Source organism: Macaca fascicularis, chromosome 14 (assembly GCF_037993035.2).
Source record: "Macaca fascicularis isolate 582-1 chromosome 14, T2T-MFA8v1.1".
Lineage (NCBI taxonomy): Eukaryota > Metazoa > Chordata > Mammalia > Primates > Cercopithecidae > Macaca > Macaca fascicularis.
Window position 1 is genome coordinate 58102397 of NC_088388.1, and position 60948 is coordinate 58163344.

The 60948-nt window shown below is 37.6% G+C and overlaps 2 protein-coding genes and 1 pseudogene across 2 annotated transcripts; 1 reads left to right on the forward strand and 2 right to left on the reverse strand.

The window, feature by feature from the left end:
• Nucleotides 1–2692: 2692 nt before the first annotated feature.
• On the reverse strand, nucleotides 2693–3629 carry LOC123568846 (olfactory receptor 5P4-like). The gene is given in 3 exon segments (XM_045372513.2): nucleotides 2693–3327; nucleotides 3330–3431; nucleotides 3434–3629. Coding segments are annotated over 3 exon segments (933 nt in total).
• Nucleotides 3630–14907: 11278 nt separating this feature from the next.
• Nucleotides 14908–16198, reverse strand: LOC102140284 (olfactory receptor 10J4-like; annotated as a pseudogene).
• A 25555-nt stretch (nucleotides 16199–41753) lies between these two features.
• Nucleotides 41754–42692, forward strand: LOC102127528 (olfactory receptor 5P76-like). Its single transcript, XM_005578894.4, has one exon. The coding sequence runs from the start codon at nucleotides 41754–41756 to the stop codon at nucleotides 42690–42692; it is 939 nt and encodes a 312-aa protein (XP_005578951.3).
• The last annotated feature ends 18256 nt before the right edge of the window (nucleotides 42693–60948 follow it).

Here is a 60948-nt window from a genome sequence, read left to right on the forward strand (position 1 = left end):
AGTGAAAGGGAGTTTATTAAGGAGAATTGATTCACACGATCACAAGGTTAAGTCCTACAATAGGCCATCTGCAAGTTGAGGAGCAATGAAGCCAGTGGTGGATCAGCCCGAGTCCCAAACCCTCAAAATGAGGGAAGCCCACAGTACAGCCTTCAGTCTGTGGCCAAAGGCCCAAGAGCCCTTGGCAAACCATGAGTATAAGTCAAAGAGTCCAAAAGCTGAAACACTTGGAGTTTGATGTTTGAAGGCAGGAAGCATCCAGCATGGGAGAAAGACGAAGGCCGGGAGACTCAGAAAGAAAGAGTGTCAAATTCTGGGATTCAGAACACAAAAACATGTGTCCACAAACATAAACCACATTCTCTAATATCAACTCTTTCTTTTCTACAGACAATATTTTGCTCTCACACATACCTTCTCTTTTTTTCATTCTTCAGTTGATTCAGAACTTGGGAGGGGAAAATGAGTTTAAATATAAATCCTCTCCCAAAAGGACTGTAACAGTGCCAGATGCAGCCATACCCTCTACATCTGTGTGATTGAATTAATTGAGCCCCTTAGAATTGAAGAACAGAGGACAGATTTCTGCATGGACTTATCATAATCAATTGGGAAGCACTTAATTCTCCAGACAAAAGAGACTTAGATGAGGATAGATTAATATATGACATATATTTCTTTTGAGAGAAGGAAAAGGAGGGAGGGAGGCTGAACATTTAGACAGGTACACAGTGAGGGCCACACCAAGTCTGTTGGAGTACTAGTCCTCACAAGAGGTGACATTTGTGAGGTGATCATATTAAGAAAAGAAACAGAGGAGAAACAGTTTGGGGAGAAATATGATAAATCCGGTCACAGCACGCTGAGTGTGAGGGTCCTAGGGAAAAGGTCAATGAAGTCTATCTGTCCTCCAAGGAAGGTTGTATTTGGAGATAGGAATACTGTTAACCACATAGGGGACAGCTGACCCCACGGGAGAAAATGAAGTCTCCCTTGGGTTCCATGGGGAATGGGGATAAGGACAGAGGTCTGAGGATGTACCCTGGACAAGAGTGAAGTGTGGAGGGTGAGATGAAGAAGAGGCTGAGAGAAAGAGTCCATGAAAACCTTCAACCACCAGAGTTCAGTGTTCTCACCATGATGCTAAGATGGCTCTTTCTCAGACTGAAGTTACACCTTTGGGTGCCCTCTCTTTGGAAAGGGCCACATCTGTGCTAACATTAACCCCAGAATTATTGCATTGGGGGGATTATAGGCCCATAATTAATGCAAGTAAAGAGGTATAAACAGGGAAACAGGACCAGAGAAATTGCACAATATGACTTCTAGACAGAAGAAGAGAAGATTTCCTTGATCTGGTCAGTGAAGAACCCAGGAATGGGAGGTTGGACTGTAAAATGAATGGTCTCTCCCTACTGTCTTGGGATCTGTATGACATCATTACTATACTAATAATGCAAATATATTAACTAAAATGTTAATCAGAAATTGTTGTGGAAGAAGCACTGGAGGGAATCAATGTAGAGACAATTGCCTTAATCAGACTGGGTCACAAGCCCCTACAAAAAGGAAAGTTGAAGAAGCAGTGATGATGGGCACCTTTTTGAGAGACACTGTAAAAATGTGTGGCAGATATATGTTTTGCCTGGATCATAATTTCATGTCTCCTATCTATAAGCTGTTGGTCAAAGAAAGTCTCACTATCTAAAGAAACGTTTGCTTTCAAAATCCAACTCTAGTGCTCATCTGTTAAGACTTCATTTATAAAAAGAGTTAGCTGACGTTTATTCAGAGTTTCTTCTGTGCTGTGTGGGTTGTATCTCTTAATGGCCAAATACAGGAATCATAATTTTTGCTCTGGCTTAAATAAAAGAAAAAAAATAGAAGCTTTTTGACTCTCAGATTGCCATTTTCAAAAGTTTAAACATCCATGGACCACAGCAGAGTAGGACATTTAAAGAAAGTAACCTGGACTGCCTGACTTGTTAACATTACCATTGATTACACATCTATTGGAAATTCCTTTCCCAGATGTTGTTTTATAAGATGGGATTTAGAAAAAGTTGATCTTTGAAATATGTCTCTTTGTGTCTCTATTTAATTAGAACTCTGTAATTGGTGAATGGGGGACATCTCATTAGAAGCTGTTTTCTGAGGTATTCTTACCTTGACAAATCCATGTTTAATTTGATTCCAGGCTGGGCGCAGTGGCACATGCTGTAATCCTAGCGCTTTGGGAAGCCCAAGGCGGGCGAATTGCTTGAGCTCAGGAGTTCAAGACCAGCCCGCCCAACAGGGTGAAACCCCGTCTCTACCAGAAATACAAAAATTAGCCAGATGTGGTGGTGCGCACCTGTAGTCCCAGCTAGTCAGGAGGCTGAGGCAGGAGAATCGCTTGAAACTGGTAGGAGGAGGTTACAGTGAGCCGAGAAGAGATTGCGCCACTACACTCCAGCCTGGGTGACAGGATGAGACTCCATCTCAAAAAAGAAAAAAAAAAAATGACTCCAGCAGATGTCCATATAAATTACACAATTACCTTTGTACATGGAAGTAAGCATTGGCCTTCTATATTTATACAAGCTCTTCACTATATAAGTGATATAGTCAATGACAAATATAAATAGAATATTAAGCGCAAATGTCTCCCAAATCATTGGTTTTGTTATTTATGGATTATACCTGATTTAATTCAGGGAAACCAATGTGTTCTTGCCATCAATTTTCTCATGGCCTCTTTCACCTCCTTATTCCTAAGACTGTAGATGAGGGGGTTCAGCATGGGAATCATCACCGTGTAGATCACAGATGCCACCTTGACCTGATCCGCTGAATAGCTTGACTTGGGCATCACATAAACAAACAAAATGGTCACACAGAACAAAGTGACTGCAGTGAGGTGGGAAGCGCAGGTGGAGAAAACGTTCTTCCTTCCCTCAGTAGAGCGCATCTTCAGGATGGAGCGGAGGATGTAGATGTAGGACATGATTATGGTAAACAGCGTGCTGATAAGGACAGATGCAGAGGAGATGGCAGGGGATATTTCAGCAATGTAAACATGGCCACAAGAAAGCTTCAAGTGTGGGAAGAGGTCACAGAAAAAATGGTTGATTTTATTTGGACCAGAGAAGGACAGGTTCATCGAACAGCCTGTAAAAGACGAAGCGTTCATGAATCCACTCAGGTAGGAGGCTCCCAGTAGGAGGAGGCAGATGACTGGGGGCATTTGGATGGAGTAAAGCAGGGGAAAGCAGATAGCTACATAGCGATCGTAGGCCATAGTGGCCAGTAGGAAGCACTCTGTGGTTCCAAACATGACATCAGAGCAAGCTGTGCTATACAGCCCGTGACAGGAATAGTTGTTTTCTCTCTTAAGAAACTGATGAGCATGATTGGTGTAACCGATGTGGAATACTCAATGTTCACAAAGCCAAATGGCTGAGAAAAAGGTACATTGGGGTGTGAAGCTTTGGGCTGCTTTGGATTAAGAGGATTATGCTAATATTTCCCACTATGGTAACTATATAAACTGTTAGAAAAACCATGAAGAAAATGGCACATAGCATAGGATTGTCTGTTAATCCCAAAATAATGAACTCTGTCACTGTTGTATTGTTTTCCGTCTCCATCTATCCATTTAACAGTGCCTATTAAAACCAGACCAGAGGAAATTAAGTTGGTTGAAATGACCCCACAGTTAGTGTATATGCCTAAATGTGATCTTATTCAATTTTTAATATGGTAAATTTGCCTTATAAAATATTTTGTGCAGACAAATTTTCCTTTCAGATTCCATAAAATAAAACTGAAGACTCATCTTGGGATCCAGCTATTTTACCCCTATTTGTATACTTTAGAGTAAGTCTAATCACCATGTGCACAAGAGATACATAAATGGATGTTTACAACAACATTTATTAAGATAACATAAACTGTTAACATATTAATAAATGTTCATAGAAAAGTCAATTCTAGGCCAGGCATAGTGGCTCATGCCTATAATTCCAGCACTTTGGGAGGCTGAGGTGGGTGGATCATTTAAGGTCAGGAGTTCGAGACTAGCCTGGCCAATATGGTGAAACCCCACCTCTACTAAAAATACAAAAATAGCCAGGTGTGGTGGTGGGTGCCTGTAATCCCAGCTACTTGGATGGCTGAGGCAGGAGAATCGCTTGAACCCGTGAAGAGGAGATTGCAGTGAGCTGAGATCATGACACCGCACTCCAGCCTGGGGAGACAGTGAAATTACCATCTCAAAAAAAAAAAAAAAAAAAAAAAGTCAACTCTTAATTTTCCATGCCCATCCCAAATGTGTCTTTCCCAGTGCACTCTATCTCAGTAAATGCTGCCTCGAGTTATACAATTAATTGGGCCTGAAAATTGACTTTGACATCTCTTTCTTTCTGACTTGCTCCTTTTCATAGAGTGAAAATAACCACATCCTTAATTATAATAATTGACAACAAGAGCTAGATGATGTCTACATTTAAGATGAAGAGGTCAAACAATTTTTATTATTGTTGAAAGTTAAACATCCTAGGTATTTTGCAAAACATCCCAAGACTTATCTCCTATACCATACCTTGTCATACATGTGGGATTGTGTGAAGCAATAAGAAAAACCTAGGTATCATTATGAACTAGGATTAAATGGAAAGTGAATAGAACTATTTGGGAATCTATTTAGGTACATTTTAGTTTCACCAGTTCTAACAAGCAGCTATAGAGAAACAAGAAGTGTGAGAGTATTTGATGGGTGCTGGCAAGTTAAACAAGTAGGGAAAGAAGTAGCCAGATAGAAAAGGTAGGAAGTTATATTGAAAAAAAGATTAATTGGCATTTCAAAATGATGGTGCCTGTGTTCAAAATACAGCACATGATCAAGGAAAGGGGAGAATAGATAAGTCATATTCATTCTTTCCCATGACTCTGATCTAAAGATCAACATATTCTTTAGAATAATTTGCTTTGTCTTCAAGAAAGCCTACGTGAAGAATAATTAAGGAAACGTACATATATAATTATCAGCAACCATGCTCTTACCCAAACACATTCTATCAAATTTCATTCAATCTAAATTACATGAGAACCATGACAACAGTATGCTCTAGTGTAAATAATACTAGGATTGTGTGCCTGAATTATTAAATTCTGGCTTTTTTTATATGTACAAGCATCCAAACCAGATGTGAATTTAATATTTTTAAAGAAAATAAATATATAAAAGACACAAACGTTTTCAAAGTTGAATATAGTTGCCAGCATGGAAGACAAAGTGACCAGCAGAGACACCATGGACTTTGCAGCCATGCAAACCTGGGATCAGAGTTTTTAGTTCTGCCTCTCACAGTCTGGAATCACAGGCAGGTTACAAAAACTTTCTGATCTTCTGTTTCCTTACCTATAAAAAGAAGATAATAATACATACTTCATATGATTCTTGTGTTAAAATATACAATGTGGGAAAACACCAAGCACTGTTTACACAATAAGTAGATGTGTAAAATTACTAAACATTTGCTTGAAATAATCAACCTGTTTCTGGTATGAATAAAATAATCAAATGTTCCTTAATCCTAAAATATAAGTATAAACTCGTGATACATTTATTGTAACACTGGAGATAGATTCAAAGGAATTGTTATCATACATCAAGGCCATATTTAAGTGAGGTTTGGGTCATCTGGGACATTATTTACTTCAATTGTAATTACAAATTAATCGCTTCACTTGTTTTGGAAAATTACATTGAGAATCCATTGGGACAAAGAAATTATATGTACACATCTATTGGGACAGCGAGATAACCTGTCCACGTGATCATATAAAGGCTTATGAATGCAGTATTTTCTACACACCCAAGGATTCCATGCATTTTTAAATTCAGTGATTTGAAAAAAAGAAATTATAACATTTCACTATTACTGAAGTTGAGCTTCAGATCAACATGATTAATATGGTTGCAGCAATTTGTGGCACTTCTGAAATGTGGCTATATTCAGTGGCCGAAGTTTTAATGTCACTTAGGTTTAGAAATCACCTTGGTTTGCCAGTTTAGTTTACAAACATGTATAGAATAGAATTGCAATATTATTTTCAGCATGATGAGTAGCATACACTTTTAAATAATTATTTGCGCATTCCACATCTTACATTTATAAGATGTGCATTCCACATCTTATATTTTCTTTCTTGTTCTAGGACACTTGATACTTGGTGGTGGTACATATTTCTCTCACCTCTCCTCATATTTCTCTCACCTCACCTCTCCTCATTGCCCACTCTAATCCACTAATATGTGTGCATTCCAATAGAACAATGGTGCCTACACTAAAATTTTTTGTGACTTTGTCACATACAGTTGCCATATTGACTGGCAGGTTGCCATGGCACAACTGACTCTCATGGTGTTCCTAAACTATGGCTACATAACAGAACATTCTCTAGGTTGAAGGCCAAGTTCCTTTGGTCTTGTCCTTGAAGAGCCCGTAGGTCAGCCCCTCCACATCAAGAGGACCTAACTGCTCAAACATATATGGATCCAATTTCCTTATTTTGCATGTGGCTTTTCAGTTTTATCAGCATCATTTGTTGAAGAGTTGTCCCCACACCACCCCATTGGCTAGTCATGGAACCCTGCACAAAGATCATTTGAGCATATATGCCTGAGTTTATATCTGGAGTTCCTGTCTATCCTTCTGTTTTCCATCTGTCTTTATGCCAGTATCATACTATTTTAATTACTGTAGCTTTGTATTTTGAAATCATGAAGTGTGATGCCTCCAGCTTTGTTCTTCTTTCTGAAGATTGTTTTGGCTGTTTGGGGTCTTTTATGGTTCCATATGAACTTCAGGATAAATTTTTCAATTTCTGTGAAGAATTCCATTGGGATTTTGATAGGGATTGCCTTAAATATGTAAATCATTTTGTGTAGGATGGACATTTTTAACAATATTAAGACTTCCAATTCATGAACACAAGATGTCTTTTCATTTGTTTTTGTCTTCTAAAATTTCATTCATCAGTGTTTTGTATTTTCAGTCTACAAGTTTTTCACTTTCTTAGTTAAATTTAAACCTATGTATTTCACTCTTTTTGATGTCTTTGGAAATGGGATTATTTTCCTGATTTCTTTTTCTGATAGTTCATTGTTAGTGTCTAGAAAAGCAATTGAATTTATGTGATGATTTTGTGTTCTGCAAATTTAATGAATTCATTTATTAGTTCTGATGGTTTTTTTGTTGAATCTTAATGGTCTTCTACATACAAGATCGTGTTGTAGGCTTACAGAGATAATTTTACTCCTTCCTTTTATATTTTAATGGCTTTATTTCTTTTCTTGCTTCATTCCTCAATGTTTCCAGTACTATGTTGAGTAAAACTGGTAAAAATGGACATCCTTGCCTTGTTCCTAATCTTAGAGAAAATGCTTTTAGTTTTTCACCGTTTAGTATGATATTAATTGTGACTTTATAGTATATGGCCTTCACTATGTTGAAGTAAATTATTTCCATAGCTAATTTGTTGAGAGTTTTTCTCATGAAAGTGTGTTGAATTTTGTCAAATGATTTTTCTGCATTTATTGAGATGATTCTTTTTTATTCTTTTTTTTTTCTGAGGCAGGGTCTCACTCTCTCCCCCAGGGCTGAGTGCAATGGCGCCATCACTGCTCACTGCAGCCTCTACCTCCTAGGCTCAAGCAATCCTCCCACCTTAGCCTCCCAAGTTATTGGGACTACAGGCATGTGTCACCATGCCAGACAAATTTTTTGTTTTTTCTAGAGATGGGGGCGTCTCACTATGTTGCCCAGGCTGGTCTTGAATTCCGAACTCAAGCAATCTGCCTGCCTCAGGTTCTCAAAGTGCTGGGATTATAGGTGTGAGCCACCATGCCCAACTTGGTTTTTTTAATGCTTTATTCTGTATCACATTGGTGTATCACATTGATCAATTTGTATATGTTAAATCAACCTTGCACTTGCATGCCAGAGATAAATTCTATTTGTTTATGGCATAGAATTATTTTATTTATTTATTTATTTTTTAGACAGAGTTTCGCTGTTGTTGCCCAGGCCAGAATGCAGTGGCATGATCTCAGCTCACTTCAACCCTGCCTCCCAGGTTCAAGTGATTCTTCCGCCTCAGCCTCCCAAGCAGCTGGGATTACAGGTGTCCACCACCACGCCCAGCTAATTTTTGTATTTTTAGTAGAGACAGGGTTTCACCATATTGGCCAGGCTGGTCTGGAACTCCTGATCTCAAATGACCTGCCTGCCTTGGCCTTCCAAAGTGCTGGGATTACAGGCATGAGTCACTGTGCCTGGCCAGAATTCTTTTTTTCTTTGCTTTCTTTCTTTTTTCTTTTCTTTTTTTTTTTTTTTAATGTGCTTTTGAATTTAGTTTGCTAGGAATTTGTTGAGAATTTTTGCATCTATGTTCATCAGGGACATTGGAATGTAGTTATATTTTCTTGCAGTGTTTTTGTCTGGCTTTGGAATCAGGATAATGCTGACCTCATAAAATGAATTTGGAAGTATTCACTCTTCAATTTTCAGAAGAGTTTGAGAAGGATTGGTGTTAATTCTTCTCTAAATATTTGGTAGAATGCACCAGTGAAGTTCAGGTACTCTATTGGCTGGGAAGTTTCTGATTACTGTTTAATCTCCTTACTTATTGGCTCATTCAGATTTTCTGCTTATTTATATTCAGTTTGGGCAAATTGTATATTGTTGGTGTATGACTGTTAAAAGTAGTCTCTTAGGATCTCTTTTATTTCTGTGGAATCAGTTATAATATTTTCTCCTTATTTCTAATCTTACTCATTTGAAACTTCCTTTTTTTATGGCTGCATAGTATTCCACGGTGGTTTTATACTTAATTTTTATTTTTTTATTATCATTTTTTATTATACTTTAAGTTCTAGGGTACATGTGCATAACGTGCAGGTTTGTTACATATGTATACTTGTGCCATGTTGGTGTGCTGCACCCATCAACTCATCAGCACCCATCAACTCATCTAGTTCATGTCCTTTGTAGGGACACGGATGAAGCTGGAAACCATCATTATGAGAGAGCTATCACAAGGACAGAAAACCAAACACCACATGTTCTCACTCATAGGTGGGAATTGAACAATGAGAACATTTGGACACAGGGCAGGGAACATCAAACACCGGGGCCGGCCATGGGGTGGGTGGGGGGAGGGATAGCATTAGGAGAGATACCTAATGTAAATGACGAGTTAATGGGTGCAGCAAACCAACATGGCACGTGTATACATATGTAACAAACCTGCACATTGTGCACATGTACCCTAGAACTTAAAGTATAATAAAAAAATTAAGTATAAAACAAAACAAAACAAAACAAACAAACAAAAACTTCCTTCATTCTTTTCTTAGTCTAGCCAAAGGTTTGTCAGTTTTGTCTACCTTTTTAAAAACCAACTATTAATTTTGTTGATTTATTTCCTTTTTTCTATTTCATAGATTTCTGCTCCAATCTTTGTCATTTTCTTCCTTTTGCTAACTATGGGCTTAATTTGTTTTTCTTTTTCTACTTCCTTGAGTTGTAAAGCTAAATTAATCCCGATCTTCTCATTTAATTTAGGCAGTTGTCACTATAAAATTACCTTTTAGTACTGTTTTGGCTGCATCCTAGAAGATTTTGTACATTCTGTTTTGTTTTCATTTGTCTCAAGATATTTTTTATTTGTCTTTTTGATTTCTCCTTTGATCCACTGGTTATTCAAGAGTGTACTATTTAATCTCCATATATTTGTAGATTTTTTAGTTTTCCTTCTGTTATCAATTTCTAGTTTTATCTGATTATAATCCAAAAAGATACTTGTTAAGATATCAATCTTTAAAACTTTGTTAAAACTTATTTTGTGACCAAACATGAAATAAATTCTGTAGTATGTTTCATGTGCACTTGAGAAAAATATGAATTTTTGATGCTGTTGTTTGGAATGTTCTGTATGTCTGTTAGGAAAATTTGCTCTATAGTGTTGTTCAAGCCTCCTGTCTCCTTATTGATTTTCTGTCTAGGTATTCTATCCATTATTGAAGGTGCCCGTTAAAGTCTTCTTCTACTATTATTTTATTAATTTATATTTTAGGTGCTCTGATATTGTGTGCATGTATTTAAAATTGTTATATCTTCCTGATACATTGGACCTTTTATTATTATATAAGGACCTCCTTTGACTCTTGTAACAGTTTCTGACCCAAAGTCCGATATAAGTATGGTCAACCCTGCTCTCTTTTTAAAAAATTTTCCAATTTATTTTAGATTCATGGGGTACGTGTGCAGGTTTATTACCTAGGTGTATTGCATAATGGTGAAGTTTGGGCTTCTAGGGAACCCATCACTCGACAGTGAACACTGTATCCAATAGATAATTTTTTTAGACCTAATACCTTTTGGAGTCCCCAGTATCTGTTATTTCCATGTTTATGCCTATATGTACCCATTGTTTAGCTCCTACTTATAAATAAGGATATGCATTATTTGATTTTCTATTTCTGAGGTATTTCACTTAAAATAATGTCCTCCAGCTTCATCCTTGTTGCTGCAAAAGACATGCTTTCATATATTTTATGGCTGGGTAGTATTCTATGCTGTGTGTGTATATATATATAAATTATATATATAATATATATATATATATATATATATATATATCACATTTTCTTTATCCAATCAACTGTTGATAGACATTTGGGTTAATTCCATGACTTTGCTATTGTGAATAGTGCTGCAATAAACAAACAAGCTCAGTGGTCTTTTGTTATAATGATTTCTTTTCCTTTAGGTAGATGCTCAGTCATGGGATTGCTGGGCCAAATGGTAATTCTGTTTTTATTTCTTTGAGAAATCTCCCTACTGTTTCCCTTAGCAGTTGTATAATTTACATTCTCATCAATGGTGTATAAGCATTCTCTTTTTCTCTGCATCCTCATCAACATCTGTTATGTTTTGACTTTTTAATTACAGCCATTCTAACTGGAGTGAGATGGTATCTCATTGTATTTTTGATTTGCATTTCTTTAATGATTAATGATGTCGAGCATTTTTTCATATGCTTGTTGGCCATGTGCGTGTCTTCTTTTTAGAAATGTCTGCTCATGTCCTTCACCCACTTTTCAATGAGGCTACCTCTTTTTTTGTTGTTGATTTGAGTTCCTTACAGATTCTGGATATTTGTCCTTTGTTAGATGCATAGTTCGCAAATATTTTCTCCCATCCCGAGGTTGTCTGTTTACCCTGTTGATTATTTATTTTGCTGTACAGAAGCCCTTTAATTAAGTCCCATTTGTCTATTTTTGTTTTTGTTGCATTTGCTTTTGTGGTCTTAGTTACAAATTATTTGCCGAGGCCAATATCCAGAAGAGTTTTTCCTAGGTTTTCTTCTAGAGTTTTTATAGCTTCATGTCTTACGTTTAAGTATTTAATCCATCTTGAGTTAATTTTTGTATATGGTGAGAAATAGGGGTCTAGTTTCATCTTTCTGCAGATGGCTGGCCATTTTTCCCAGCACCATTTATTAATTAAGGTATACTTTTCCCATTGTTAATTTTTGTTGACTTTGTCGAAGATCAGGTGGTTGTATGTGTGTGATTTTATTTCTGGATTCTCTATTTTGTTTCGTTGATCTATGGGTCTATTTTTGTACCATGATGATTTGGTTATTATAGCCTTGTAGTATACTTTGAAGTGAGGTAATGGGATACTTCCAGCTATATTACTACTTTGCTTAGGATTGCTTTGGCTATTTGGGCTTTTTTTTTTTTTTTTTTTTTTTTGTCTCATATGAATTTTAGCATTGTTTTTTTCTAATTCTGTGAAATACTACACTGACAATTTCATAAAAATTACATTGAACCTGAGGATTGCTTTGGGCAACATGGTCATTTTAATGATGTTGGGTCTTCCAATCCATGAGTATGGGATTTTTTTTTTTTATTTGTTTGTGTCACCTACAATTTCCTTCATCGGCGTTTTGTAGTTCTCCTTGTAGAGGTCTTTTGCCTCCTTGGTTAGGTGTATTGTTAGGTATTTTAATCTTTTGTGGCTGTTGTAAATGAGATTGAGTTCTTGATTTGGTTCTAAGCTTGAGTGTCATTGGTATATAGAAATTCAACTGATTTTTGTACATCAGTTTGTATTGAAACTTTACTGAAGTTGTTTATCAAGTCTAGGGTCTTTTGGAGGAATCTTTAGGGTTTTCTATGTATAAGATCATGTAATCAGTAAACAGAGATAGTTTAAACCTGACAAAATCCTGAACAGACCCATAGCTGATTTCATACTTAATGGCCAAAGACTAGATGCTTTTCCCAGGTATGAGGAACAAGACAAGAATGTCTGTTCTTGCCACTTCTAGTCAACATTGCAGTGGAGGAAGCAAGGCAATTAGCAATAACAAGAAATAAAAGGCATCCAGATTGAAAAAGTGGAAGTAAAACTGTATTTGCAGATGACATGATTTCATAGAAAACATAAATATATAGAAAACATAAACATATATAAAAATATAGAAACCCATTAAAATTATAGGGATGAATAAATGAGTCCAGACAACTTGTAGGATATAGGATAAATACAACAAGTCAGTGGTATTTCCTTGCATTAGTAATGCAAAATATAAAAATGAAATTAAGAACACAATTCCATTTACAGTAATATCAATTTTTTAATGCTGATAGGAATGAAACAAAACCTAATGAGTGAAAAAGGCTTATGCTCATTAATTGGAAGTCTTAATATTATTAAGATGGAAATACTCCCCAAATTTATCTGCAGATTAGACAAAATCCCTATCAAAGTCCCAGATGGTTTCTTTATAGAAATTGACAAGATTATAAAATGTATATAGAAATGCAAGTGACCGAAAATAGCCAAAAGAATCTTGAAAAACAAGAACAAACTTGGAGAATTCACACTTCCCAATTAGTATAAAGCAATACTAATCAGGGCCAGGCATGGTGGCTCATGCCTGTAATCCCAGCCCTTTGGGAGGCCAAGGTGAGTGTTTCACTTGAGATCAGGAGTTCAAGACCAGCCTGGCCAACATAGTGAAACCCCATCTTGACTAAAAACACAAAAATTAGCCGGGCGTCGTAGCGGGTGCCTGTAATCCCAGCTACTCAGGAGGCTGTGGCAGGAGAATTGTTTGAACCCGAGAGGCAGATGTTGCAGTGACCCATTGTGCCACTGCACTCCAGTCTGGGCAATGGAGTGAGACCCTGTTTCAAAAACACACAGCAACAACAAACAACACCAATCAAGACAGTGTTTACTGGCAAAAGGAAAGACATATAGATCAATGGAATAGCATTGAGGTCAGAAATAAACCCATGTGTCTATGGTTAACAGATTGTCTATAAGGGTGCCAAGAATATTCAGTGGGGTAATGAATAATCCTTTCAATAAATGGTGCTGGGTCATTTGAATATCCACATGTAAAAGAATAAAGTTGGACCCTTATCTTAACCCACATACAAAAGTTAATTCAAACGGACTGAAGACCTAAATGTAAGATTTAATACTACAAAACTCTTAGAAGAAAGAGGAGACAGTCTTCATGATCTTGGATTAAGCAATAGATTCTTAGCTATGACATCAAAAGCATGATCCAAAAAAAAAAAAAAAAAAAAAGAAAGAAAGATAAATTCCACCACATTAGAGTTAAAAACTGTTTTGCTTCAAAGGAAACTATAAAGAAAGGGAAGAAACAACCTACAGAATGGAAGGAAATATTTGCACATAGTATGTCTGATCAAGGATGTTATCTAGAATCATTTAAACAATCTAAATTCAATACAAATACCCCAATTAAAAGTGGACAGAGAATTTGAATATTTCTCTGAATTAGACATATAAGTGATTAATAAGTATTTAAAAGATCCTTGATGTCATTTGTCATTAGGAAAATATAATTCAAATCAAGAATAATATTTTACTTCACACTCCCTATAACCATGTGAACAATGTAACCTCAAAATTCCTTCACCAGCATACATCATCTAATCTTCCACACTCCACTTCAGAACTTCCCTACCAGGGCCATGATCTGTCAGCAGTAATAACACTTCCCACCACTGAGGTTCATAAATTAGAAGCTGTGTATTTTGATGCTCTAAATCAATTTAAATAACATTTGAATTATTTGTTCCTTGAGAATTTAAACAAATTAATTATTAAACTATCTGCTCTAATGCTTTGTGGGAGAGAATAGGAAAACATCTCTTTGACAGATTTCTCAAAAATTTCCATTCAAATTGGTATGTCAAAAAATGTCTATTGCTTTTGGGGTCACTTTATAAGCTTATTTTTTCCATAAATGCATTCATGATTTTTTTTCTAATTTTCAAATTTGTTTGATTAAATTTGAACCAAGTATTCTCTTACATTGCTTTTAATTTTCTCTATTTTAATCACATCCTATTTTCAATTTCAACTTTTCGTGTTTGTACTTTCTCCCTCTTTTTGGGTTAATTATACTAGTCAACTCCATTTTTTTCTTTTTCTTCCTCCCTTCCTCCTTTCCTCCCTTCCTCCCCTCCTCCCTTCCTTCCTCCCTTCCTCCCTCCCTTCCTTACATTCTTTCTTTCTTCCTTGCTGTCCTTCTTTCTTTAGTATCATAATTTTTTTCTTCCCAAAAAGCAACTGCTATCATTAAAATACAGTGTTCCAAAGCAATACGTTCCCTGAATGAATATGTGTACATACACACACACACACACACACAAACACACACAACATTTAAAAATATTTTAAAACTGTACCCTCTCTGTAGTAGGAAAACGGTGAGACCAAGACATATTAGGCAGTTAGACAATACTTTAACCAGTTTGTGCACAAAGTGATATTAATTGGAAGTACTCCACTTTTCCCACCTTTATTTATCAAGGCTATGTAATTTTTTAAAATGGTCAGGGCTCATTTTTTGTCTTCTGAGGGAAAACCCCAATTACATTGCCTAGTGTTTTTCTTAGGGCTATCTGCATTTCTTTGTTTCTCAGACCATACACGATGGGGTTAAGCAGAGGCGTCAGTATTGTGTATGTCACGGCCGTCAGCATGTCTTCATGGAAGGAGTTGCTGTTCTTGGGCCTCAAATAGACAAAGCAAGCAAATCCATAGTGTATGGACACAACAGTGAGGTGGGAGGAGCAAGCTGAGAAGGCCTTAAACCTCCTCTTTGCAGAGGGCATCTTTGTGACTATGAACACAATGAAGACATAGGAAATCATAATTAAAATAAAGCTGCCCATCAACACACAGGCAGAGAGTACAAAAATAGCCATTTAATAATCGGAAGTGTAATTACAAGCAAGGGAGACCACTGGTGAGAAATAGTGCTGGATAGTGTTCAAGTCGCAAAAAGACAAGTTGAATACAGTGATGGTGATGCACAGAGAAAGCAGGAACCCAACCATCCAAGAAGCCATCATCTTCTGAAAGCAGATCTTTCTTGTCATAAGGGGGTGGTACTGCAGTGGGTTGTGGATGGCCGTGTAGTGGACATAGGACATAGCGGCCATGATGAAAGAGTTGTTGGATGCAAAGCCCAGAAAGAAAAACATCTGTGTGGCACACTCAGGAAGAGAAATGGTCTTGCTCTCTGACAGCAAGTCCACCAACATGCGAGGCATGACTACCACAGTGGTACAGGTTTCTGAAAAGGACAGGCCACAGAGGAAAAAGTACATGGGAGTGTGAAGGTTGTGGCTGAACTTGATGGCCCCCATTATGGACACATTTGCAGTTAGGATGGTCATATGGGAGAAGAGAATCACCACAAAAAGTAGACTCTGCAGGTCTGAAAAACTGGAAAATCCCCACAGAATGAATATGCTCACTGCAGTGTGATTGCCCATCCTCCTGGTGGGCACGACCACTGTCTATCAATGGTGCAGAGGGGCTGTTGGTCACAAGTCTGAGATCACTGTATAAAGCTCCTTATGCACTGATTTACCTTTATTTTATTCAGGGGACCTGAGCAAGTGTCAGGCAACTCTTAGAGAACCCAAGGAAAGGGAGTTAAATGCACCTGGAAAGAGGTCAAGGTCAGGAGCCTGAGTTAAGAGAAGAATGATTCTAATATGATAATCTGTGTAGATGAGTGGGCCCAAATACCTATACCTGGATTTTACCCCAAAAGCACTGTTTATCTCTCTTTTCTCCATTCTGGATCTGCAAGGAAGACACAAAATAATGAATGAAAGTTTTCTGATCTCACTTACTGGATTTTGAGATGTTATATTTGTCAAATGCTTTTTGTGATTTAGTGGTACCCCAGCACTCAGGGGTGCTTAAAATAAACTGTTGATTGAATGAATAAAATAATTCCATCATTTAAAATTACTAAAACACTTAGAAAATTCTGAGAGATCAGTGAATATTTCCAAAATAACATTCACATTTCTTTCAATGCACTCCTATCTTCATCAGTGATCTCCACAGAGTAGTGGTTCTGAGGGTGACATTTGTGTCAACAACTAGAGCAGACAAATCAATTTAACATGTTGCATATTCTGGGTTTCTATATGTGGTAACAATTAAAGGTTGAGACATACAACATCAATTTTTCTTATTACAATAGTTCTTAAGACATATCATTAATTTTTAAGTTCTTAATGTCTCTTTGAAGTTCTTTGAACATCTTTTTGAAGTGTCTAATATAATAAAATGGACTAATTTAAATTTAATATAATTTTGAAGATACTGGCTCATTCCGGAATGGTGTATTCTGATCAATTTTTGTGTTTTTAGCAGAACCTCCAGAACACCTGCCAGCTAATGTACTTAGGTAGTTTGCTTTGCAACAAGCCTGAAAAGAATTAAATCAAGTTCCTCAGATAAATTTTGCCAGTAATATTTCTATTTTGATTGTTCAACATACAATCTGCTTAGGACATGAGGGCAGAAAAATGATATGAAGACTCTTCATAGAATTTTCATTTTAATTTCAGTCATGGTTAAAGGTGGAGGGAAAGAAATGAGGAAGCAGGTATGAGAATGAAGGGCTGGAAGAGAAAAAAGAAATACTGGCTGAAATTATTTTGAAAGATTCATCAAGACTAATGACAAAATAAGACAAAAGACAAAACAATTATATTGTTAGTGAGGAGTTACTGTCTTCTATGTGCATTGCATTTGTAGGTAAGGAATACAAGAAGAGTCAGAGCAGGTAACCAGCACCTACTCAATACCAATAATGTATTATACAATATGCTAGGATTAGACAGAACTGTCTCATGTAATTCTTACAAGGCTATGTGTAGAATTTTTATTTTCATTTTACAAAATGTGAAAGTAAGGTATGGAGTGGTAACACGACTATCAAAGTCCATGAATTTATTCCATATATACTGACTAGATGCCAATGATGTGTCCAGCTATTGTATGCATAGGAAGCACAACATGGAACCAGACATGTAGGATCTCTGTGATGTGAGAGTGCATAAGTACTGTCGTTTGTGGAATTAGAAAGCCCTCTCTGAGGAGGTGATGCACTTAAATGGAGAATAGAATGACAATATGTAAACTATGTGATGATCAGGGGGAGAATACTGCAGGTACAAGGCACAGATAACACAAAGACCCTTAGGTAGAAAACAAATATACCCAAGCATTCTTCAATCAAGACTCATATCGTTTATTTTTTAGTCTACTCCCCAACAGACTCTTTCCTCTGAAGGTTTCTCAGATGATTTACCTCTAAAGGAAAGTCTTCCCTATTTCTATTGTTTCAGAACCACCCACTTTGTATGAGTCTCCAATTTCAGCCTCTATCAAAAAAGGATCTCCAATTTCTTCTGGGACATCTCCAATTCCAGAATGTCCTCCAAGTATTGAATACAGATGTTTAGAGCAATATTGGCCATATTCCCTTACATATTGGGTTTCCTTCCTGTGTTTCCTCTCTGAGGTATTTACAGACATTGTAGAGTTACCATTAGGCTGCATTTCTTTTTCTTTTTTTTTTTTTAATTACTTTTTATTATTATACTTTAAGTTCTAGGGTACATGTGCATAACATGCAGGTTTGTTACATATGTATACTTGTGCCATGTTGCTGTGCTGCACCCATCAACTCGTCAGCACCCATCAACTCGTCCTTTACATCAGGTATAACTCCCAGTGCAATCCCTCCCCCCTCCCCCCTCCCCATGATAGGCCCCAGTGTGTGATGTTCCCCTTCCGGAGTCCAAGTGATCTCATTGTTCAGTTCCGACCTATGAGTGAGAACATGCAGTGTTTGGTTTTCTGTTCTTGAGATAGTTTGCTGAGAATGATGGTTTCCAGCTGCATCCATGTCCCTACAAAGGACACAAACTCATCCTTTTTTATGGCTGCATAGTATTCCATGGTGTATATGTGCCACATTTTCTTCATCCAGTCTGTCACTGATGGACATTTGGGTTGATTCCAAGTCTTTGCTATTGTGAATAGTGCCGCAATAAATATACGTGTGCAGGTGTCTTTAGAGCAGCATGATTTATAATCCTTTGGGTATATCCCCAGTAATGGGATGGCTGGGTCATATGGTACATCTAGTTCTAGATCCTTGAGGAATCGCCATACTGTCTTCCATAATGGTTGCACTAGTTTACAATCCCACCAACAGTGTAAAAGTGTTCCTATTTCTCCACATCCTCTCCAGCACCTGTTGTTTCCTGACTTTTTAATGATTGCCATTCTAACTGGTGTGAGATGGTATCTCATTGTGGTTTTGATGTGCATTTCTCTGATGGCCAGTGATGATGAGCATTTTTTCATGTGTCTGTTGGCTGTACGAATGTCTTCTTTTGAGAAATGTCTGTTCATATACTTTGCCCACTTTTTGATGGGGTTGTTTGTTTTTTTCTTGTAAATTTGTTTGAGTTCTTTGTAGGTTCTGGATATTAGCCCTTTGTCAGATGAGTAGATTGCAAAAATTTTCTCCCATTCTGTAGGTTACCTGTTCGTATAAGGAGTAAGGAAAGGATCCAGTTTCAGCTTCCTACTTATGGCTAGCCAATTTTCCCAGCACCATTTATTAAATAGGGAATCCTTTCCCCATTTCTTGTTTCTCTCAGGTTTGTCAAAGATCAGATGGCTGTAGATGTGTGGTATTATTTCTGAGGACTCTGTTCTGTTCCATTGGTCTATATCTCTGTTTTGGTACCAGTACCATGCTGTTTTGGTTACTGTAGCCTTGTAGTATAGTTTGAAGTCAGGTAGCGTGATGCCTCCAGCTTTGTTCTTTTGATTTAGGATTGTCTTGGAGATGCGGGCTCTTTTTTGGTTCCATATGAACTTTAAAGCAGTTTTTTCCAATTCTGTGAAGAAACTCATTGGTAGCTTGATGGGGATGGCACTGAATCTATAAATAATCTTGGGCAGTATGGCCATTTTCACGATATTGAGTCTTCCTATCCATGAGCATGGAATGTTCTTCCATTTGTTTGTGTCCTCTTTTATTTCACTGAGCAGTGGTTTGTAGTTCTCCTTGAAGAGGTCCTTTACATCCCTTGTCAGTTGGATTCCTAGGTATTTTATTCTCTTTGAAGCAATTGTGAATGGAAGTTCATTCATGATTTGGCTCTCTGTTTGTCTGTTACTGGTGTGTAAGAATGCTTGTGATTTTTGCACATTAATTTTGTATCCTGAGACTTTGCTGAAGTTGCTCATCAGCTTAAGGAGATTTTGGGCTGAGACAATGGGATTTTCTAAATATACAATCATGTCATCTGCAAACAGGGACAATTTGACTTCTTCTTTTCCTAACTGAATACCCTTGATTTCTTTCTCTTGCCTGATTGCCCTAGCCAGAACTTCCAACACTATGTTGAATAGGAGTGGTGAAAGAGGGCCTCCCTGTCTTGTGCCAGTTTTCAAAGGGAATTTTTCCAGTTTTTGCCCATTCAATATGATATTGGCTGTGGGTTTGTCATAAATAGCTCTTATGATTTTGAGGTACGTTCCATCAATACCGAATTTATTGAGCGTTTTTAGCATGAAGGGCTGTTTAATTTTGTCAAAAGCCTTTTCTGCATCTATTGAGATAATCATGTGGTTCTTGTCTTTGGTGCTGTTTATATGCTGGATTATGTTTATTGATTTGCGAATGTTGAACCAGCCTTGCATCCCAGGGATGAAGCCCACTTGATCGTGGTGGATAAGCTTTTTAAGTGGTGTTGCTGAATCCGGTTTGCCAGTATTTTATTGAGGATTTTTGCATCGATGTTCATCAGGGATATTGGTCTAAAATTCTCTTTTTTTGTTGTGTCTCTGCCAGGCTTTGGTATCAGGATGATGTTGGCCTCATAAAATGAGTTAGGGAGGATTCCCTCTTTTTCTATTGATTGGAATAGTTTCAGAAGGAATGGTACCAGCTCCTCCTTTTACCTCTGGTAGAATTCAGCTGTGAATCCATCTGGTCCTGGACTTTTTTTGGTTGGTAGGCTATTAATTATTGCCTCAATTTCAGAGCCTGCTATTGGTCTATTCAGGGATGCAACTTCTTCCTGGTTTAGTCTTGGGAGAGTGTACGTGTCCAGGAAATTATCCATTTCTTCTAGATTTTCTAGTTTATTTGCGTAGAGGTGTTTATAGTATTCTCCGATGGTAGTTTGTATTTCTGTGGGGTCGGTAGTGATATCCCGTTTACCATTTTTTATTGCGTCTATTTGATTCTTCTCTCTTTTCTTCTTTATTAGTCTTGCTAGCAGTCTATCAATTTTGTTGATCTTTTCAAAAAACCAACTCCTGGATTCATTGATTTTTTGGAGGGTTTTTTGTGTCTCTATCTCCTTCAGTTCTGCTCTGATCTTAGTGATTTCTTGCCTTCTGCTAGCTTTTGAATGCGTTTGCTCTTGCTTTTCTAGTTCTTTTAATTGTGATGGTAGAGTGTCAATTTTAGATCTTTCCAGCTTTCTCTTGTGGGCATTTAGTGCTATAAATTTCCCTCTACACACTGCTTTAAATGTGTCCCAGAGATTCTGGTATGTTGTATCTTTGTTCTCATTGGTTTCAAAGAACATCTTTATTTCTGCCTTCATTTCGTTATGTACCCAGTAGTCATTCAGGAGCAGGTTGTTCAGTTTCCATGTAGTTAAGCGATTTTGATTGATTTTCTTAGTCTTGAGTTCTGGTTTGATTTCACTGTGGTCTGAGAGACAGTTTGTTATAATTTCTGTTCTTGTACATTTGCTGAGGAGTGCTTTACTTCCAATTATGTGGTCAATTTTGGAATAAGTGTGATGTGGTGCTGAGAAGAATGTATATTCTGTTGATTTGGGGTGGAGAGTTCTATAGATGTCTATTAGGTCTGCTTGCTGCAGAGCTGAGTTCAATTCCTGGATATCCTTGTTAACTTTCTGTCTCGTTGATCTGTCTAATGTTGACAGTGGAGTGTTGAAGTCTCCCATTATTATTGTATGGGAGTCTAAGTCTCTTTGTAAGTCTCTAAGGACTTGCTTTATGAATCTGGGTGCTCCCATATTGGGTGCATATATATTTAGGATAGTTAGCTCTTCCTGTTGAATTGATCCTTTTACCATTATGTAATGGCCTTCTTTGTCTCTTTTGATCTTTCATGGTTTAAAGTCTGTTTTATCAGAGACTAGGATTACAACCCCTGCTTTTTTTTGTTCTCCATTTGCTTGGTAAATCTTCCTCCATCCCTTCATTTTGAGCCTATGTATGTCTCTGCGTATGAGATGGGTCTCCTGAATACAGCAGACTGATGGGTCTTGACTCTTTATCCAGTTTGCCAGTCTGTGTCTTTTAATTGGAGCATTTAGTCCATTTACATTTAAGGTTAATATTGTTATGTGTGAACTTGATCCTGTCATTGTGATATTAGCTGGTTATTTTGCTCGTTAGTTGATTCAGTTTCTTCCTAGCATCGATGGTCTTTACATTTTGGCATGTTTTTGCAATGGCTGGTACCTGTTGTTCCTTTCCATGTTTAGTGCTTCCTTCAGGGTCTCTTGTTTTATTTATTTATTTATTTATTTATTTATTTATTTATTTATTGAGACTGAGTCTGGCTCTGTCACCCAGGCTGGAGTGCAGTGGCCGGATCTCAGCTCACTGCAAGCTCCGCCTCCCGGGTTTACGCCATTCTGCTGCCTCAGCCTCCGGAGTAGCTGGGACCACAGGCGCCTGCCACCTCGCCCGGCTAGTTTTTTTTTATTTTTTAGTAGAGACGGGGTTTCACCGTGTTAGCCAGGATGGTCTCGATCCCCTGACCTTGTGATCCACCCGTCTCAGCCTCCCAAAGTGCTGGGATTACAGGCTTGAGCCACCGCGCCCGGCTACCCTTCAGGGTCTCTTGTAAGGCAGGCCTAGTGGTGACAAAATCTCTAAGCATTTGCTCGTCTGTAAAGGATTTTATTTCTCCTTCACTTATGAAACTTAGTTTGGCTGGATATGAAATTCTGGGTTGAAAATTCTTTTCTTTAAGAATGTTGAATATTGGCCCCCACTCTCTTCTGGCTTGTAGAGTTTCTGCCAAGAGATCTGCTGTTAGTCTGATGGGCTTCCCTTTGTGGGTAACCTGACCTTTCTCTCTGGCTGCCCTTAAGATTTTTTCCTTCATTTCAACTTTGGTGAATCTGGCAATTATGTGTCTTGGAGTTGCTCTTCTCGAGGAGTATCTTTGTGGCGTTCTCTGTATTTCCTGGATTTGAATGTTGGCCTGCCTTACTAGGTTGGGGAAGTTCCCCTGGATGATATCCTGAAGAGTGTTTTCCAACTTGGTTCCATTTTCCCCCTCACTTTCAGGCACCCCAATCAGACATAGATTTGGTCTTTTTACATAATCCCATACTTTTTGCAGGCTTTGTTCATTTCTTTTTCTTCTTTTTTCTTTTGGTTTCTCTTCTCGCTTCATTTCGTTCATTTGATCCTCAATCGCTGATACTCTTTCTTCCAGTTGATCGAGTTGGTTACTGAAGCTTGTGCATTTGTCAAGTATTTCTCATGTCATGGTTTTCATCTCTTTCATTTCGTTTATGACCTTCTCTGTAATAATTACTCTAGCCATCAATTCTTCCACTTGTTTTTTTCAAGATTTTTAGTTTCTTTGCGCTGGGTACATAATTCCTCCTTTAGCTCTGAGAAGTTTGATGGACTGAAGCCTTCTTCTCTCATCTCGTCAAAGTCATTCTCCATCTAGCTTTGATCCGTTGCTGGCGATGAGCTGCGCTCCTTTGCCGGGGGAGATGCGCTCTTATTTTTTGAATTTCCAGCTTTTCTGCCCTGCTTTTTCCCCACCTTTGTGGTTTTATCTGCTCTGGTCTTTGATGATGATGGTGATGTACTGATGGGGTTTTGGTGTAGGTGTCCTTCCTGTTTGATAGTTTTCCTTCTAACAGTCAGGACCCTCAGCTGTAGGTCTGTTGGAGATTGCTTGAGGTCCACTCCAGACCCTGTTTGCCTGGGTGTCAGCAGCAGAGGCTGCAGAAGATAGAATATTGCTGAACAGCGAGTGTACCTGTCTGATTCTTGCTTTGGAGGCTTCCTCTGAGGGGTGTACTCCACCCTGTGAGGTGTGGGGTTTCAGACTGCCCCTAGTGGGGGATGTCTCCCAGTTAGGCTACTCAGGGGTCAGGGACCCACTTGAGCAGGCAGTCTGTCCCTTCTCAGATCTCAAGCTGCGTGTTGGGAGATCCACTGCTCTCTTCAAAGCTGTCAGACAGAGTCGTTTGGGTCTGCAGAGGTTTCTGCTGCTTTTGGCTTTTGTTGTTGTTTACTGTGCCCTGTCCCCAGAGGTGGAGTCTACAGAGACAGGCAGGTTTCCTTGAGCTGCTGTGAGCTCCACCCAGTTCGAGCTTCCCAGTGGCTTTGTTTACCTACTTAAGCCTCAGCAATGGCGGGCGCCCCTACCCCAGCCTCGCTGCTGCCTTGCCGCGAGATCGCAGACTGCTGTGCTAGCAATGAGGGAGGCTCCGTGGGCGTGGGACCCTCCCAGCCAGGTGTGGTATATAATCTCCTGGTGTGCCTGTTTGCTTAAAGCGCAGTATTGTGGTGGGAGTTACCCGATTTTCCAGGAGTTGTGTGTCTCAGTTCCCCTGGCTAGGAAAAGGGATTCCCTTTCCCCTTGCACTTCCCAGGTGAGGCAATGCCTCGCCCTGCTTCAGCTCTCGCTGGTCAGGCTGCAGCATCTGACCAGCACCGATTGTCCGGCACTCCCTAGTGAGATTAACCCAGTACCTCAGTTGAAAATGCAGAAATCACCGGTCTTCTGTGTCACTCGCGCTGGGAGTTGGAGAGTGGAGCTGTTCCTATTCGGCCATCTTGCTCCGCCTCCCTAGGCTGCGTTTCTTATTCCTTCCACATCTTTCACCCCAATGAGTTACTTCCAAAATTCTAGATATCTGTTTTCCAACATCTTAACCTTCTTTCTTAGTCCCTCTGCAGTTGCCCTATATCTGTCCCATAGGGTGAATATGGTATCTCCTTCTCCCAGTTCTATCCTTCACCTACTGCCAGCTTATTTATGTCACACCTGTGACCACGCTATGTCTCCTCATTATAGATGTCTTTTGGACTCCTTTTGCTTACAAGCTAGATAATACTAATAACTTATAATCTTTATTATATGTTTTGGTTTCATAGTCTTGTATATACTCATAGCTACCCTAAGATATAAGTACTATTACAATGATCTTATTTGCAATTAGGAAATTGTGGCTTAGAGAGGTACCTGATTTGCCAAAAGTGAGATAGGTGGTAAATGTATGTGCATGGCGTATTTACAGCAAGGCAGTGAAAGTCTAGAGGACTACATGTTTAGCTAGCTGATTCTGAGGGGAATTCCACCTAGCATGGCTTCAAGATCTTACCTGTCCATCCTCATTTCCTACAGCCAAGTTCTCCTACAAAAGAAACATCCCACTATTTCTCAAATACAGTATGTCCTTTTGGGGCTCTTCTACTATATCCATGTTATTTTCTCTAAGTTGCAATGTATTTCCTGCCCTTCTCTGCCTCCTAAAAACATAGCTTTCTCAAAATGACAATTTATCACTTCTCAGAAGACTCTCTAAATTTGCCTAGCTATGTTATTCACCTTTTAGATTTAGATACCATTTTATTGTAATAAGACATTTTTTACAAGCTTGGCTTCTGTACTAGACAGGACAAAGACCAGTGTAAAATTTTGTCTCCCCCAACTTTTAGCCTAAGCTGAGCACAATGTCGGCTTTGATTAAAGTCAGTTCGATGGCTATAGGATAAAACAGGATCTCATATTCTCCAGAAAGCCTTCCATGATTATTCAGTGATTATTACTTCAATTCATTTATTAATTCCTCCAATACATTGCTTGAGCTCTTTTGCATTTATTTTATTTAGACATGCACTAAAGAGAGTTGGCTGCTTTCTTTTTTTTTATTTTATTTATTTATTATTATTATTATACTTTAAGTTCTAGGGTACGTGTGCATAATGTGCAGGTTTGTTACACATGTATCCTTGTGCCATGTTGCTGTGCTGAAGAGTTGGCTGCTTTCTAAGTGAATTTTAAGTATCTTGTTGCCTAGCAATGTGAATGCAATAGGTGCTTTCTAAATGCTTGCTTAATTGCACTTATGAATGTTGAATAACATCAAAAACAAACAAACAAGTTCTGAAAACTTCAACCATAGTTTCTTAGAGCCTAGGAGAAAGAAACTATTATTTTTACATTCTAGACACTCCCCTTATTTACTATAGTATTAAATCACGCTTGACTTATAAATGGTCATATTAGAGTCACTAGGAGAGCTTTTTCAAAGAATATATTTCCACATACATATACCCCACAAGTTCTTGGCAAATATCTTCAAGGAGAAAATCTCCAGGATATCAGGATATGTATAGTTTGCACAATCTTTCTCAGTGATGGTGGTTGGGAGCATTTGACTTTTGTGATACTTTTCATATATGTTGATGGTAAAGTCTGCTTTCCTCATTATTTAAGTATAGTAATGACAAAAGGTATGTCCATATGACATTACCTGCTTCCTTCCCAATGACCCTGGCAGCTTCTGGTGAACAAGATGCCCCTAACATTGTGTCAGCCTTTCTGTTTGGTTTGCCCAAGTCTTACCCTCTTTCTATACCTGGCTTTTGCCTTGAGTTTGCCATCCTGGTCTCTGTTTTTTGTTCTTCAAAGCCCTCCTCATGCAGTTTTCTGGGTTCTCTCTTTACCAGGAATAAGAAACAGACAACATTCTTAATTTTCATCTGTCTGTGCTCATAGTTTCTTCAATACTACTGAAGAATAGTAGTAGAATATTCAAAATACTTCCATTTCTAACAGGCTATAAACACCCACAGATACTTGATTATTAGAACATATAGAATGAAATGATGTACATTGTAAAAAGTAAAACAAAACAAAAAAAAACCCCAAAGTCTAAAATTCCTACCTTCTAAAGAAGGAGAATTACCTTCCAGTTTCTTAAAATCATGAAGTACTTAAGCTGGAATAATGTACAGTCTCACAACACAGGTGCAGCTTTCTGCAGTTCTTCCTGTCAGTTCACTGATCTCTTCATTCAAGGGTAAGTGTTAAAGCAACTTTTCCCCTTGAAGGCCTGTGATCAGTCCCCTCTGAATTTAGAGTCACCTATACATAAAAGGTAGTGTCATCTTCATTTCTTGGAGATGGAGCTCAGAACCATGAAGATTTTAATGAGAGTCCTGGGACCACTGAGACCACTATCTTGCAACTACTGATTTAGATACCGGAAGTCTTGACCTCTATATCACTCTATGTGATGCTCACAAATATGTTTTCTTAAATCCTCACACACCATAAGGGCTTTTCAATGAAGTTTGCTCCTGTTACTCTGAATAATAGTAGAAATGATTGAAATTCAACTTGTTAAAAATATACTTTAGAATGTAGAGGATGCATTTGGGCATATTTTACTTCCTGCACAATACCATTTATTTTATGATTCTGAAAATTTGCGAAGTCTCTCAGGTCTCTTCAACCTTGTTCACAGGGCAAGGGAATAGGTCGTCATTAGAAGCTATTGCCTGGGGAAACAAAAGAAGGAAGGTAAGAAGAAAACAAACACACAGTATGATCACTGTGATTTTTTTTTCTCATGGGGCAACTTTGCTGTAGAAGACCTTGATGAAAAGGAATATCCATTATTACTCAAACCTCCAGTCACTGCACTGCTATCTGTAATATCCACAGGTGGCTTTGAATTTCCCCTGTCATCAGATTGTCCCTCAGTGTCTTTGCCATTTATAACAATCTTCTACCTAATGTATTATCAAGTCTTGTCTCCAATATCTGTTCTCATCATCTCAATACTTCAGGCAAACCAATGCACTATATTCAAATTAAATTCTGCGTTTTCCTCATTCTGTTTTCTGTTCCTTCTGTCTGAAAAATCTCTATTCTTGATTTCACCCATCCAAAATCTTGCTCATTCTTCAAGGTTCAGAACAAATGCCACATCATCCAAGAAACTCCTAGCTTGCATAATGTATAAAAATCGAGACAGAAATTGTTGTCATTAAGAAGGAATTCTATAAGGGGAGGCATTTACTTTGCATAACTTGCATTGGGTACCAGAACATCAATGCTAACAGAGTCAGTGTAGATAGCTGTACATAATAAATAAGACTTGTTGAAACTAAGCAGACATTTTAGTGCCTTTCCTGGATCTCCCTTACCAGAGCAGTGAATACATCCCCCAGCTTCTTCGAGAGCCAGCTTCTAACATATATAAACCTCTTTTTTGAGAATTGCTCTTAGCAAAAAGGAAGATAAGTGACTGAAAATAGCTGGGAGTGCATACCCTCATACCCAGGGTGCCCCATAGCCAACAACGGAATGATATGATGGCTTTAAAACAATGGCAGAAATGTCCTATTGTTGCAAGCTAGAACCACTCCAAAGTGCCATTCATGCTCCAGTACTTCCTGGGGAATCAGACTGAAGCTACTTTCAACTGACTCCACACCTTTCTCTGGCATATTCCCATGCCTTGTCCTGTTTCTCTCTCATTCTTTGTTTTCTCCTGAGATCACTCTTTTACTAAATCACACGCATTTGAATTGGGAAGGTTCTGCTTTTGCAGAACTTGTGATAAGACAGAGTCTTAATAAATACATGAGAATAAAGACTGCTTATACTTTTTTATACACACTCAAAATTTAAAAATCTATATCTAGTGACTGAAGATAGTGAAAAACAAAACAAAACAACAACAAAAGCAAAATAATGAACTATCAACAGTACTTACCCTTTCCCATCTTGAACCACTGTCTGTTTTGTATTCTGCAATCTCACACTCCTACTTTGGGCCTTTTTCTACCACTTTTGTCTTTTTCATGTTTGGTAGACAGTGAAACTTCACCAACTTGAAGGAACACCTCACAGTGACCATGGCCCTTCTTTAGTTCTCATCACCAAGGACCACACAGTTACCGAGGTTGCCAACCCCAGCTATCTGAGTCAGTCAGACACCATACACACTGAGACCCACAGTCACCATATGCCCCTTCATTTGGTACCTCATGCATTCCAGTATGTCTAGCCTCCTGCAGGTGAAGGTCTTTACTTTTAAAAGTCAGCTCATGAATTTTGAAGGGGAGGACTGCTTCTTCAAATGCATAGACACCTACACAAAGTTACAAGAATCACAGAGAATCAGGAAAACATGAGGCCACCAAAAGAACACAATACACTTCCAGTAATTGTCCTAAAAAAATGGAGATCCACAAGTTGACTGAAAAAGAATTTGAAATAATTGTTCTAATGAAATTTAGGGACTAGAAAAGAATGCAGGTAAACGATTTAACAAAATAAGGACAAAAATAAAAAAATAAGAATTCAAGAGATAGGAAAACACTAAAAGAAACAACTTTTGAGCTAAAAATACAATGACTGAATTAAAAAATGCAATAGAGTTCTTCAACAGCAGACTCAATCAAGAAGAAGAAAAAATCAGTAAAATCAGACAGGTCATTTGAAATTAAGAGGAGAAAAAAGGAAAGTAATAAAAAAATGAAGAAAGTTTATGGGCTATGTGGAACACTATCAAGAGAGCTAACTTTGCATTAGGGGAGTTCCAAAAGGAAAAGAGAGAGAGAATGGGGCAAAAAGCTTTCTGTAAGAAATTATGGTTGAAAACTTCCCAAATCTGGGGAGAGACCCTCATCTCACACTGTATACAAAAATTACCTCAAATGGATTAAAGACTTAAACATAAGACCTAAAACTCTAAAACTACTAGATTAAAACATAGGATAAAAGCTCCATGACATTGGTCTGATCAATGAGTTTTTGGATATGGCTCCCAAAGCACAAACAACAAAAGCAAAAATAGACAAATGAAATTACATAAAACTAAAAAGTTTCAGCATGGCAAAGGGAAAAATCAACGGAATAAGGAGACAACTAATGAAATGGGAGAAAAGGCTGGGCACAGTGGCTCATTCCTGTAGTCCCAGCACCTTGGGAGGCTGAGGTGGGCAGAGCACTTGAGATCAGGAGTTTGAAACCAGCCTGGCCAACATGGTGAAACTCTGTCTCTACTAAAAATACAAAAATTAGTTGGGTGTGGTGGCACAAGCCTGTAATCCCAGCTACCTGGAAGGCTAAGGCAGGAGAATCGCTTGAACTTGGGAGACGGAGGTTGCAGTGAGCTAAGATCACACCACAGCACTCCAGCCTGGGCATCTAAAAAAAAAAAAAAGACAGAAAGAAATGAGATAAAATAAAACAGTCATTTCTCATACAAATGGGTAATGGGTGTATTAAAAAATGTTCAACATCACTAATCTTCAGGGAAATGTAAATTAAATTAAAACCACAATTAGTTATCACCTCACACCTATTAGGATAACTATTATGAAAAAAATCAACAGGTATTGGCAAGGATGTGGGGGATAGGCAAACTTTATACATTGTTAGTGGGGTTGTAAATTGATGTGGCCAATATGGAAAACAGCGTAAAAATTCCTCAAAAAACTAAAAGTAGAACTACCATAGAATCTAGCAATCCTACTTGTAAGTATATAGCCAAAAGAATTGCAATCAGTTTCTCAAACGATTTATCCACTCCCATGTTCATTGCAATATTATTCACTGTAAGTAAGATATGGCAATAACTAGGTGTTTATTGATGGATGAGTGGATAAAGAAAATGAGATGTGTGTGTATAACATATACGTATATATGTATATATACATATATGTGTATGATATATGTGTATGTGTGTATATATGCAGTATATATGTATACATATATACTCTATAAGAGTCCATAGTATGTTTTATATAATATATATAACATATATTATTATATATGATACATGTACTCACATAGACATACTATGGAATATTATTCAGCCATAAAAAGGAGAAATTCTGCCATTTTTGAAAACGTGAATGGAACTCAAGAACATTATTCTAAGTTAAATAAGCCAGACACATAAATGGAAATATTGCATGATCTCACTTATGAAATTTAAGTGGTCAAACTCATAAAGAGAGTGGAAAGATGGTTGCCAGGGATTGAAGGTGTTTGAGAAAAGAGAGGATTTGGGTCAAAGAGTACAAACTTTTGGTTATAAGATGAGTAAGTTCTTGGCAAATAATGTATGGCATAGTAACTATAGGTAATAATGATGTATACTTGAAATTTGATAAGACAAGAGATATTAAGTGTTCTCACCACACATACACACACAATAACTATGAGGTGATGGGTATGTTAGCTTGATTCTATTGTTATTGCATGTCAATAAATTTTTTAAAAATCATGTTGTACATCTTAGATACAATTTTTGATTATCAATCATGCCTCAATAAAGCTGGAAATAAAATAATATTGCTTTTGTATATTATCTTTGTATATAGAGATCTTATTAAATTAGTAGTAGTTTGTTTTATAGATATCTGAGAATTTCCTGCTTGAATTGGAAACAAAGGAGAGTTTAAATTCTTCCCGTTTAATCTTTATATTTTTTGTTACTTTTTATTGCCTTATTTCAATACCTGGTACTTCTAATATAATGTTGAATAGAAGGAGTGAGGTTGGACCTTCTTGCCTTTTACCCAAATGTGGATGGAAGTCATTTAATATTTTACCACTAAGAATGATGTTAGTTGAAAGATTTTGTAGATACTCTTCCTCATTTTTTGTCACTATAGTTGTTACTGCTCTCTCTTCCCCTTTCCTGCATTTTTGGATTATTTGAACTTTTAAAAAAGTCCATTGGCATTTTTGGCATACCTCTTTGCATTACTTTTTAAATGATTGCTTTCAGAATTATAACATATGCTTCTAAATTTTTGGAGTTTACCTAGAGTTAATTAACTCACATAAAATATACAGACTTTGAGACCTTATATGCTTATTTTCTTCGTGCCACCTTTATGTTGTAGTTGTCATATGTCTTACATCTCTGTACATAAATACCCCACAAGGCAATATTACAATTTTTATTTGCTGATTTATATGAATTTGAAAGGAATTAAGAGAAATACAGTGTTTTTTCTTAGCTTTATTGAGCTATAATTAACACATAAAAATTGTATCTATTTATGGTGTACAATGTAATATTTTGACATATGCATACATTATGAAATGATTAAATCAAGCAAATTAACATATCCATCACTTCACAAACTTATAAAATTTTTGTGATCAAAACATTTGAGATCTATTCTCTTAATTTGTAAGTATATTTTATTAAATATAGTCACCATGCTGTACAATAGATAGCCAGAAAAATATAATACATCTTTATATTAAACCAGCTTTTTACCATTTTAGATTATTTTCATACATTCCTACAAACAAGAGATTCCCTTTCTCCCCTTGACATTCTGCTTCTTGGTTGGATGATCAAGGTCACTTCTGTAACAACAGTGTCTTAATTCTACAGGAACAAATGAGAGGCCCAGAGATTGCCTTCCAGAACTGTCCATCTGAAAGATCAAGGCAGAGTGTGTTTGCATCGAATTCCAGCCATTATTGGTTGGGGTTGCCCTTAGGAGAATTTACGGCTACCACATCTAGGATGTGCTTGCATGAGGACTAAGCAGGCTTCTAATGGTTTCCTAAAGGTCTTAGGCTTCAGATAAGACGTGGAGCATTCAAGTGGAGTGTTTTAGTGGTTAGCACTGGAAGCAGGAAACTGACAATGTGGATTGGAATCACCCAGCACAAGATGCTTGAACTCCTCAGTCTCAGTTCTCTCATCTGAAAAAATAAGGGCAATAAAAATACCTCATAAAATTGTTGTAAGGATTAAATGAGTGTAAACTGTTAAGCATAGTTGTTGGTATAAAGCAACCTCTGAATGAATGCTGGTTCTAATTATCTTGGTAGGGTAAACCTGCTTTCTCAAAAGAAGGGCTTCAGGGGTTAAGATAGGAGATTCTAAAATTAGGATTAGCAAGAGAATTAGGGAAAAATTGAGTATTTGGGTTGAAAATACCTGTATTCTACCACTGTCTCCCTATATCATAAGGAACCACTCAAGAGACAACTCTTTGAGATATCAATGGTGAGAGATTATTTCTTATCTGGGAATCATCCAAACATCTATTTTTTGAGACAGAGTTTCACTCTTGTTGCCCAGGCTGGAATGCAGTGGCACAACCTCGGCTCGCTGCAGCCTCCACCTCCTGGATTCAAGCTATTCTCCTGCCTCAGCCTCCCAAGTAGCTGGGATTACAGGCGCCTGCCACCGTGCCGAGCTAATTTTTGTATTTTTAGTAGAGACGGGGCTTCACCACGTTGGCAAGTCTGGTCTCAAACTCCTGACCACGGGTGATCTGCCTGCTTTGGCCTCTCAAAGTACTGGGATTACAGGCATAAGCCACTGCGCCCAGCCTACATCTTTTTAATTTGTACATCTTTATAAAATTTTCGAGGCATTTATTTTCTTAGTTTTGCTCTGATAATTAGTGTATATGTGTTAAAATGTTTTATTATTTAACATTCAACTTTACATCAAGTTCTACCTCATATTCCCCTAAGTTACTTAATGGTACATCTTATAGATAGATATCAATACAACATTCTTTTCAATAAACACATACTGAATAGGTAAAGCTAAGGCTAGTATTTTACATCTGAAGTTTAGTATTGAATATTTCTTAATCATAAATATCATAGTAAACTTGTAACCAGCATTTATTTAAAAAGCAATTTGTTATATTATACCCTCTAATAATTATTAAAGGTTATAGAACTGTAAATGAACACTTAGAGACAACAGAATAAATTGACCACTTGAGAACTGACAGAATCTTGAAAGATAAGTTGTTTATGTGTGTGAATTGAACTGCTCAATATCCGCTACAGAAAATGATCATGTTCCATGAGGCTTTTGAATTCACATTTGAATCTCTAGAGTCTTTTCCTCAAGGGAAAACAAAAATGAAATATAGCTGTATAGCCACCATGGCTTTTATTTGTTACTCAAAGATAAATGAGTTCTCATTTTAAGAGGTAAGACTTTAGCTTTTGTTAATGAATCTGATGTATTGATATTCATTTGCCATTTGAGAACACTTTATTCTCTAAAGTTATATCTGTACTCACAAGCCATAGTGCAGAAACAGGACAGATATAATCAAGCAATAAGCTAGTGAACAACTTTGACAAAATTTCTCTGTTTCCACCATCACTTTCATGTGAATAAACAGGAATAATCCAGTTATCAGAATTCATTGTTTATCTACCCACAAGACAGAAACCCTTACAGTCTTTCAATACTATTCAAACTTTGCACTATGCCATATGCTAATAAACTCAGTACTTTCAAGATGCTTTCAGCACTTACTGGTATTTAAAGTTATAAAGATTTTAATTAAGTGTTTCAAAATGTAAAGATATTAGCAATATGTATAGAAAGACTTACTTTGTTTATAGGTCTGAATGCTGTTAGCTTCAAGGCAATAACATATTAGACAAAACTTGGGATATAAAGTTAGAAAATTTGGAGATGAGTGTCAACCTGGCCACCAGTTGGGTGATCCTTCTTCAATTTTTAGGTTATACTTTATTCGACTATATATTATGTTGAAAATAATATTATTTTATTCTACACAACTCCAATTAGAAAACATTGTTACAGTGAAAGATATTTGATTTGTTCAAATAAATGTGTTTTATATACTGAATAGCAATCATACTTTTTGCATAGTGATTATATTGATAATTCAAACTACTTGAAAAGTAAAACAATAATATAACATATTCAATTATTAATATTTTTAAAGTATTTAACACATTTATGTGACCTAATTCATAACCGTAATTAGAAATTCCTTTCTGATAAGAGTTAAAAACAAATTGACTTTTCCTTTTCTAAAAAAAATGGCTTATTTCGCTGATACATGTTGTGAAACATGTAATTAACCAAGTGTCTCCCTTACATATTAGCTGTAAGAAGACATAAACGATAAAATGTTATCCACTCATTGCCAGGAGTATTGAATGATTTATGTTTATTTATTGTATAGTTACTAAAAGAATGGGCAGTCGTACTTCCTAGAGTTCATGTTCTAACTCCACCATTTGGTGTGTAACCTTGTACAAGTTACAGAATCTCTTTCAAATTCAGTTTATGCATCCATAAAATAATAATGAAATGAATATTATTTTATGGAAAGTGAACCAAAATTCCTAGCCCTCTGCTTGTCATTTAGTAAACATATAATAAATGTTAGCTATTACTCAAGTCTTTATTACACAACTCTATATGTATACATATTTTTAAATACGAGTCCCTTTTGTTATTCTCAACTATCTTAAATTTTTTAACCTTTGGGTTTAAAGCCACTTTAAGTGCATTTTTGGAAACAATATGACATAGTAAGAAAAAGACATTATTTGGAGGATCTTTTCTGGTGTTTGTGCTAAAAAAAACTTCTTGAAGAGAGCAAGATGGCCGAATAGGAACAGCTCCAGCCCCCAGCTCCCAGTGGGAGCAACACAGAAGACCAGTGATTTCTGCGTTTTCAATTGAGGTACTGGGTTCATCTCACTGGGGAGTGCCGGACAATCGGTGCTGGTCAGCTAGTGCAGCCCGACCAGTGAGAGCTGAAGCAAGGTGAGGCATCGCCTCACCTGGGAAGTGCAAGGGGGAAGGGAATCCCTTTTCCTAGCCAAGGGAAACTGAGACACACAACACCTGGAAAATTAGGTAACTCCCACCCTAATATTGTGCTTTACCAAGGGTCTTAGCAAACGGCACACCAGGAGATTATATCCCACACCTGGCCGGGAGAGTCCCACACCCAGGGAACCACCCTCATTGCTAGCACAGCAGTCTGAGATCTAACTGCAAGGCCACAGCAAGGCTGGGGGAGGGGTGCCCGCCATTGCTGAGGCTTAAGTAGGTAAACAAAGCCTCTGGGAAGCTCCAACTGGGTGGAGCCCATGGTAGCTCAAGGAGGCCTGCCTGTCTCTGTAGACTCCACCTCTTGGTGGAGTCTGACAGCTGTCTGACAGCTTTGAAGAGAGCCATGGATCTCCCAGCACAGAGGCTGAGATCTGAGAATGGACAGACTGCCTGCTCAAGTGGGTCCCTGACCCCTGAGTAGCCTAACTGGGAGACATCCCCCACTAGGTTCAGACTGACACCTCACACCTCACACAGCAGGGTACACCCCTGAGACGAAGCTTCCAGAGCAAGAATCAGACAGCAGCACTCGCTGTTTAGCAATATTCTATATTCTGCAGCCTCTGCTGCTGATACCCAGGCAAACAGGGTCTGAAGTGGACCTCAAGCAATCTCCAACAGACTTACAGCTGAGGGTCCTGACTGTTAGAAGGAAAACTAACAAACAGAAAGGACACCCACACCAAAACCCCATCAGTACGTCACCAGCATCAAAGACCAAAGGCAGATAAAAACCACAAAGATGGGGAAAAAGCAGGGCAGAAAAGCTGGAAATTCAAAAAATCAGAGTGCATCTCCCCCTCCAAAGGAACACAGCTCATCACCAGCTATGGATCAAAGTTGGATGGAGAATGACTTTGACGAGTTGAGAGGAGAAGGCTTCAGTCATTCAAACTTCTCAGAGCTAAAGGAGGAACTATGTACCCAGTGCAAAGAAACTAAAAATCTTGAAAAAAGAATGGAAGAATGGATAACTAGAATAATCAATGCAGAGAAAGCCATAAACGAACTGACAGAGACAAAAACCATGACACGAGAAATACGTGACAAACGCATAAACTTCAGTAACTGACTTGATCAACTGGAAGAAAGAGTATCAATGATTGAAGATCAAATGAATGAAATGAAGCGAGAAGAGAAGTCTAGAGAAAAAAAAGGAAAAAGAAATGAACAAAGCCTCCAAGAAATATGGGATTATGTGAAAAGACCAAATCTACGTCTGATTGGTGTGCCTGAAAGTGAGGGGGAAAATGGAACCAAGTTGGAAAACACTGTGCAGGATATCATCCAGGGGAACTTCCCCAACCTAGTAAGGCAGGCCAACATTCAAATTCAGGAAATACAAAGAACGCCACAAAGATACTCCTCGAGAAGAGCAACTCCAAGACACATAATTGTCAGATTCACTGAAGCTGAAATGAAGGAAAAAATGTTAAGAGAGCAGCCAGAGAGAAAGGTCGGGTTACCCACAAAGGGAAGCCCATCAGACTAACAGCAGATCTCTCGGCAGAAACTCTATAAGCCAGAAGTGGCCAATATTCAGCATTCTTAAAGAAAAGAATTTTCAACCCAGAATTTCATATCCAGCCAAACTAAGTTTCATCAGTGAAGGAGAAATAAAATCCTTTACAGACGAGCAAATGCTTAGAGATTTTGTCACCACCAGGCCTGCCCTACGAGAGATCCTGAAGGAAGCACTAAATATGGAAAGGAACAACCGGTACCAGTCATTGCAAAAACATGCCAAAATGTAAAGACCATCGATGCTAGGAAGAAACTGCATCAACTAACGAGCAAAATAACCAGCTAATATCACAATGACAGGATCAAGTTCACACATAACAATATTAACCTTAAATGTAAATGGACTAAACGGTCCAATTAAAAGACACAGACTGGCAAATTGGATAAAGAGTCATGACCCATCAATTTCTGTATTCAGGAGACCCATCTCACGTGCAGAGACACACATAGGCTCAAAATAAAGGGATGGAGGAAGACCTACCAAGCAAATGGAGAACAAAAAAAAAGCAGGGGTTGTAATCCTAGTCTCTGATAAAACAGACTTTAAACCATCAAAGATCAAAAGAGACAAAGAAGGCCATTACATAATGGTAAAGGGTTCAATTCAACAGGAAGAGCTAACTACCCTAAATATATATGCACCCAATACAGGAGCACCCAGATTCATAAAGCAAGTCCTTAGAGACTTACAAAGTGACTTAGACTCCCATACAATAATAATGGGAGACTTCAACACTCCACTGTCAACATTAGACAGATCAATGAGACAGAAAGTTAACAAGGATATCCAGGAATTGAACTCAACTCTGCACCAAGCGGACCTGATAGACATCTACAGAACTCTCCACCCCAAATCAACAGACTATACATTCTTCTCAGCACCACATCGCACCTATTCCAAAATTGACCACATAGTTGGAAGTAAGGTACTCCTCAGCAAACGTAAAAGAACAGAAATTATAACAAACTGTCTCTCAGACCACAGTGAAATCAAACCAGAACTCAGGACTAAGAAAATCAATCAAAACCGCTCAACTACATGGAAACTGAACAACCTGCTCCTGAATGACTACTGGCTACATAACGAAATGAAGGCAGAAATAAAGATGTTCTTTGAAACCAATGAGAACAAAGATACAACATACCAGAATCTCTGGGACACATTTAAAGCAGTGTGTAGAGGGAAATTTATAGCACGAAATGCCCATAAGAGAAAGCTGGAAAGATCTAAACTTGATGCCCTAACATCACAATTAAAAGAACTAGAAAAGCAAGAGCAAACACATTCAAAAGCTAGCAGAAGGCAAGAAATAACTAAGATCAGAGCAGAACTGAAGGAGATAGAGACACAAAAAACCCCCCAAAAAATCAATGAATCCAGGAGCTGATTTTTTGAAAAGATCAACAAAATTGATAGACCGCTAGCAAGACTAATAAAGAAGAAAAGAGAGAAGAATCAAATAGATGCAATAAAAAATGGTAAAGGGGTATCACCACTGACCCCACAGAAATACAAACTACCATCAGAGAATACTATAAACACCTCTATGCAAATAAACTAGAAAACCTAGAAGAAATGGATAATTTCCTGGACACTTACACTCTCCCAAGACTAAACCAGGAAGAAGTTGCATCCCTGAATAGACTAATAGCAGGCTCTGAAATTGAGGCAATAATTAATAGCCTACCAACCAAAAAAAGTCCAGGACCAGATGGATTCACAGCCCAATTCTACCAGAGGTACAAAGAGGAGCTGGTACCATTCCTTCTGAAACTATTCCAATCAATAGAAAAAGAAGGAATCCTCCCTAACGCATTTTATGAGGCCAACATCATCCTGATACCAAAGCCTGGCAGAGACACAACAAAAAAAGAGAATTTTAGACCAATATCCCTGATGAACATCGATGCAAAAATCTTCAATAAAATACTGGCAAACTGAATCCAGCAGCACATCAAAAAGCTTATCCACCATGATCTAGTGGGCTTCATCCCTGGGATGCAAGGCTGGTTCAACATACGCAAATCAATAAATGTAATCCAGCATATAAACAGCACCAAAGACAAAAACCACATGATTATCTCAATAGATGCAGAAAAGGCCTTTGACAACATTCAATAGCCCTTCATGCTAAAAACTCTCAATAAACTAGGTATTGATGGAACGTATCTCAAAATAATCAAAACTATTTATGACAAACCCACAGCCAATATCATACTGAATGGGCAAAAACTGGAAGCATTTCCTTTGAAAACTGGCACAAGACAGGGATGCCCTCTCTCACCACTCCCATTCAACATAGTGTTGGAAGTTCTGGCTAGGGCAATCAGGCAAGAGAAAGAAATAAAGTGTATTCAGTTAGGAAAAGAAGAAGTCAAATTGTCCCTGTTTGCAGATGACATGATTGTATGTTTAGAAAACCCCATCATGTCAGCCTAAAATCTCCTTAAGCTGATAAGCAACTTCAGCAAAGTCTCAGGATACAAAATTAATGTGCAAAAATCACAAGCATTCTTATACACCAGTAACAGACAAACAGAGAGCCAAATCAGGAATGAACTTCCATTCACAATTGCTTCAAAGAGAATAAAATACCTAGGAATCCAACTGACAAGGGATGTAAAGGACCTCTTCAAGGAGAACTACAAACCACTGCTCAGTGAAATAAAAGAGGACACAAACAAATGGAAGAATATACCATGCTCATGGATAGGAAGAATCAACATCGTGAAAATGGCCATACTGCCCAAGGTAATTTATAGATTCAGTGCCATCCCCATCAAGCTACCAATGAGTTTCTTCACAGAATTGGAAAAAACTGCTTTAAAGTTCATATGGAACCAAAAAAGAGCCCGCATTGCCAAGACAATCCTAAGTCAAAAGAACAAAGCTGGAGGCATCACGCTACCTGACTTCAAACTATACTACAAGGCTACAGTAGCCAAAACAGCATGTTACTGGTACCAAAACAGAGATATAGACCAATGGAACAGAACAGAGTCCTCAGAAATAATACCACACATCTACAGCCATCTGATCTTTGACAAACCTGAGAGAAACAAGAAATGGGGAAAGGATTCCCTATTTAATAAATGGTGCTGGGAAAATTGGCTAGCCATAAGTAGAAAGTTGAAACTGGATCTTTTCCTTACTCCTTATATGAAAATTAATTCAAGATGGATTAGAGACTTAAATGTTAGACCTAAAACCATAAAAACCCTAGAAGAAAACCTAGGTAATACCATTCAGGACATAGGCATGGGCAAGGACTTCATGTCTAAAACACCAAAAGCAATGGCAACAAAAGCCAAAATTGACAAATGGGATCTCATTAAACTAAAGAGCTTCTGTACAGCAAAAGAAACTACCATCAGAGTGAACAGGCAACCTACAGAATGGGAGAAAATTTTTGCAATCTACTCATCTGACAAAGGGCTAATATCCAGAACCTACAAAGAACTCAAATAAATTTACCAGAAAAAAACAAATAACCCCATCAAAAAGTGGGCAAAGGATATGAACAGACATTTCTCAAAAGAAGACATGCATACAGTCAACAGACACATGAAAAAATGCTCATCATCACTGGCCGTCAGAGAAATGCAAATCAAAACCACAATGAGATACCATCTCACACCAGTTAGAATGGCAATCATTAAAAAGTCAGGAAACAACAGGTGCTGTAGAGGATGTGGAGAAATAGGAACACTTTTACACTGTTGGTGGGATTGTAAACTGGTTCAACCATTGTGGAAAACAGTATGGCAATTCCTCAAGGATCTAGAACTAGAAATACCATATGACCCAGTCATCCCATTACTGGGTATATACCCAAAGGATTATAAATCATGCTGCTCTAAAGACACATGCACACGTATGTTTATTATGGCACTATTCACAATAGCAAAGACTTGGAATCAACCCAAATGTCCATCAGTGACAGACTGGATGAAGAAAATGTGGCACATATACACCATGGAATACTATGCAGCCACAAAAAAGGATGAGTTTGTGTCCTTTGTAGGGACATGGATACAGCTGGAAACCATCATTCTCAGCAAACTATCGCAAGAACAGAAAACCAAACACCGCACGTTCTCACTCATAGGTGGGAATTGAACAATGAGATCACTTGGACTCTGGAAGGGGAACATCACACACCAGGGCCTATTATGGCGAGGGGAGAGCGGGGAGGGATGGCATTGGGAGTTATACCTGATGTAAATGATGAGTTGATGGGTGCTGACGAGTTGGTGGGTGCAGCACACCAACATGGCACAAGTATACATATGTAACAAACCTGCACGTTGTGCACATGTACCCTAGAACTTAAAGTATAATAAAAAAAATTTTAAAAAAATAATAAATGCTTATCAAGTATGGTTAACCTCAACATGACTCTTTATCTTAAGACATTTTATTTCACAATAACCTTGTTGCTATATAAATGTCTATATCAAATATTAAACAAGTAATTTGGGGCTTTTCAAAAAGAAATACAAATTGTTAATTTCTGATTTAAATTATAATTAGTATATATCCTTTATTGAATTACATTCAATAAAATATTTGGAAAAAAAAAAAAACTTTTTTAGAAACATAGACTTGGCCGGGTGTGGTGGCTCACACCTGTAATCCCGGCACTTCGGGAGGCCGAGGCAGGCCGATCACAAGGTTGGGAGATCGAGACCATCCTGGCTAACATGGTAAAACCCCATCTCTACTAAAAATACAAAAAGATTAGTCGGGCATGGTGGTGGGTGCCTGTAGTTCCAGCTACTCGGGAGGCTGAGGCAGGAGAATGGTGTGAACCTGGAAGGCGGAGTTTGCAGTGAGTGGATATCTTGCCACTGCACTCCAGCCTGGGCGACAGAGCAAGACTCCCTCTCAAAAAAAAAAAAAAAAAAAAAAAAAGAGAGAAACATAAACTCATCATTTGATGTGAAAAATGTACTGATGTTGAATGTCTTCAAAATGACTTCTAGTGAAAATGAAACCAACAAGTTTTTACTGCTTTAATGTGCTGTTCTCATCATGGGTTCATTTAGTCAGCAGCCACTTCGTCTCATGGATTCCCTGGAAGATGGGTATCACACTGCTGTGATGGAGTGCATCTTACTGGGCTTAACAGATAGTCCAGTCCTTGGAGTCATCCTCTTCATGATTATCCTATGCATCTACCTGGTGACCATATCTGGCAATCTCAGCACAATCATTCTTATCAGAATCTCTTCTCAGCTTCATCATCTTATGTACATTTTTCTGAGTCACTTGGCTTTTGTTGACATGGGCTATTCATCTTCTGTCACACCCAACATGCTTATGAACTTCCTCATGGAGAGAAATACAATCTCTTACCTTGGATGTGCCATCCAGCTTAGTTCAGTGTTTTTCTTTGGCACAGTCGAATGCTTCCTTCTGGCTGCCATGGCCTATGATCGCTTTGTGGCAATTTGCAGCCCACTGCTTTATTCAACCAAAATGTCCACACAAGTCTGTGTTCAGCTACTCCTAGTGGCTTATATAGGTGGTTTTCTTAACTCTTCCTCCTCTACCTTTTCCTTCCTGTCTTTATTCTTCTGTGGACCAAATCAAGTCAATCATTTTTTCTGTGATTTTACTCCTTTACTTGAACTCTCCTGTTCTGATACGAGTATCCCTGCAGTCATTCCCTCATTTTCTACTGGCTCCATCATTGTGGTCACTGTGTGTGTCATAGCCCTCTCCTACATCTACATCCTCATCACCATCCTGAAGATGCGCTTCACTGAGGGGCGCCACAAGGCCTTCTCCACCTGCACCTCCCACCTCACTGCAGTCACTCTGTTCTATGGGACCATTACATTCATTTATGTGATGCCCAAGTCCAGCTACTCAACTGACCAGAACAAGGTGGTGTCTGTGTTCTACGTGGTGGTGATTCCCATGTTGAACCCCCTGATCTACAGCCTCAGGAACAAGGAGATTATAGGGGCTCTGAAGAGAGAGCTTAAAAATATTTTCTAGTGATGTCTGTTCTTTTTTATAATGATTGACAAAGTAATATTCCATAAATAAAGTAATGAAAAGAAATTGAACGTCTGAAACATAGCTGGCCATACATCATTACCAGCATTGAGCTTTTGTTAGTAGTGGGTGGATTTTCAGCTATCAAATAGTAAATCAGAGGCACATAGTAAATTACCTCTACAAAATTAAGTTAAATTTATAATTTAAAAAAGTCAAATGTGTTTATATTTTAAAAATACACAATCTACTGAAAATTCTTTTTAAGATAGAATTTTTGAAAGAAGTTATCTGCTGTAATTAGACTTGAAGACATATGAACTAAAGAGACAAGTCATCTGCTTGCTACACACCTAACAGATACTGTTGATACAGGGGTAGGATAACTTTAGTAAACACTTTTGTTTATAAATGGGGAATACAGGAGTCACATAGCAATCACTGTCCCATAACATTTACAAAAATCAGCTGGATACAAATTGCCATTTTCTTGATCAGGGGCCAGTCATTGGTACCTGTTAAATAGGTTCTTTCTCTCTTGGCTCTGCCCTCTGGGCTTTTGGTTCTATCCTCTGAATCATCCTTCCCTTTCCAGAAAAAAAACCAAAAACAAAAAACAAAAACATGTTATAGCTGAATAGTCTGGATAATCAAAGGGAATGTAATAAGAGACTATAAAATTGTGAGCAGAACTTAGGAAAAGCTTCAAAGGTAATGCCATATTCCAGGGATAGTGATCTGCTGAAAACCTGGAGGGGCAAAAGATGTGGGCAGTTACTAGAACCTGAAGAGCTGTGATGAGAGGACCACCTGTCAGGAGATATGGCATTTGGTGGAGGGTCACGGCCAACTCAGGTGACCCAAAAGGGGAAGAGCCAGAGAAGTACCCAAGCCTCAGTCTCCTCTGCCAGTGTCTCCCAGAAGCCACAGGCAAGGGAGTCTGTTGATGTAGTCCACATAGGTCAGCCTCTTGGTGCTATGTCAAGGTGGAAATGGGTAGACCACTGTGGTCAGAGAAGACTTATTCCACTGTGGTCAGTGGAATAAAACTAGAAATTAATTGCAAGAGGAATTTTGGAAATGATCCAAATACGTAGAAATTAAGCAATATGCTCCTGAATGACCAGTGGTTCAATGAAGAAATTAAGAAAGAAATTCCGAAATTTCTTGAAACAAATGATAATGGAAACACAACCCACCAAAATTTATGAGATATAGCAAAAGCACTACTAAGAGGGAAGTTTATAGCTATAACTGCCTACATCAAAAAAGAGAAAAAGCTTCAAATAAACAATGTAGTGATGAATCTTAAAGAACTACAAAAGCAAAAGCAAGCCTAATGGCAAAGTAGAAGAAAAGAAATAATAATAATTAAAGCAGAAATAAATGAAATTGAAATGAAGAAAACAATACAAAAGATCAATGAAACGAAAAATTTGTTTTCTGAAAAGTTAACTGCAGCCTCTACCTCCTGACTTCCAGTGATCCTCCTATGTTAGTCTCCTGAGTAGGTGGGACTACAGGTATGCACTACCAGACTGGGATGATTTTTAAATTTTTTGTAGAGATGAGGTTTTACCATGTTGCCCAGACAGGTCTCAAACTCCTGGTCTCGAGCAATCTGCCTGCCGTGGACTCCCAATATTTGCTTTAATAGGTGCAAAGTCTCACTCTGTCACCCAGGCTGGAGTGCAGTGGTATGGTCATAGCTCACTGCAGCTTTGACCTTCTGGGTCCAAGTGATCTTCCTGCTTCAGCTTCACAAGTAGCTGGGACCACAGGTGTGCACCACCACACCTGACTAACAAAATGTGTATTCCATACAATGGAATATTATTCAACATTTAAAAGAATGAAATTCTGATGCATGCTACAACATGGATGAACCTTAAAAACATTATGTTAAGTGAAAGAAGCCAGTCACAAAAGACCACATGTTATAAGATCCCATTCATATAAAATGTTAGAATAGGAAAATTCATAGGCATGGGAAGATTTGTGTTTGCTAGGGGCTGGCAGGAGGTTGGAGTTGAAAGATGGGAAGTGACTGTTAATAGATACAGGGCTTTTTGGAGTGATACAAATGTTCTTAAATTACATAGTAGCAATGATTGAACAAGTGTGAATAAACTAAGTACCACTGAATTACATAAAAGGCAAAAAAAGAAAATGAGGTGCACATACACAATGGAGTACTATTCAGCCATAAAAAAGAATGAGATCTTGTCATTTGCAACAACACGAATGGGGCTGGAGATCATCATGTTAAGTGAAATTATCCAGGCACAGAAAGAGAAACATTTCATGTTCTCACTTATACGTGGGAGTTAAAAATCAAAACAATTGAACTCATGGACATAGAGAGTAGAAGGACGGTTACCAGAGGCTGGGGGAGTGGTGGAGGCCTGGTGGTGAGGTGGTGATGGTTAACGTATACGAAAAAGAAATTGAAAGAATGAATAAGACATACTATTTGACAGCACAAAAGGATGACTATAGTCAGTGATAACTCAGAGTGTAACTGGATTATTTGTAACACAAAAGATAAATGCTTGAGGGAATGGATACCCCATTCTCCATGATATGATTACTTCACATTGCATGCCTGAATCAAAACATCTCATGTAGCCTATAAATATATATGCACCTACTATATACCCCCAAAATTAAATAATTAAAAATAAACTATTCTCCAATGTACTCAAGGAGATAAGTACAAGGATGTTTATAATGGCATTGAAAGATATCTCATCAGAAGACATCTCTTGATTTTTACTCTCTCTTGTCCAACTGTGTTACATCTACTTCTGCCCCTTTGTTTCCATTCTTAGTAAATGAGATCTCTATTCACTCAATCAGGCCATAAAATGCAGAATAATCCTTGATACCTTTTTTTCACACTTGCTCCTTTTCCTGGGGTAAAGGATCCCATCCTATTTAAAATAATTGAAATGGAGGGTTCCAGGGTGACTAAATATATAATGGGAGTAGGCAACTGGAAAAGTGGCTATCTTTGTGGAATAAATATCTTGCATATTTTGCAGATCCCTCCAATACACATATTCTACACACACACACACACACACACACACACACACACACACACACACACACTTCAATACTAAAGGACTGCTCGAAACGATAAGAAACCAGGTATTATTTTTAGGGAGTAGGTATTAATTAGATATGAACCGAAGAGTTAGGGATACAAATTTTTGTGACTAACATGTAGAGTGAATTAGGAAATTAGATTTAAATAATGGATCAGCATTATAAAAAATGTTCCCTGGCTACGAATGAAATACATGATACAAGGATAGGGGAAGATATTCTAGACATATCAGCATTTGCAGTTACTTTAATTTGAGGATAAAGTAATTTCTCAGAATAATTTATTTTTTCTTCTTCAAGATAGTCAATCTGTAAGGAGTTGAACATACAATAATCAAAACCATATTCTTAGTCAACCACACTATTACATTTTAGCCTTAGATACATCATTGATGCCACATGTGAATTATCTCAATGGACTGTCATATGAAATTTTACTAGAATTGAGTATGAATTCTCAAGTTCTGACATCTTAACTAGGCATAGGACATGAATAAGATTATTGCTTAGACATAGACCCAAATCAGAAATGAACTTTCTATTTCAAAAAACATAGATGTATGAAAGATAGAAATAAAATTAGAGTAGGTATGTAAGTGCTCATATAGCATGTCAAGAAAAGTGATATGTGGAAATATGGACTTTTGTCAGTTTCCAGCTCTGTCCCTTGTGGTGCAGAACCTTAAGCAATTTAAATACAATCTTGGATCTTTAGTTCCATTACTTTACAAAGAGAATATTACTATACACTTCACAATTGTCTTGTTTTAAATTTTGTCGTGTATATAAAAACACCAAGCTCTGTTTTTGCTTAGCAATTGAAAATTTCTTTGATGTAACTGACTTAAATCCCAGTTGCTTAACTACTGAAAATTTCCTTGGTGAAACTGACAAGTATTTCTGTATCTGTGACCCAGGACAAATATTGTCCATTGATGCATACTTCAACAGTAGGTATGGAATCTAGGCAATTTTCACTGTGCAATAAAATTATGCTTATGCAAAGTTTGATACACTTGGGATATATCACCTTAAGTATATTATCTGTCTGGGGAAATTACACTGACAATTCATAGCAACTGAAAATTGCATGTATACATAATTATGTAAAAGTGTGTGTCTAAAGTATTTTCTAAATTATCAGGGGTTCCATTTATCCTTTCATTTCATTATTCCAAAAAGGAATCATTGCTTTTGGCTGTCATTTCAGTTCTTAAAAAATTATTTTAGATCTATATATACCTTGTTGAGAACCTCACTGTGACTAATGAATGATCCAAGAGAAAGACTTTAATGAGTAAAAATTGCCCAAATTCCATCAGGGAGAATAAATTGCTCCTAACACTTCCCACAGTAGCATTTTATTCATATTACTTGAACAAGACCTATAATATTTTAAAATCTTCCTTAAATTATTTGTTTTTAAGGAAGCTTTTATCTTTAAGATTTTATAGAAGAAATAATATGTCTGAAGTTCGCTCAAAGCAATCAAATGCTAAGTAAAGGAACCTGTGGAGGTATAGATTTTATATATTTTTGTATATATTTTTAAATGACAAAAAATTATTTTAAAATATCTATGTATGTAAAAAAGTTATGCAAGAATGTTCTTTACATATCTTACTACTGTGAACATTTGAAAGTGCCTGAATGTCCATTAAATTTAATATGTTACCTTCGAAGTATGTAATGCTATGAAACTATTAAAAAAAAAAGAAATTGATTTGCATGTATTCCACAAAATATTAAGACAAAAAGCAAGTTACAGAAAGTATAAGTGATGTGTTTAATAAATATTTTTGTTAAGGGACAATGTGGCTGCTGTTTTTAACAGCAAAATATGTATTTTTGTTTTAAACAATAGTAAAATATGTGAATTGCTATAATTTCAAAATTTTTATTTTAACTTCCATAATCATTAACTATTTCCCTTTAATGCCTGCCTTGTCTTATGAAATTTGTTTTTATGAACATAATAATCTCCATTATCTCTTTAAAAATTTAATTATAATTTACATTATGAATAAATTTTTCTTTGAGTATAAGTTCTATTTTGTTTCCCTTTTATGAATTGCTGTTTTTCAACTGTTGTGTAACTATCAATTTTGAGCTCATCTTTGCTGCTTGATATTTTCTACTTTATTGCCCACAACCTCTGCTTATAGGGGAAAATGTAGAAGCATCAATTTTCTTATAGATTTTAGCTAAAGTTGGAAAAAAGCAGGACGTACAGTCAGGAAGTGTGCTATTGTCTGGTCTTCTGTGCTTGACTCCTTTTCTCCAGAGTGCTGATGAGGCTTGGGTAACATAATCCTGTCACTGATGCTTGGTGATTAGGAGGAGATGTGATATAAGAGCTTGGTAAGCACTTTGGGAGGACAAACAGGAAGGATAGCTTGAAGCCAGCAGTTCAAGATCAGCCTGGGCAACATAGCAAGACCACATTTCTACAATAAAAATTATAATAATAAATAAAGGCAGAGCTTGGTAAAGCAGTCTAGCTGCTCCCACTGAAGCACCACAGCTAAACCATTTGTTGGTTGCCCTGATGTCCTTTCGGCTTCTGAAGGGTTAGTGAACTTTCCTGGTGTTAGGCCCACTGGTTTTTGACATTATTCTTTTATAGACACACATACACATTCTGAATATATTTTTCTTTCTTCTGATTGTACTTCTCTGAGTTTTATTTCTCATTGATCTGGGAACATAACTCACTTATTTATCATTTAAAACATATCTATTTTAAAAATATATATGCATCGTATATGTACATATATGTGTTTCTATAATTAAGTTTGCTCTAAGTTTGTGTATGTTGATACACAAAATAAGAAGATTATATAATGTTCCAACACTATATATAGATTCTTAGGTTTGTTGTAGTGTTGAAGGTTATTGCATGTGCTCTTTCCTCTTAAACCTGAAGTCTTTCAAAAACATGTATATTTTAAAATATTTACATAATTATAAAGGAAAAACATTGAAAGAGAAATAAATTTATAATACTATTTTCCTTCCACAAGATTTACAATTGGTTAGTTAGACATGCCGAGACAATATATTTCTACTTTATAAATCTCTGTGTAGAATAAACATGCACATCCAAAAATTTCTCAAGGTCTTCTCAGATTTTTAATTTATTTTAAAATAAAGTTTGTTAATTTACATTACAGTAAAACATAAAACATTTCCTATAGTTTTAAAAATGTACTGTTGTAAAGTTGTGCATAAGATTAAATAAAAATTAATCTACTTCTATGTCATGTAAGTCATTTGCATAGTTTGTTTTCTCTCATTCTTTTTAATCATGTTGGCCAAGCGTTTTCTATTTGTCAAAACATGCTATAATGGAGTAGCTTTTATCAGAATGATACTCCTGCCAAGAATACATATGTGCTTGCTAAAACTAAAGATAAAAAACTGTTTTAAGGCATTAGAAAGCAACCAACGCAATAAGGCTTTGGAGAAGCCAAAGTCTTAGAAAAAGAGAAAAACAGATTGCAGTGAACTTGAGATTCTCTGTCACATTTCCTCACAACCTGATACTGAGAGACAAAGCAGAAAGTAGTGATTCTGAGTTGGCAGGCTCATGGGAGAAAGTAAATAAAAATTAGTTTAATAATACTGTGGCTAGAAGAAGAGGAGAAACTAATACCCTAGAGAAATGAATATCAAAGCGAGGTAAGCCTTTATGTTCTGAAGGCAGTTGCAGATTCTGAAGCTACACAAAGGGAAAGCTTAAGAAAATTTTAAAAAGCATGTATGAAACTAAATAGATAATTAGAGATTTAAGCAATCTTATGAAGCTGAGAATACAAAAGTTAAATTTCAGAGCCTGTCAAAGAGACACCCTTGTAAAAACATCAAGCATTCCATTGGGATTCCTCAAAGAATCTCAGTTCAGCAGAGAAGCTAAATCTATAAAAAAAAATACGAAATAAGCAATAACTGAAATTGAGGACTCAGTAAATGAATTGAACAGCAGATGACACACAATAAAGGAAGGATAGGTGAACTGTAATAAAGGTCAGTGGAAAATATATAGTTAGAAACGTGAAGAGAAAACAGAATGTGAGGGAAAGAGCATAAGACATGTTTTTAAAAATTAATTAATTAATTAACTTGTTTTTTGAGACGGAGTCTCACTCTGTCACCCAGGCTGGAGTGCAGTGGTACAATCTCAGTTCACTGCAAGCTCTGCCTCCCAGGTTCACGCCATTCTCCTGCCTCAGCCTCCCGAGTAGCTGGGACTACAGGCACCTGCCACCACACCCAGCTAATTTTTGTTTTTGCATTTTTAGTAGAGACCAGGTTTCACCGTGTTAGCCAGGATGGTCTTGATCTCCTGACCTTGTGATCCACCCGCCTTGGCCTCCTAAAGTGCTGGGATTACAGGCATGAGTCACCGCACCTGGCCAGTATGTTAAAATTTGTACAAAACTTTAATATACATAGAATTAGAGTTCCAAAAGGAAAGGAAAGGAAATAATGGGAAAAATATATAAATTTAGAATTTTGAAATAAACAAATTTGGGGACATTAAAATAAATCAACTCATAGATTCACAAAACACCACTAAAACCAGTTAAGATGAACACAAAGAAAACCAAATTTACATTTCAGTCAAACTATTAAAAATGAAAGATAAAGAATAACTTAATCTTTAAAGCAAAGGAGAAAAAACATATCACTTTCAAGAGTAATAATAAAACAAATGATTTCTGAATAGAATCCATAGAAACCAGAAAACAATATAATTACATAGTTAGGTTGCTAAAAGTAAAAAGCCTTCCAACTTAGAATTCTATACACAGCAAAAATATCCTTTAAAATTATGCCAAAATAAAACATTGTGAGACAGACAAACCTTGGAGAATTTGTGGCCAGCATAACTGTACTAAAAGAAAATACTCAAGAAAGTTATTCAGGCAGAAGGAAATTATTTCTATAGAAAACATGTAAAAACAATAATGAATGAAGACTAGTTGAAAAAATAAATCTAAATGTATAAGTATATAAAAGTTCTTGTGGAATTATATATATGTATGCCATTTCTAGGTAATTATTTGTAAGAAACATTAAAGTCATCTGGCTTATATATATTTACAAAATATATGAAAATTAAAAATAAAAATGATAGAAAATATATGCAATGTAAATTGTAACCCCCCAAAAGCTGGAGTAGTTATACCAATGGCCTATAAGGCAATATATAGTTATAGAGATGAAGGGGAGCATTTATATTGATAAAATATTTAATCATCCAGAGAAACATATGTAGATTTATTTGTACAAAGCAACAAAGCTTCAAAATATAGAAATCATAAAAACTGATGGAATTAAAGGAAAATTTTGTTTAAAAACATAATTGTAGGCTTTTCACAAAGCTCATGACTGACAGAAACTGACAAAACTCAGTAAGAATGTAGAAGATTTGAAATCTTCAGTTAAATTTAATCCCGTTGGAATGTATGTAATACTACATCAAATACCAGCGTAATACATTTGTTATAATTACACATGAAACTTTTTTTTAAAAACTGATTGTATATGGAGCCACAAATCGAGTTTCAGGGTTTTTTTAGGTCTTTAAATCTTTTAGAACACGTTCTCTGGCAAAAGTGTAACTTAAACAGTCCCAACATTTTGGGAAATAAGCAATACATTTGTTAATGATACAAAAGTTAAACAAGAAATCATGATAAAAATCAGATACGTTCAATTAAATAACTAAAATATAGCACATTAAATCAGCTAAGGTAATGATGAGAAGGAAATTTATAGCCATCTTTTACATGATATATTGCAAAATAGAGGCTGAAAACAATGATCTAAGTCTTTTTCTCAAGAGTTTAGATAACAAACACTAAATTAAACCCAAAGAAATAAAGATGAAGATAATAAAGACATATAAAAATGTATGAAATAGAAAATTCATGTACAATGCAGAAAAATACAAGTAAAAAACTTCATTACTTGAAAATGCTAATAGTATTGATAAACATCTAATAAGACATTAATAAAAATATAGGAATTACAAACATTGGGAATGAAAAGGTGACATTGCTGATCTTAAAGAACATAAGAAGTAAAAAGATATAAGTTTAAAGCATAAATGAACAGGTAAACTATTATGAAGAACATCTTATCAAAAATGACATTAGAAAGCAATTGAAAAACTAAGTATTTATTAAAGAAAATGAGCCTTGTGGGGAAAAACTTTTTCACAAAAGTGGAAGGCCCAGATGGCTGCAATGTTGATTCCCTTCAAATATTTAGGACATAAATAGCATCAATCCTGTAAAAAATTCTTCTGAGAAAAGGCATCAAAGAAACTTTTTCCAAATCATGCTTATATTTTGATACCCCAACCTGAAAATTTCATTTCAAGAGTGAAAAACCACAGGCAAAACTCTCTCATGAACATAGGTGAAAATATGCTAAATAAAATATCAAATCAACTCCAGTAATAACAAAATGGATAAAAAAGCGACTCAAGTTGGATTTTTTTTCCAGGAAATCTAGATTGATTTAACATTTATAAAATAATCAAAGTGGAACTTGCATCTCTGAATTAGGATGTAGAAGGACGTGAAAAACCTTTGATCACGTGGTAACAAGAAAAACCTAGACAACATGGAAATCACATGTGTATATGCAATGAACCAAGAATAAAGGATTCTTGAAAGCCTAATGGACACATTTCCACACAGGTGAGCAGAGAACTGTAGCAGGTTGCATACCTGAGGCAGGTGCATAGTCTGGCCCGCCACACACTGAGACTAAAGGGATGAGAAGGAATCAGTCAGTCCTCGGGTGACAGTGTGGACTTCCTGGACAGAGAGAAATTTAGAAGAAATCCAAATGCAAAAATAAATCATTTCACCCACTAATACCCTTAAATTTACCTAGAAAGCAGCAGTGGAGGAGGAGCTGGTAACAAGAGAGCAATCCCATAGTTCCATACATTTTCACAGTGAATGAATCTGTGGGCCTTGCCTGTGTTGAATTTATAGATGAAATAAAAAAGAACCATAAAATTATAGCCCAACTCTGAATTTCAAAGGTATAAAGCATCTAGAAGATAACATGAGAGAATATCTTTGTGACCTTAGATTAGGGAAAGATTTCTCAAACTTGTCACCAAAGCATTAAACATTAAAGAAAAGATCATTAAATTAGACTTCATTAAAATTAAAAACTTTTTTCATCAAAAGATATAAATAAGAGCAACATGGCAAACTTCACAATGGGAATATACCTTGAAAATATACAAATCTGACAAAGGATTCATGATAGAGTGTAAGAACAAATCAAAAAGAAAAGTGAGAATAAAATTGGCGAAAGACCTGAAAAGACACTACACAAAAGAGGATATAAAAATGGCTGATAAATGTATTTATTTAGATGTCCAACATAAGAGGTCCAAAGTGATTAATGTCAACACTGCCTGATTATTTCATTGTAAAAACTGGTGTCAGTTCCTAGATTCAATGGTGTTACCCTTTTCAAAAACCATAGGTAAATAATTTCATCGTCCAGAGTGCTGAGTTACCAGGACTTCTTTAAACTTGTTCCTTCCATAGGTTGTCTTCAGATCCCCGACTGTTTGCAAAGCATTATGCTTCCACCAACTTACATGCCATAAACGTTGAATTGAGGGTAAATTATCATCCATTCTTGCTCTAGGACTCATGTGACACACATCACTTTTGTAATAATTGGAAAACCACATTTTAATTTTTAAGAATGATTAATCAGAAATTATTACAGAGGAGGTTCTGGAGGTGGGGAGGCCATTCAGGAGGCTAAAAACTGGTATCCAGACTCAATCATAAACAGCTAAAGTAAACCAGTGACAGAAGTAGTGACCATGAACACCTTCTTAACACATACTACGAAGAAGAATGACAGTTGTATTCCAGGCCTGCATCAACCTGGGTGCTTCAGTCAATAATGTTATACCCTGGAAACACCAACTGGCTTGCTGAAGGAAAGTTCCACTGTGCCCTAGGCCCCTCTTCACCACAGTTACCCAGTAATTTTTCCTACAGCTCAAAGGCTTGCCTGGTAAGCCTTTAGAGTTCCTTCTGTGTTATCTGGAATGAGTCTCATGGTGGCAAAACTGAAACAAATTATTTTTGTCTCAATTAGATTAGATGGGAATAAAACATTCCCAAGATTTCAGCATCTCTATTTCCAAAGATTATGATAACATAAAACAGAAGCCAAGTCTTTCAGAGAAAGTGGCCTGGGATGCCAACACTAATATCAATTGCATTTCCACTGAGTGCATGATGCTTTCCAGAATGCTAATTTATAAGATGACATTAAAAATATATATTACTTAATTGAAGAAAAACACACACCCTTTAATCATAGACTCTTCAAATAATGGAAAAAAAAAGAGAAGTAAAAAAAGAGAAGTAAAAAGAGAAGTAAAACTATATTCTTGAGGTATCCTAACTCTGAAATAGACACATTTGATTTGAACCCATTATACTTTCATGGAAATGATGTACTGTTTTTGTGACTCTAGAAAATTATAACTTAAAGTGGACATTAATAGCATACTGGCATTGTGTATTTAAGATAGTTCTTCACATAAAATAAAGCTAACGGACAATATAAATATCTATCACATATGTTCCCAAAACTATTATTTATGCAATTTCTGGACTCACATTGGATTTCTTTCAAAATTAGAAATTTATTCTCATGGCCTCTTTCGCCATCTTGTTCTTCAGACTGTAGATGAGGGGGTTCAGCATGGGATTTACTACTGTGTAGAACACAGACATTACTTTAATATGGTCAGCTGAGTGGTTTGACTGCAGTAAAACATAATAGAATGTAACTGCTCCATAAAAAAAGCGACTGCAGTGAGATGGGAGGTGCAAGTTAGAGAAAGCCTTGTGCCTCCCTTCAGTGGAGTACATCTTCATGATCAAATGCAGGATGTATAGATATGAGACAACCATAATGAACAATGGGATTATAATGATTGACCCAGATGAGATGGCAGGAAATATTTCAGCAATGTAAATGTGGGGACAAGAAAGCTTCACAGCTGGTCAGAGGTCACAGAAGAAATGGTTGATTTGATTTGGTCTGCAGAAAGTCACGCTCAATAAACAACTGGTAAATGATAAAGCATTCATACACACACCCAGATAGGAAGCTACCACTAAGATGATGCAGACCCTGGGAAATATGTATGTGGAATAGAGGAGTGGGAGCAGATGGCCACATAGCGATCATAGGCCATGGGAGACAGCAGGAAGCACTTGACTATCCCAAAGGTAACATCAGAGATAAGCTGACTGTGCGGCCAGCAACAGGGATAGTAGTTCTCTCTCTTAAGGAACTCACAATCATGATATGCATGACTGACGTGGAAAACCTGATTGAACATTGGCAAGGCAAATCAACTGGACTGAACGAGGGCAAAATGACTGAGGAAGAGGTACATTGGGGTGTGAAGCTGAAGGCTTCTTTGAATTAATATGATTATGTTGATATTGCCCGCTATGGTAACTGTCATGCATGTCCGTGTGAAGAAACCACCAAACAGGTTTTGTGCGAGCAATAAAGCTCTTTAATCACCTGGGTGCACACGGGCTGAGTCCGAAAAGAGAGTCATTGAAGGGAGATAGGGGTGGGGCCATTTTATAGGATTTAGGTAGGTAAAAGAAAATTACAGTCAAAGGGGGTTGTTCTCTGGTGAGCAGGGGTGGGGGGTCACAAGGTGCTCAGTGGGGGAGCTTTTGAGCCAGGATGAGCCAGGAAAAGGAATTTCACAAGGTAATGTCATCAGTTAAGGCAGGAACAGGCCATTTTCACTTCTTTTGTGGTGGAATGTCATCAGTTAAGGCAGGAACCGGCCATCTGGATGTATATGTGCAGGTCACAGGGGATATGATGGCTTAGCTTTGACTCAGAGGCCTGACATTTGTCTTCTTATATTAATAAGAAAAATACAACAAGATAGTGTCGAAGTGTTGGGCTGGCGAAAATTTTTGGGGGTGGTATGGAGAAATAATGGGTGATGTTTCTCAGGGCTGCTTCAAGCAAGATTAGGGGCGGCGTAGGAACCTAGAGTGGGAGAGATTACGCTGAAGGAAGATTTTGTGGTAAGAGGTGATAATATAGGGTTGTTAGAAGGAGCATGTGTCATATAGAATGATTGGTGATGACCTGGATGCGGTTTTGTAAGAAATGAAAAATTAAATGGAAGGCGTGAGGTCCGAATAAGAGAAGGAGAAAAAACAGGTATTAAAGGAATAAGAATTGGGAGGACCTAGGACATCCAATTAGAGAGAGCCTGAGGGGGTTCAGCATAATTACTTGTTTGGTTGGTGAGTTTTTAGGCTCTATCCAAGTTTTTGGGGTGCAGTTCAAGTTGGGCTGGTGTCTGGAATGAGACTGGGACCTAATAAAAAGGAGTGTCCACACAGGAGCTCAAATAGGCTTTCCGAAGACAAAGGATTCCGAGGACAGGCCTGAATTCTGAGAAGGGAAAGTAGTAAAAGTATTGTCTAGTCCTTTTTAAGTTGGTGACTGAGCTTGGTGAGGTGTGCTTTTAAAAGACTATTAGTCCGTTCTACTTTTCCTGAAGACTGAGGACGGTAAAGGATATAAAGGTTTCACTGAATACCAAGAGCCTGAAAAACTGCTTGGGTGATTTGACTAATAAAGGCTGGTCTGCTATTGGACTGTATAGAGGTGGGAAGGCCAAACCAAGGAATTATGTCTGACAGAAGGGAAGAAATGACTGCAGTATCCTTCTCAGACCCTGTAGGAAAGGCCTCTACCTATCCAGTGAAGGCGTCTACCTAGACCAAGAGGCATTTTAGTTTCCTGACTGGAGGCATGTGAGTAAAGTCAATTTGCCAGTCCTGGGCAGGGGCAAAACCTTGAGCTTAATGTGTAGGGAAGGGAGGGGGCTTGAGAAATTCTTGAGGAGTAGTAGAATAGCAGATGGAACACTGAGAAGTGATTTCCTTGAGGATAGATTTCCACTATGGAAAAGAAATGAGAGGTTCTAAGAGACAGGCTAGCAGCTTGTGACCTATATGCAAGAGGTTATGAAATGATGACAGAATAGAATGGGCCTGTGAGGCTGGAAGGAGATATTTTCCTTGGTCTAAGAACCATTTGTCTTGCAGGAAGAGATTGATAGATGGAAGTTTCAGTGGGGGAGTAAGTGGGAGTGACCAATGTGAAGGAGAAAAACTGACCATGAGGGACAGAAGTTAGAACTCTAGCTGCTTTTTGGCTAACTTATCAGCATAAACATTGTCCTGAGTGATGGGATCTGATGTCTTTTGATGGCCCTTGCAGTGAATGACTCTAGCTTCCTTTGGAAGTAAAGCGGCTTTGAGAAGCGTTTTTATTAAAGAGGCATTAATTATGGAAGACCTTTGCATAGTGAGGAAACCTCTTTCAGCCTATATAACAGCATGGTGGTGCAGAATATGGAAGGCATATTTAGAGTCAGTATAAATATTGACGCATAGTCCTTTTGCGAGAGTGGGGTCCTGACTTAAGGCAACCAGTTCGGCTTGCTGAGAGGTAGTGGAGGGTGGCAGAGCAGTAGCCTCAATAATAGATGTGGAAGATACTATTGCATAGCCTGCCTTTGCTCGTGAGTGGCGATTAGGCCTGGTGGAACTGCCATCAATAAACTAAATGTGACCAGGGTGAGGAACAGGGAAGAAGGAAATATGGGGAAATGGGGTGAATGTCAGGTGGATCAGAGAGATGCAGTCATGAGGGTCAGGTGTGGTATCTGGAATAATGTGGGAGGCCGGATTGAAGTCTGGGCCAGGAACAATGGTAATTGTGGGAGATTCAACAGAGTGAGTACTGCTGAAGGAGCCAGGGAGCAGAAACTATATGCATGATGTTGGAGGAAGAAAATAGATTTTGGAAGTTATGAGAACTGTAGAGAGTGAGTTGAGCATAGTTTGTAATTTTGAGGGCCTCTAAAAGTATTAGGGTGGCAGCAGCCGCTGCACGCACACATGAGGTATAATAGGCTAAAACAGTAAGGTCAAGTTGTTTGGATAAAAAGGCTACAGGGTGCGGTCCTGGCTCTTGTGTAAGAATTCTGACTGCACTAACCATGCCTAGGAAGGAAAGGAGTTGTTGTTTTGTAGAAGGGATTGGGGTTTGGGAGATTAGCCGGACACCATCAGCAGGGAGAGCATGTGTGTCTTTATGAGAATTATGCTGAGATAGGTAACAGATGAGGAATAAATTTGGGCTTGACGGAAGTAATGGGGGCTGTCTGTGAAGCTTTGTGGCAGTACAGCCTAGGTAATTTGCTGAGCCTGATGGGTGTCAGGGTCAGTCCAAGTGAAAGCGAACAGAGGCTGGCATGAAAGGTGCAAAGGAATAGTAAAGAAAGTATGTTTGAGATCGAGAACAGAATAATGGATTGTGGAGGGAGATATTGAGGATAGGAGAGTATATGGGTTTGGCACCATGGGTGGATAAGCAAAACAATTTGGTTGATAAGGCGCAGATCCTGAACTAACCTGTAAGCCTTGTCCGGTTTTAGGACAGGTAAAATGGGGGATTGTAAGGGGAGTTTACAGGCTTTAAAAGGCCATGCTCTAACAGGTGAGTGATAACAGGCTTTAATTCTTTCAAAGCATGCTGTGGGATGGAATATTGGCATTGAGTGGGGTAAAGGTGATTAAGTTTTAATGAGATGGTAAGGGGTGCATGATCAGTCGCCAAGGAGGGAGTAGAGGTATCCTATACTTGTGAGTTAAGGTGGGGAGATACAAGGGGAGCATGCGAAGGAGGCTTTGAACTGGGGGAAAAGGCGGCAATGAGGTGTGGCTGTAGCCTAGGAATAGTCAGGGAAGCAGCTAATTTAGTTAAAATGTCTGGGCCTAATAAGGGAAATGGGCAGGTGGGGATAACTAAAAAGGAGTACATTAAAGAATGTCTAAATTGGCACCAGAGTTGGGGAGTTTTAAGAGGTTTAGAAACTTGGCCATCAATACCTACAACAGTTATGGAGGCAAGGGAAACAGGCCTTTGAAAAGAAGGTAATGTGGAGTGGGTAGCCTTCGTATTGATTAAGAAGGGGACAGACTTACCCTCCACTGTGAAAGTTACCCAGAGCACCTGTGATGGTCCTGTAGGCTTCTGAGGTGATTGGGCAGTGTCAGTCTTCAGTTGCTAAGCCGAGAAGATCTGGGAAGGAGTCAGTCAGAGAGCCTTGGGCCAGAGTTCCAGGGGCTCTGGAAGTGGCTGACAGGTGAGTTGAACAGTCTGATTTTCAGTGGGGTCTCACACAGATGGGACAGGGCTTAGGAGGAATCCTGGGCTGCAGGCATTCCTTGGCCTAGTGGCCAGATTTCCAGCACCTGTAGCAAGCTCCTGGGGGAGGAGGTTCTGGAGGAACCTCTGGCAGCTGTGGTTCAGGTGTTTGGAGTTCTTGTGTGCTGGAGATGTGGCTGGGGTTTCTCAGTGGAGGCAAGGAATTGCAACTCAGAAATACATTGCTACTTGGCTGCCTCTACTTTATTATTGTACACTTGAAGGTGAGGTTAATTAAGTCCTGTTGAGGGGTTTGAGGGCTGGAATTTAATTTTTGGGGTTTTATTTAATGTCGGGAGCAGATTGGGTAATAAAACGTATATTGAGAATAAGACGGCCTTTTGACCTTTTAGGGTCTAGGGCTGTAAAGCGTCTCAGGGTTGCTGCTAAATGAGCCATGAACTGGGCTGGGTTTTTCATATTTGATGAAAAAGAGCGTAAACACTAACTGATTTGGGAGAGCTCAGATAAAGAAAAAGGAGCATTAACCTTGACTATGTCTTTAGCTCTAGTCACCTTTTTAAGAGGAAATTGCTGTGCGGGTAGGGGAGGGCTAGTCATGGAAGGAAACTGTAAGCCAGACCGGGTGTGAGGAGGAGAGGTGATAAAAGGATTATAGGGTAGGGGAGCAGAGGCTGAGGAAAAATTGGGACTTAGCTCAGCCTGGAGAGGAGGGGAGAGGTCAGATGGGTCTGTAGAAAAGGAATATTAGAAAGACTCAGCGACACTAGGGGTTGGGACTGAGCGGACAGGTTGGGGGGAAAGAAGGAAGATTTGGGATAAGTTGTATTTGGAACAGAGACTAGGGAGGGACTGATGTGTAAAAGAATGCCTGGATGCCAGGCATCTCAGACCATTTGCCCATTTAACGACAAGAATTATTTAGATCTTGTAGGATGGAAAAATCGAAAGTGCCATTTTCTGGCCATTTGGAACTGCTGTCGAGTTTGTATTGGGGTCAAGCGGCATTGTAGAAGAAAATAAGGCATTTAGGTTTCAGGTCAGGTGTAAGTTGAAGAGGTTTTAAGTTCTTGAGAACACAGGCTAAGGGAGAAGAAGGAGGAATGGAGAGTGGAAGGTTGCCCATAGTGAAGGAGATAAGCCTAGAGAAAAGAGAGAGTAGAGACACGGAGAGAAGGGGTTGGGGGGTTCCTGCCCTCCAGAAAAGCGGGAAAGGGGTGGAGACGTGGAGATAAGGGACATAGATTCCTAAAAAATCCACAAAGAAGATTGAACAAATCGTAGGATCTTCTGTTAACCCCAAAATAATGAACTCCATCACCATTGTGCTATTTCTGGTCTCCATCCTTTTTGGAATTGTGCCTATTGAAATAAAAACCAGTAAATATTAGAATAATTTAAATAATCTCATTATTTATATCTTTATTTCAACATTCATTCTATTAAAAATTAAATTTTAGATTTCACTTTCATCTAATGCTTATATTTCATGAAGTATTTCCAAACATATTACATTAAGCATTGAGAATATTAATGGCTATTATCTTAAAATCCCAGATACTCATAAAGAAAACAGTGACTCAGTTTAGAATATGGTTAACACTCACATTTACATCATTTGGTCAATTCAGGTTGTTGAATGAACACTTACAGCAATGATGTTTTTGAGACTCTGATGAGAATCAGAATGGCCAAAGTAATTGACTTTATGTTACTGTTTAGCACTGTCCAATTTGCCTCTATTTCTCATCACTTTGCATAGTTTGCAAATATTTTCTCACATTCTATAGGTTGTCTATATACTCTGTTAAGAGTTTCTTTTGCTGTGCAGAAGCTTTTTAGTTTA

Bases quoted from the DNA above. Each gene is read 5' to 3' on its own strand.
- LOC102127528 (XM_005578894.4), top strand. From the start codon at position 41,754: ATGGATTCCCTGGAAGATGGGTATCACACTGCTGTGATGGAGTGCATC.